Source organism: Lates calcarifer, linkage group LG2 (assembly GCF_001640805.2).
Source record: "Lates calcarifer isolate ASB-BC8 linkage group LG2, TLL_Latcal_v3, whole genome shotgun sequence".
In the NCBI taxonomy this organism is placed as follows: domain Eukaryota; kingdom Metazoa; phylum Chordata; class Actinopteri; family Centropomidae; genus Lates; species Lates calcarifer.
In genome coordinates this window covers 24,241,250-24,302,197 of record NC_066834.1, presented here as the reverse complement: position 1 = coordinate 24,302,197, position 60,948 = coordinate 24,241,250, and the positions used below count along the sequence as shown (strand labels likewise).

Below are 60,948 nucleotides of genomic sequence, written 5' to 3'. Positions count from 1 at the left end.
GTTACATTCATAAAATATGAATAAATAATATATTGTGATACAGTGACTGCTTTTTAGTGTAATTTGTGATCCCTTGTTATAATACATTAAAAATTAGCTTTTGATTTCTCTGCCAGAGTATTTGTATCAGCGAATGTGTCCACAGCTCATTCTCCCTGGTGGCAGATTGGCCAAATGTGGGAAGCTCTCAGACTCTGGGATTTGGCTGCAGTTCTACGCACTCCGCTGTGTGCCAGGTACTGCATGCAGGGTCACCACCTGGCTGCATCATCCTCGGGCCGAGTAGCATCAGAACTGACCAAAAGCTCAAGCCTCAGACAGGGACAAACACAACCACTGATCTCACCCACGTATTTCAAACAAATAAAAATCAAAAAGGAGGAGTGAAGTGGTTAAATCACGACTCAGACCCTGAAAATGCAGCAGGAAATATGTCATTTCTGTTAGAATTTAGGCCATCCTTACTTTTATACGAGATTGTCAGTGCTTCTGTCGATGCTTTTTGTGCAGCAAAACATGAGAAGATTTTGAGAGGGCATCAGATTGCTATGATGCAGAGGTTTTATTTTGCTAGTCACTCCTCATTTTAGTGGAGTTCAGGGAAAAAACTATGCTTCCTCACCGGCGGGGGAGACACTTGAATGTCTTGTGTAGCCTTGCAGCCTATAGCATATACACTATCAGCTCACCTCTAAGCTACAGCTGTCAGCATAGTGACACAAAGATCTTGTGACATTCTGTAGTTTGGAGTCATGAATCTTCCCCTGCTATTATTTGGATATATAAGGTTTTATTTGCTTTGATTTTGCTTGAAAATATTACTTACTGGCTGCATTTTTAGCAACATGGTTCTCCAGGGATGGTAATGTTGGTGTGTTAGACCATCCACCACACTGGTCCAAACTTAAATATCTCAACAACTGTTGAGATATGGTTAAGATGGATTGACTGAATGAAGCTTTGGTCAGATATTCATGGTTTCCTGAGGATGCACCTAACTTAAATATGATAAAAAAAAAAAATAGAGCAATTTCTAAAAGAAAAAAAACTAAGTGAAGATAGATAGATCTTAACTTTAATGAGTGTCTCTAACAACCAACCACACACAGCCCTAAAACACAGCTGAACATGTTACCATACATCCCGCGAACTGTTTACCTACCCTCAACCTCCCCCTGTGCCCAAATCTCCACTGTGTGACCCTGCCAGAGTGGCATCTGCCTCTCTGTCTAACAGGTGTCATTCCCACAAGCTGCACACACTGCGGCGTCAAATGGCTGGTCCAAAGATATATGCTAATGTCATGCAAATGCCATATAGCAGATCTGGAGGTGAAGCATACTAATGAAAGGCAAAGCATCATAATCAGCCACAGAAGTGCAGTGTCCTTGACAAGCAGGACATCTTCAAATGTTACTGAAGGTCAGCAGACAGCACATCACTGGAGACACCGCTGAGGCTTTAGGCAACATCTGCAGTGACACGTGGCTGCACGGACACATGCATGGGGGTCGTGCGTGCTGACAAACATGCACACGTTCATGCATTTGCACTTACAGACGGTGTTCTCCATCACACACGCTCATGCACACACAAACACACACACAAACACACAGTCCTGGCTGTGGGATGGAGGAGGCTGACTCATGAAGGCATGTGTTCATTATTATAATATAGTCAGTGTGGAAGCATCTTCAGCTGATCGTATTTTGGGTCAGACAAAATATGTGACTGAGTGGTAGATTTTTACAGACTCTCGCTACTTCCTTATGTAAAGCCTTGCCTGCAAGGTTATTGATTCACCAGTTGTCAAAAGACTTGAGCTGAATTTGTGCTTGTTTCACATACATACTCCGTGCCCAAAGTGTGTGAAACACAAAGTCAGGAGCACAGGGTCAACTGCAGGGCAGTATGGTGCATTGCAGCACTACAGCATACGAGGAACAAACAAGAGGGACGAGTCTTTACCCAGTTTAGCACATGTGTCTATCCCAGTTGAAATGACTTTATGTCACTAAACCACCTCCTGGAGTCACGTATGATGCAACTGGTTCCCAGAAATAGTTGCTTGAAACTTGACAGAAGAGAAATGTGTGTATTCTGGTGTGAGAGTGTGGCTAACTGTGGCAAAACATGAGAGCTTTAAAGCAGCTATAATTAATATTCTTATATTAACAATGTATCATGTATGTGAGAGGGGTCACTCATGTAGTTAAAGTCACAGTGAATCACCATCTGACTCTGCAGTTTTCCTTAGTTCAACAGAGCATTTCAGTGTCTTTGCTCTCATTGTTTTGGTTTCTGGACCTAACTTTACTGTTTAGGTTTCATTCTCAATGGGTTAGGGTTAGGGTCCTACTGTTGTTTTTAGCTGCAGGAAGCAGCTATCCTCAGTTTTTAAAAAAAACATTAAAAATCCACCAACAGTATCTGCCCAGTATGAACTGGCACACAGACAATGTTAGCAATTAGCTAGTGAACATGGTGAAGCATTAAAAGTCAGATATTTTAGAGTTGGTGGACATTTTGTCCACTGAGACCTGATGTGGCTCAGTCTGTATCACTGATTGTGATTGTTTTGTTGTTGTTGTTGTTGTTTTGGTTTTTTGTATTGCCCACAACTAACCCACTGAATCATGGGCCTCCAGATGTTGAATCTCAAAGGGCCCTGTGTTTGTGATACAGGCCTTTGCAGCCCTGCTTAGAGTGCTTTTCCCATCAAGTTTTTTTTCACAACTTAAAAGAATATTTACACAACAGTGACAGTATAATGGATCCATATGAAATAATTCTGCCTGACATCTGCAATGTATGGTGGATGATCTGTTGCTGGACTGCAGTCTGTATCAAGACTAATTAGTAACAGGACTTTCCCAATAGATGTTTATTTGATCTTTAAACATGCAAGGGCCCACCATCTATCTGAGAGAAATCATGATTATAGTGATGTGATGTTTACCAGGGACATGTATTCGACCCTTTTGGATCAAGTTTCTCTCTTTCCATTCATAAAAAAAAAGCTGAGCTGTGTATTGATTGTGATCTAAATTTTTCGCCTGTAATTTTGTCCCCTTTCTCAGATGCAACCCTCTCAAATCAACAAGAAATTTAACAAAACCAATTGTGAGTGCTGTTCATATTTGACATTAATTCGAAGCCAGCGAGTTATTTGTTGTCTGATCTAACACTGATGCAGCAGCAGAGCATCAAAGCTAAACATGTGGGCAAACACACACACACACACAAAAAACATCACTGAGGCAAACTTACAAAGGCAGCTTCATGAGCACAGATGATTGCACATTTACTGTAGGTACACACGCAGGTGCAGGCAGGCACATACCCACACTAACAGACGGCTACAAACACTCAGAACACACATATTCCAGCAGGAAGTGTCATCAACCGTTCAGCCTCTCCTCTGTCTTGTTCCTTTTATAGAAGCTGTTTGGTGGAGGGGCCCAAAATTCGATCATGCATTCTCTCTTGACTGAAGCCCTCCATATTTAGAGAGTCTATTTGTGGCAGTGTCTCTCCACAGTTGCCTTTGCCATGCCCTGAGGAGAGAGAGAGAGAGAGAGAGAGAGAGAGAGAGAGAGAGACTAATAAACCTCCCAGAGTATGCCTCGCTTAGTTTCAAAACTGCAGCAGAACTGGCACTCACCGCCTGCAGTGCACAACAGAGCATGAACACACTGATAAACTGGAATAGGCACAGTACTGAGGGTCGACATAACTGGAGGAATAGATAGTCTGACCTGTGCAGTTTTCTTTTAAATCCTTCTTTCTTTCTTTCCTTCTTTCTTGCTGTGTCATGGCTCAGAATTGAACTTCATCAGCTCTGTGTTTGCTGTGTGAAGAGTTTTAACCTTCAAAATGTTCAGGGTATAAAGAAGAGACTTACTTTTTGTCAGCCATAAAATTTATTGGTCATCTTGAGCCACCTGGGGGAAGACATATGATCAAATTCCTTTAAAAGTTTTGTTTATTGGTAATCATACATAAAACTGTCTATGACAAATACATTACAATAATCAAACACGGTCATCTCCTGTATCCCCTATAGAATTCATAAAATGTTTAAGAGTAGTTACAGTAGTTTTTTTCTGACAATGCATGAGGTAACTAATTTAAAGCTATAATTAGATTATTTCTGAGGGCATATTGAAATTAATCATTCATTGTACTCCTCTCCTTCAGGCTGATCTTTTTCTACTGTGAGACTGAACTGTGAATGCTATATGGAGCGCTGTATGTATAACAATCCATTTCTAAGAATATTGCTGGCAAAGAATAACCTTTAAACTTGACAGGGCAAGTTGAGATTCACTTAACCTCTACATATGAAGTATCATCATCTGGTCTTAATAGATCGACAGGTAGTCAGAGTGAATGAGGAATGAATACAGTTGACTGTTGCTCTGTCATCATCTCTGCAGTGTAGAACTTAAGATATGTTACAGCTGTGTCTTAAAGATGCAACTGCTGAGCTGTTGCATCTTGTAGAGGTCACCTTTCTGCCACTAGAGGTCACAATTTCTGTGCTAAAAACTCACTCTGACTGAGGTTTACGGCAGTGTGTAGTTTGTAGAGTTAACTGCACAGATCATATTGGTTTTTACTGTAATGAGCAGTAGTAGAATTACAACATTAAGTAAGTTAATGTTAGCACATAATATGAAGGGTTTGAAGTGAAGACTGATGATCAGAGATGGAAAGAAAACTCCTGTTTACCATGGAGACCTGGAGAGAAGACTTACACAGAGGACGCAGAGCTCAAAGACGCCATTCACACAAAGAAAAGAAAAAAAAAGAAAAACAAGATGCTGTGAGAAAAATGTGAATCAAGGACAGTTATGGAAAAAAGTGTAGGTGAATTGGATTTTGATTATGCAACTGCTTAAAAAAATACATTTTATTTCCAGATACAATACCTCTGTTACTCTCTGGATTGACAACAGAACACACTAAGTGGTTTGACATTTTGTTGCAAGCACCATAAACACAATTCTACCAGTTGTATTGTACTGGGATGGAAGCAGAAATCTCAAATATCTCAAAATATTGACAAATTAACCCAAACCTTATGAAGCACATCTGGGTAAAATGTCTAAATGTGCTTTCCTTGTAATTTAGGTAAAGCAACACTTAATTCACTTTGTAAATATACACTACTCATTCTTGCACACCATAAAGTGACTATTGAAAAATGTTCTCTTAAGATATGTTCCTAATAATCTGTCATGTCGTGTAATCAAATCTATCTAGGCTGCTTATTTCATCTGTAGGCTACTTAAAAATGTGACTTTAAAAAGTAAAATATTAGGGCAAACATTAAGTTTACAGTATTTATAGTATAAAACTCTTGAGTTGGATCATCTAGTTTTCATCACATGAAAACATGTATTATTCACAAAGATCCTCAGCCCTACACATTCATAAAGAGAGCAAGGGTGAAGGGTGAAGATACAAATGATTTGGGAAAGTCCCGCCCACTGTGTCAAATAGCCATGTTGAGGTTAAATGGCTTAAAGGCTGTGGACACAGATATGCAGCAGGACCTATGATCTGGGGAGTGCCTCCAGGAAACTTGATTACATTGTTAAGCCATTAGTTGCAAAGATGTCATCTATCCAGCAGGTGTCAGGAAACTCACTCTTTTTTAGTTCTAATAACTATTTGAATAACGATCTGTTACACGTATAGAGAATCTATGACACACAAAGAGGGGAAAGTTGCCAATCAACCCTGTACAGGTGGAATTAATATACACCTCAACAGGTGTGTAAGATCAGCAGAGTGATTGACAGCTGCTGCAGTGGAGGCCTCATACACAGGTCTCTGATGAGACAGGTTCTTTGTGGCCCTGAATCGGCAGTAACTGAGTGTTAACTTTGTGTTAGTCCCTGTGACACAGACTGATAATAAGTCAGTCTGAGAAACTTTGAGGATTTAACATCAGAGATAAAAGCACCACGTGCAAACAGGCTGAAATATGCTCTGTAGTGGGAGCTGAATGAGCTCAGCAAAGACCTCAGATTCCCTGAGAAGAACTAAACAGATGACATTTCAATGTGATTTTCTCCTAATTACACTTCAGTCTATCACTGGGGAGTATGACTCTAACCCTAACAAAACTGTTTAAGAAACAATTTGTTGAGGCATGCATTCATAGACCATTCACACTGACCATTTTATAAATTCACTCATACTTTTTGGTGGATTGTCTACTTTAGGATGACGCCCCACCCTGTGAATGTTAGGATGAAATATCTACAGTTACTATTTCTACACAGAACTGAGAATAGATGACATTTTTATAAACTTTGGTTGATTTTCTAAAATTTCCAACATCAAAATAGACCATACCAAATAATATAATAATATAATTACCCATAGTCATCAATCAGGTGTGAGGCTGAAACCACTGGACTCCAGCCAGGGTTTAAAGGCCTTTTTTTTTCTTGTCTTTCATCTCCACACTGTACATGGATAAACATCTTTGAGCCACTGGAACTGAATAAGGGACACTGGTAGTCCAAATGGACAAAAAGTCAATTTAAGTCAAACTCATTCATTTTTTAGGGCAAAAAGTGTCCATCTCCAGCTTCTCAAATTTGGATATTTTCTGCTTCTTACAGCGAATACATTTTTGCTTCAAAACAACAACTTTGGCCATGATAAATTGACAAGTGAACTGCAGGTCATTTCCTTGATTAATCAGTGTATCATTTGGTTTATCAGGGGAATAATTTGCAGATCAGTCGTTAGTTGATGCCTTACATTTGACCCTGGCTCGTTGTATTTACAGGCTTAGTTCTCACATTGTTCTCTCCACCTGGTAGTTTCAGTTCTTTGCATCAAGCAGACGTCTGTGGGTTTTCACAAAACAAATCGTAGGGGTACAAAAATTGAATTACAGAAAGGAATCTGTAAAGCACTTGTTTTAGGTACCACCCCTGCTCAAATGAGATGACACTCATTTCCAAGCTTACTGACTACTTTATTCTGTGTGATAAAGACTTGTCGACCTCTGATCCCTGTGTTTGGCGCATGTATAACAAGTTATCAGAGCTATCTAAAGTTTTTTAAATATATTATTATATGGCATTGAGTGTCTTCAGAGGACAGACAGCATCCATCCTGTCGACACTGTCAGTATCAAAGTTAAAGCAGCGCTCGCCCTCTAGTGTTCAGAGGCTGACAGTGACAGCACGGACTCGTCAGATCTCAGTTCGCTGGGCTTGCCATTTCAACTGCCAGGTCCTGATGTGTGCTGGCAGCCCTCCATGATCACATTTCACCCTTCAGTGAACAGCAGGGGTGTAACACAGCACAACAACAGCAGCAGCTCTGGAAGCTCCACAGTGTTGCCTCTCATCTGTTCAGGTCCCCAGCAACGTTGACAGGATCGCTCTCAAAGTCTATCAGTTACAGATTACTTTCTCCATGTTTAAACCAGGAGCTTGTATTGTGTTGTTTCTCCCACATGGCAACATAATGTCATTCATTGTATTTACCATATATATGTATATATTTATTTACATTCATATGTATTTGCTACTTTGATACCAAGATTTATCACTGTAATTATTGTAGAATCAGAGTTAGTTTTGTTTACAGTGCACATACTGTATTGTTCTATGTGATGCATTGACTCAGACCCACATGTAGATAAATCAAGATGATTGATACGTAGAACAGAGTTGCACGTGTGCACAAATATACACATGTGCACACAGGCAGACACAACAGCAAACTGTACTACATGTTTCAAACAGGTAAGCACGTGCACACATACACACGCACACACTGAAAGTTGTAGTTTGTTGTCAAGGACATCTTATTTCAAACACCACATGATCTGTATCCATGGCAACTGAGTGCTGTTTGGCCCATCAAAATGGACTCAGGATGGTCTGGATCAGAAAAAAGAAAAAACTCAAGAATCACATACAGTAAAAACATGTGTAATCAGCTACAGAGTGACTTATCTCAGCTGAGAAAATAAGTCAAGTGGAACTCCACAGGTCCGAGTGCTTGAGAAGTGACATCAGTGTGGTTTATTTATATTAAAGGCTTTATACTAAACTGATGTGATTGTTACTTTTTGTAGTCTACTACACTGCTTCTTGTTTCAATTAGTCATGAAATGCATTTCCTCACAATATCTGAGAGTACCACAAATTTAAATCTGTCCTGAGATCAGCTCCGACTGCTAAACCCCAGTAAAGCAAAGTATGTGTAAATATGTGAGTACTCTCTAATCTGTGGGTGTGGCTTTGAATGTATGTGTAATATATTGTTTCTGTATATTTTTCAATCCTAAACAAATATGTAGAAATCCCTATCCAAAGTTTACAGTGTATTGACCAGGTGTGACTGAAGTTTGAATAGGCCAATATTCTTTGAAAGCAGTGAACAATTCTTGCAGATATTTATCTTAAAAACTGGATTGGAGGTGGATTTTTTTTTTTTTTTTTTTGTGGTTTAGAGATACTGGGTCAAACAACAGTGTGTAGTGAACGTGTTCCAGGACTCCCCCAAGTCCAGAGACCACCCTCCACCGAAATCTTTCGCTGTCACTTGCTCTCAATCTATCAGAACAGGACAACCTATCAACCAAATTACCTGCAGTGTGAAAGCCAGCTCTCAGGAACAGGCACAGAGAAGGTCGGAGAATTTTTCAAGGCTTAAACACTTTAGAGGCCATTACTGACCATTCAGTGCTGCCAAAAATGTGCTGTGTATGACCGCCTTAGCAACCATGACACATGTTTAGTGGCAATGTACCCCCTCTTTTCTTTTCTTTTTTTTTTTAGATCCATCAAGTGTGCTGTGTCAATTTGCACTAGGCATGACACCAAATGATGTTATATCTATATTTTAGACTAAATATATATCATGTATGTAATACAATATGTGTCTCTCCTATTTAATATAAACCTGTCATTGACAGACCATAAATAATTCCAGCAGCCCCGACTTAATTCGAGGCCCACCCTTTGTACCACTCTCTGTCCAAATGGATTAAAGAATCACAGTTTTGTATGTACTGAAAAATGTGTTTAAAAAAGTCTAATGTCATAGGTTACAGGGGGCAATCAACACGCTTAGCAACTACCAGATCAGTTGTCCTACCAAACAGCTTTGAAGACTCTGGGATTGCTTTGGATATTTGAGACTCCATTTAAATCTTACTTAATAAGAATTGTATTTCCTCGTCAAGTTTATTGCATGATGCTGACTCCAACTGTAGCCTTTGTAACATGCTGCATTGCAGCTGTGCTATGAAAGGACGCATGGAGGCTTTTTATAAACACACATCACTGGTCTGCTCAGTGATCTCAACTAAACTGGGTGTGACCGGTGTGCATTTATTGTTCGACTGATGACTGTTAGCACTTTAAATGAATCCAAAGGTATGTTAAAAAGTCTAAGATTTGTTGATGTGGACACTCATGACATGGAGCTGCATAGAGCTTAAGTCAGTTTTGGGTTATTATCACCCCTGAAGCATGTGTTCCAGTTTCCTCAGTGGTACATGAGGGATGAGACTGAGGGCAGATGACAGTCTAAATTCAAATTTTTTGAGCAAAATGGAAACTTTCCTTCAGGAAATGATGTTGGTAGGTATGATATTTAGCCCCCAACACCTTCAACGAAGCCTGTGATGACTGTCAACAAAAGACCTTAGTTGTAGTTTACAGTTAAGCTTATTTTGTGCACATTGTTCAACTCTTATCTCTCTATGGAGCCATATTGTATCATACTGTGTCATGCCATCTTGTATAGTATTAGACTATACTGTATTGTGTTGTATTATATCCGGGGATGGGATGTTAAAACTCTGATTTCCTTGTTTCTGAACTCAATTATCACTCCACTCTACAGGTACAAACACTAAATAGCAACAATGACACAGCAAACAGAATTTCAGGATCAATAAACTGGAATTTTTTCCTGAGCCTGGTGGTAGGAGGTGTGTGACAGGAATCCTTTACGAGTGGGAAAAACCTTCCGCGGCGGCTGTGGAGGAAAAAGCATGAGGGGACATTCCACTGGAGTCCATCCAGGGGAGGATTCAACACGCCAGGGGGTACTTCCCCCCGCTGCCCGGCCAGGGCTAACATCGCGTGTGATGTGTGGATGACATTGTATGGTCTCATGTAGCCAGAACCTTGAAGCTGAGGAAGATAATGTAGTGTGAAAGATTTCTTTTCCTTTTTTTTTTACTGCACTGTACACCAGTACTGTAGTTGGGAATTAGGCAAGTCTACACTTGTGATTAGTGTATTCATTCATTAAAATGATTTTCTCAGGCAGCATCAGTTTGGTGCCCTGTTCAGCCATGAAATAAAACTTTTGTAATTTGAGTATTGGTCGTATAATTTGTATCGATTGTAACTGAATAGTGTTTTGTGTAATGTGTTTTTGTGATATTTTAAACTGAATGTTAATAGATAGAACATGTAATCAGTGTGTTTCATTTCAGTGGAAGAATGTGTACTTCTAGAATTTGACATTTTATGCAAGAGATTTGTAAAGATTAGTGAGTGATTCTGTGTTTGAGACCATTTATAATTTTAGGAAATTTGTCTAAACACTGTGTTGTTGTCTCTATTGTTATTGGCTGTGACTTATGATAGACATTCAGAATGAATGAAATTGTACCTTGTACAAGTCATTATCATGAGTCTGTGTCTGCATGCTCACTCACATATCTGTGTATGTTTACTACGCACATGTGGTTTTTCATACCCACATGTGAACAGTGCAGCGGTGGGAGCTGCAGACCAGACGGGGGCCAGGAATGCGTCCGCTCTAATCCCGGTTGAGGGACAGAAGATGCTTTAGCAGATCTCCTCTGGTCCACATGAGTGGCCCTGGTGTCTGATGTTCCCACAAACCCCCCCACCCCCGGAACTGGATAAAGAGAGGCCGACGCCTGTTTGGTTAGGGCCAGACTTTCACACTGACGAGGGGAACTCAACTAAATAATCGACAACAATGCCAGCAGGGATGGCTACAGCCCTTCCTCTCCCAATGATATGCGAAGACATCACAAAATATCAAGAGCAGAAGGTCAAACCATGCGGAAGAGGGTTGCATGGCACCAAATGGAAGAGTACTAAAGGAAAACAGTAAAGATTTAACCTCCTCATTATAGTAAGCCAAACAGATTCAGCCTCATTTGATTCCTTTTGAAAACCCAAAGCTCAGAAAATAAACAAAGTAGATGGGTATTTTTGTCTAATCTTGAAATATGACATCTCTAAGCACCACATGACTATCCATTCATGGCATCACAACCAGCAACCACAAGTTTTTCTCTTTAAATGCATATTTCCAAGCTGTGCCTATAGAAGCCAATTGTATTTAAAATTAGAATTAGAATTCATCAGTATAAATCACCAAACAGCCACGATTCCTGACTTGAGGAGCTGATGGGAACCGTCCATTTATGAGTCTGAGGCAGCGCAGCGTGCGCTAAACGAGGCGGACAGCTGACTCAGCACCACCCTGTTGTCTGTGTGTGTTCACTTGACAGTGTCTTTATCCCCAGCGACAGAATACAGCCTCAGGGCCTGAACACCCCTCACAACTATCCGAAAATCCTCCTCCCAGCCCGGGCCCTGGAATTCTTACCGACACCCCTGATCCTGATCCGCCCTCTCTTTTCTCTTCCCACAACAACAACAACCAGAATCATGGGAGAGGAAGACAGGGTTATTCAATACCACATTATTATCTCATGCAGTTGTTTTATAGGTTCACGTACACAGAACAGAGGCGTTATGAAAGTGTCAGCTGGACAAGTAATGTTAGCACATACAGTTAGCAATAATAAATATCATTCAGAGTATTTACACTTGTGATTGTTGTGTTTTGTTTACACCACATACGTCATCTTTTATATGGGTTGTGCATTAACAACTGGATTTTCCTTTTGTTTTCCAAAATGTCATTCACTGACAAGAGATGGTCAGTGTGTTATCCCACATACTGATGATTGATGCTACTTGTGTGTTGGCTCAGTCTCAGCTAAGATAAATAAATAACTAACTTATAAATAACATTAACCAACAGGCTGAGGAGAGGTCTCCGAGGGTGAAAGAAATATATGAGGGAGTGTCCACAATAAAAGGAACACCTTACTTGATAACTTCTAATTTTCTCAGTACTCTTTCAGATTCTCCTGATACTGACAATACACTGTCATTTCACTATGTTGTGCCTTTAATGACTACCAGTCATATCTTTTCTCATTAGTTTTAAATCAGCACTACGCTGCAAACAAATTCAGTGTAAAGATCACAGATTCACACTCTTTTGCCACATGAATGTAACACAGCGAATAATGGAAGCTGACACAGAATATGTTGTTATTTTCATATTAAACATGCTAAATGTAATGTTGTGTGTAATGTTGCTGTTATGGGCTGTGGATGAGCCAGGGTGAGCCCCTGATTTCTGGATTTTTCTTCCTCTTGTTTTGGGGTGATGTGATGGTGATGGTGTTAACCTGTGTACTTTTTGCTATTTATTTATCAATACTGACCACTGTCTGTGAGCCATTGAGTGATCATTGTTACCATTATTAATTATAGCAGCAGCAGCATCTAGAAGGTTTAGATGCCACTATTCCCATATTCAAACATCTATATACACTACTAATACTTGAGTGAGTAGAGACAGACCTTTTTCTGAGTTGGATTTTAGAAGTGAATCATTTGGACCAGTCAACCAGTCCGCTTCAGGTGCACTGTGGGTAAGTGACTGGCGACACAGAGAAGCTCAGTCACCGTGGCTGCTCTGATTCAGCTCAACACATGCACAGACTCGTCCAAAAGGTAATCATGGAACAGGCTCTGCTCTGCTCTGCTCAAGGCCTATGAATGCTGCAAACCTGCATTCCCACACCTGCCTGAGGCGCACACTGTTCACCTCTGTACTCTGACAGAGAAGGAAAGAGAGAGAGAGAAACTGAGAGACGGAGACAGAGGAATCCACACCGAGAGGAAGAGAGAGACACAAAGGAGGTGAGAGAGAGGGAGAGATGAAGGGAGAGAGAGAAAGACCGACAGAAAATGGCTGGAATAGAGAGAAAGAGAGAGAGAGAGACGCCTTCATACCAAAGGGCCAGACAACACAAATCTCCCACTTTACACACATTCTCGTTGTGACTTTATGATCTCCACAGGGAGAAAACAAGCCCAGATGATCTGATGTTCTTTGCTGGAGGGGAGCAGCACATGCCACTGCCTGCACCTGTACGCTAACTGACTCCACATAGCTGAGTGCATAATGAGATACAACTGCGGTAGCCTGTGATTCCTGGAATACTCTGCAATTTGTAAAAAGACAGAGCTGACTTTAATCACCATATTGTGCCCACATAGTTTCACAATCAAAAAGTTGCTGGTGAGATGTTGCCCATAGTGACTCCCATGTGTTTACACCATAAACAACCTTTGAGGCACAAAGCATGCCGTCTCTGTACAAGACAGAGAAAGCATATCCCATAAACTGAAAGGGTGGCATACTTTGAGAAAGAATTGATGATATGCGATGATGATATGATATGAGTAGAAAATTGCTTATTTGTGCGCTGAAACGGGAGCTATTTCCTCCTCCCTCTGCGTGGGCCCCTGGAGGAGGAAAGGGGAGAGTGAGTGGTCAACAGAGGTCTCACTTTCTAGGAGCAGCTGAATACCAGAGGAGCTGACAGGTATGTGCATATTGGAATGTGCTTCTCAGCCACACCTGTGGGGAACACACCCGCCAAGCCTGGCCTCTCTCATCCCACTGGCTGATCTCCCCATGACTGACAACTGGAGGAACTATTTGGCTCCAGTCCACAGGAGCCAGGGGGCAGGTATGGTGAGCTCTGAGTGTGAACCAATGGCAGCCGAGAAATCCCTTGGAGCCAGGCGGGGCTGCAGTGAAATAAAACTCATCAATGGGGTGTGTCTCAAAAGTTTGTCAGCAGTCAAACAGTGAAGGGCAACTGCTGCAGGATCCCACTTAAAGCTTAACCAGTTCCTCGCTGTGTAAGGATCCGGGCGGTTTTCTAGCATTCAGAGGTGGTAGAAAAAGACAGAGAGGGACTTTTTTTTTCTTCCTCCCATGACAGATTCTCCTCTTCTGTGGCCCGAATGATGGAAATGAAACAACAGAACTCATCTCCACTCCACGCACCACGGGAACTCCGCTCTCAGGGCCAGGACTTTGAGGAAAAGGATGGCAGCCTCATGTGACCGATGACTGGGGGACTTTCTAACACTCCCGTGGTTCATTTTCATCCCCTAAACAATAGGTTCTTCAACACAGTAGGACAGAGATTAAAAAGATGCTGTGGTACAGTGGTCGCTCACATCTCCTTATCACTTTTCCAGCCCAGCTATAGATTCTGTATCCGTTGGACGGAGAACTGATAAGGGCATGTGCATGACATTACCTACAGATACTGGAGAGCCAACATCTGAGTCAGACAGCCTGTGGGCTAATTCAGTCATTCAGTTCATAATTGGTGACTATGTTGAAGGCTGTTATTAGTTTTTGTACATCAAGTTGTTTTCTTTGAAGGTATAAATCGATTGTTAGAATGAGTGACTACAACTGTAATTTATTGCTTTTAAAAGATATAAGAGTTGTTTTAAGAAAATAAGGTTTTACAATGTGAACTTTTTAAAGGGTTCATACAAATTAATAACTATCCACTCTAACATTTGGGTTGCATTGTAATCTAGCGCGTGATTTGTCTACAATTAAACGTCCTTAAACACCTCTTTTAGATGATTTTTATGCCGGATATGTTAACTTGTACTTTCAAAACAAGGGCTGGAAAATGGAAAAAGGTTTGTCTTTGAATCTCTGTCACGCAAAATGAGAGACAGTGGAATATTAACTGAAACATAAATTCCCTGCAGGCAGCTTAGAGCGCACCTGGAGTAAAGTCACATATCCCAGACATATCGCACAATATGCAATAATGTGGTTTTCTTTGTCAGGTGTGACTTCAGGCAAGATGATGCATTTCATTAAAAGGGGCACAATCTGGTTCGACAGTTCAGGAACCGACGGGGTAAAACGAAACTCGGACATCCTGACATGACACAGCATGAGTAACATAATCCATTAACTGCACACTGAGGATGATACAACTGATGAACTGGAATACAAAAATTAGGTGAGTAATTTCAATACATGCCAACGCACTGACATGTTTTTCACACCCCCAAACACGCAGCCTTGGCATTTCTACACTTTAATTACAGCTCAGTGAATGGACAGGAATATATCTCCTACTTAACACACTATACATGAATACGCATGTTGGTGCAAAAAAGACAGCTCAACATCAAAATGAGATAATGCTAACAAAAAGCTGGAGACAGAGATACGCAGTGATGGGAAGTGATATGAAAAGATTGATATGAAATATATAAAAGCTGTTTATTCGCAGGGAAAAACCTCATGACCTTATTTTTAAAAAGTATAACAGCAGAGGGATGCTTTGTTCCTTCAAACCCCTGAGCTATTTCAACTAATTTCCATTGACATTTTCATCTGGCTTCATTTAAAAGAGCTCTGGGTAAACTCTTTTAAATAATAGAGCTTCCAATGAGGAGTTCTGGCAGGCTGCCACCTTCTGTTCTTCTGAATCTTAAAATGCACAAACTGCTCTCTAATACTAGATCGGGCTGCATTCAACCTTTTCAGCACATCGTCATGTTAATATGTGCAGATAACCGGGTCACAAAAGCCTGGATCCTCTATTTGTTTCTGCATGTGGTGAAGTGAGTCTAAACAACAATTTCATCAGCTCATCCTCCACAGATATACAGGATATCTGAGAATGATAATAATGACTGCCAGAAGAAAATCACTCTCAATGTTTTTATTGCCAAAAGCACTGTATTGCTGTTGCCTCCTTGTTATACGCTTTATTAAAGCTGGCACACAATTTCTGTCATCATGATACAACAAACAACATCCACTGTGTATTAAAAAACACACACACACACAAACACACATGGAAGGGGCACACAGTAGCATGACAAGTCTGCTGGGTGCTCCCTAAGTGCTCTCTGCCCCGAGGCGTCCACTCCCTCTCTACACCTGGTGGAGGATCCTCTCTCTCCTCTGAAGTGCAACAATCTTCTCACCGCTGCCAGCACCTAAGGTCATTTCTCAGCCTTAACGCAACACATCAGGACGACTTCAGCAAAGTTTATCTCTTCCACCTGTACACAAATTGCATCCTCTTTCTCAGGAAACTGTAGTATTGCTTTACGTGTTATTATGACTGTGTTTCTCCAGTGAGGTATGTACGTTGGTTATTGTTAAATGTCATGAATAAAAGCAGTAGTTTGACTCCTTAAACATCTCTTGGAATTTGCAGCAACAATCATATGATGAAAAAAAGAGCTTGTTTAGCCCATAAGCATTATAGCATTCCAAATCAAAACATATTTGAAGTTAAATGTATAGCAGATATTACTCATTAAAAGTCAAGCAATCAGATGGTGGATGAAAAAGGCACGTATAAGCTTGTTTTACTAAGGAAATAGGAGCACACTATAGATACACAATAAACCACAAATTGTAAAGTATTCAGAATATACATACAGCAATATAAAGATAAAGCAATACACTTACTTTTAATACTAAATCAACTGACTAGATGAAATAGTGCAACATTTTGAATTTGTCAAAAAATCTTGATTATTGCAATACCCTTAGACATAGTAGATAATTTCATGAACTTCTTCCTTTGTGCAGGAAGAATGGATGGTAAATCAGGGCTGGCTGATGTGTTTAAGCCAGACCGACCATGGAGGCACTGAGGTCCCACAGCCTCTTGGCTGCGGCGTCATCCAGGGCCTGCGGTGCCACCTTTTTGGGGGAACAGTCACTGTACGGTGGAATAAATACAAGAGGAGGACAAGATCAATAAAAGTCTGATACAGTGTGGTCATAATCTAAACTGATGTAGTGCAATTGCTAACGGATCAGCAGAAGCATGTGTAATAAACTGGTAAACTTGCCAGTATAAGTCAAGATATGGGATAACCATGTGTAAGTCCAATTAATTTGAAGACTTAAGTTCAATTGCTGTCTAAAAAACATGAGTAAAACTAACTTGAAATGGCAGTTGGTGTGAATATAGCTGAAGATACCTTCACTTGAAATTGTGAGTTGAAATAGTGTGGAATTGTATATTTGTTTGACAAATTAAATCAAGTTTCTGTGAATGAATAATGTCACATAATTATTTGTTTTAACTGAGAGTATCAAGTTCACACAACAAATGATCATTAGTTAATATAGATATATATATATATATATATATATATATATGGATATATATATAGGAGAAGTAGCTGTCATCGAAATGTTTCATTCAATTTTCATGTGGAGTTGAAGTCCAGTGAGTTTTTGTTGTGTTTTTTTTTTTTTGTTGTTGTTGTTGTTTTGTTTTTTTTTTTGCACTTGCCTGTAGTAGAGGCCGCTGACGTTTTCCAGGCTCTCGTCCACGGCGCAGTAGATGGTGGTTTGGGCTCCTTCCCAGGGACTTTTAATCAGCATCATGAATGGCATGGCTAGGATCCTTTTCCAAAGGGCCAAAGTAGGGAACAAGTGGCGGCCTAACTCCGTGCGGATGACCCCAGGGTGAAGGCAGTATGTTGTCACACCAGTGCCTTATGAGGTGATCAGGTATTAGTTACAATACATCAAACTTTAAAGTGGGACAATGCAGTGTGACTTTCCTCCTTTACTTTTGCAGTACATCTGGTTAATAATAACATGATTTACAAACATTTTAACAGTGCTGTATTAATGGGATGTAGTGTGTATTAAACACCACCTTGCAGTCTTGTAGCCAGCTCTCTGCAGAAGAGCACATTGGCCAGCTTGCTCTGGCGGTAACTCTTTATACGGTCGTAGTCTTTATCAAGGTTGATGTCATCAAAGTGTATTTGACCTGCAAGAAAAAAAAAATCCAGTGTGGGTGTTACATTTGGAAAACCAAAAACAACCACGTAAGCTTTATCTGTCATAATAATTAACCTAAAACATTATAGATACAGATTAGAACAAAAAGCCACTGTTTGACTTCTGAATGGTAGATGTGTTGACTGCTGAAGTTGCTGTGATGCACTAAAACCACAGCACACTGCCTTCACCTTTCTCATGTGCCAGGCTGGAGACGATGACAATGCGACTTGGAGCTGACTTCTTCAGCTTTTCAAGGAGACAGTTGGTGAGCAGAAAGTGTCCCAGGTGGTTGACACCAAACTGCATTTCAAAGCCGTCCTCGGTCTTCCACTTAGGACACATCATGACACCTCAATTAAAAAAAAAAAAAGAAATAATGAAAAAATCCCCACAAACACTTAAATGGAATAAAACAAACTAATTAATAGCCTCTAGCTCCACCTTCAGTTCAAAATGGAGGTTGATTTTTGGCCTCTAAATGCTGGTAGAAGGTAAGTCTAATAAAAAAGAGCCAGTTCAATGTGGGCCACATAACTTGACATTTTAACTGTGGCCAAAGATTCTACAAAGATGACCTAATATTCACCATATAGAGCATGTGAGAGGCCTTTTTATTCAAATTAATTTTGGTTGTACTCACTTACACTGCCCTCCTATAGAAATCCTGTTTGCACCTATGTTGTTTATCATTACTTTGATATTGTTCCTGCAGAGACAAACGCAAAAATACCTGCATTGTTGATGAGGATGTCCAAGCGTTCCTCATTCTCCTGTATGTCTTTGGCAAAGTCTCTAACAGACTGCAACGAGGCGAGGTCCAGTTTCTTGACCACCACGTTGCCGTTCCCACTCATCTGCCGAATCTCATCTGCAGCAATGCGGGCTCTGGTCATGTCCCTGCAGGCGAGGATGACTCTGGCCCCTTGACAGAGAAATAAAACAGTTTAAGATTTAAACAGTAATAGCAGAGGTGGTGCTGAAGCAGTGGACATTATAGTAGTCAATTAAGGTAAATTCTGAGCTATTCTTTAGTTAATAACAAAGTGCTGCACAGAAACAGCAAACAGCACTTCTGGAAAGTGAATAAACAAATCTGAGGGTCTCACCTCTCTTGGCCATATCCAGGGCCGTCTCTTTCCCAATGCCAGTGTTGGCTCCTGTGATCACCACTGTTTTCCCTTCCAGCCTGGCCTTGCTCCGGCACACCCCCCCAGCCAGCCATCTACGCAAGGCCAGCACGCCTGCACCTGATAGAAAACAAACGCTTACACTGTTAACAACATGTTATTGACAAAAATATCAAATTTAGTATAATATGCCTTACTCTGATCTCATTTGCCCTCGAAGGAGAGGACACCAGTCCGTTTACATTGCGTACACGGAGTAAACAGTGCAAACGGAAGGTGGTGTAAACGGACTGGTTTTCATTTAATCTTGATTTTTCTTTAATGCTTCTGTGTGATAACTGTAAGTATTTGTTAAACTATGCTGATATTCACAAACACAAGCAACGATAACAACAATGAATGCCTCTGAATAAAACATTGAATATTATCGAAATTGCAATATGGCCAAGTGCATTAACCAACTCGCAGGTGCAGCAGTTTTTTTCACAGACGTAAAACGTGTCGCAACATAACATTATGAATGAAACATTGTAGTGTTACAGAGATGCCTGGCTACAAATCATATTCTACCAAACAAAAGGGAACAGGCATCATCATTCTCTGATTTTTTCCAGTGAAAATGAAATTCAAAAAAATTGTGACTCATGTTGCAATCGCATTATCTGTCAAAACAATCGCAAAATGTGTGTGTGTGGTTTTTTTCCTTGCGTATCCATCGGCCCTAATCTGGCATAATTTCATACTTGTCCGACACAGTTTTTTATCTGGATGATGGGTTGCTTAATGGCTAAACAATAATGTACTTTATACTACTATTCAGTGGTTACAGAATTACCTTCTCTTGCACTGACGTGTAAGAAAATGTGGAAACGTACATAGCACAATATTCGTACAATTACAGAAGAATTTACCTGCAACAAGGACAACAGTGAGACCGGCTGCATGGTTCTCTACGAATTCCTTGATGGTCTCTGCGTAGTTTTCCATGTCACAGGCAGTTAATTATTAGCCAGCCTCAACAAGCACGTGCCTGAATGGAATTATTCTAATAAACTGTAGGTTTCAAACCGGCCCGTTTACACTGACAGTATGTTATTCACCAGATGACACCACAAAAAGCGTCAAAGCCTGAACCTAAAATGTGTTTTTTCCCCTTTATCAATGTAGTAATAACAACTCCCCGAGCGGAAGTGGAGGCGTATACACCGGGTAGGACTTTCAGAATAAAACGCTTGACGTGTACCCTCTGTTGTCATAACAACTGAAGTATGAAATAACATCTCTGCTGATGTCTTTGCATTTGTTTACGGTGAAAATTGAATTTAATGTCGTGAATCAAATGTGAGACCTTGTCATACAGGTTTGATAGTCTTTAAGAGGCTAGAGGAGAGCACCGCAATCTAGCACAGGAGTCTATCTGATCAGTTTACTCACCGTGTGTTCAACACACGCCCTAAAAAACACATCCATTAGTACAATTGAACTCGCTGACTCATCTTGGCTACTCTGTTAATTTATCGTAGAGTAGTTCAGTGTTACTTTCTGACATGATGTCCTACATGCCAAATCAGCCGAAATAAAACAAATAAACTGTCAATCTCAGCTGCTACATAGCCTATATTTGTTAAAATTAAAACATTTATATGACATAACATAGTAATAATAGAACTGTGCCAGGAGTCATACTGCATAGTAAGTACTTTAGATACTTGAAGTTCTTCTTGTTGCTTATACTTCTTTACTTTTACTTAAATATATGAATATAAGACTTTTGTGTTGCTGCTTTAAATTATCTGAATACTTCCTCCACCAATACAAAATACATAATACATGAAAGGGCTTTTGAGCTTACTCGATTTATGTATATTTTATTTTGACTTGCTTTACTTTGACAAACCTAAAAATATTATGCATTTATTTTGAAAAGTAAACTACATGACTTTTGGTGTTGTAACGTTCATTGGATGAGATCGGAATGCAGATGTATCGCTGCAGCAAGTCTCTTCATGGCCTTAATTGCTTTCAAAATGATACGTCTTACATCAAGAAGTTATACTGGAGCTTGTCTGACATTTTTCTACACTTGATAACAGCGGGCTAATATTTTACCAAAAAAATAAACAAACTTGCACCGGAAGTATTTTGTGCTCGTGCCACGTCAGAGCTACAAAACTGCTCTCACCAGTGCCTCAGTGAAGAGGAGTCTGCAGCTTTTTGCAATTTATCTCTGCTCTCATCATGCCCTACCTGGCTGGACTGAGCTGTTTGCTGCTGCATGTGTTTGTGGTGTTTGGGACTGAGCTCACATTTGAGCTGCCTGACAATGACAAGCAATGTTTCTACGAGGACCTAGAGAAAGACGTGAAGTTGGACATAGACTTCCAAGTAAGTTACATTCAAAGCTCCACCACTTCGTTATGTGATTGTCTTATTAATTTGTGTGTTAATGGTTTGTGTTTCTTGTTCTTGAAGAGGAAGAACACGTATAGTATAGTTTTAGTTCTTTACATACTTTCAAAATACATCTGTTTTCTGTAAGGTCCCCATTTAATTATCCAAACTTGCAGATTAATTCCACAATAAAATTAAGAATAAATGCTTTGGTCTTGTTTTCTTACCCAGTGTTACCAAAGTGGTTTGTTGCAGTGGTGCTGCAACACTGCAAAGTCCATATGTCACAAGACAACATATGTTACATCATTCTTTGCATGCCTATATCCTGTCCTCCTCGCGTGTTTTTGATGTGTGCTGTCTTTTCTTTCAGGTCATTTCAGGAGGCAACTATGATGTGGACTGCTTTGTGACCGATCCTGACAACAACATCTTGTACAATGAGAAGAAGAAGCAGTATGACAGCTTCTCTCACACCACAGCTATGAAGGGAGTCTATAAGGTCTGCTTTAGCAATGAATTCTCCTCTTTTACACACAAAACGGTGTATCTGGATTTCCGCCACGGAGATGAGGAGCCTCTCATGCCGAGCATGACGAGAAGCACAGCACTGACTCAGGTAAGCCTGAGGAGCCTGGTTTACAGCTTAGGTTTACAGCCTAGGCCTCAAAGGACCAGGCTGTGGCTGTCACTTAGCCCCTCCAGTGTGTGAGTGAACTGTGGTAGACTATTGTCCAGAAAAGATAAGATGGGCTCGCTTTGATTGTTCCCCCCAAAAAACTTCATGGTTGCGTTTACTTAAGTGATTCGTTTTCATCCTGCTGCCATGTTAAGCGTTCTTTTGTCTCATTTCTCAGTGTTTAAACACTTGCTAATACAACCTGGTGGGCAAAACACACAAAAAGACAACCATAGTTTATATGTTCATATTCACTTTCAGTGAACTAGATTAAAGTGACACTATAGGAGAAAAACATATTTGCTGATAGTGTTGTGTTAATTAAGTTAACTTATCAACTGTTGAAGTGCTAGCAAGTACAACAAATGGCCAATAGATGGAGCCCGAATTATCCTGAATCAATTCCCAGCATGTACTGAATACTGTGTTTAAGGAAGGCTGAAGTCTTTTAATGTGCTCTCCTTAGCCCACAACACCAGAAACGGTCTGACGTGTGACGACTCTCTTTTTGGCCGATCAGTTAATTTCAGTTTTGTATAAAATGGAGCTAGAAATGTCAGCCATTTTCACAAGTACTGCAGTTTCCAGTTTAAATGTTTGTTGATCTTATGAGAACAGAGTAAAACATCAGATTCACCTAATCAGCCCTCATTCATAGTTCCCTAGTTAAGGATAGTGTGCTGTATACTGTTCTATACTATACACAGGACAGTGTAATGTACATGTACTATACTAATACTTCAAGTCCCAAGACTTGTCAGGAAGAGTGTAGGAAGTTGAAGTGGGGCTGGACAAAAATGTTAATTGCGATTAAAATATCAGTCAATATCAGTAATTATCACAATAAATGTCAAATGATTAGGCTATTTCTTTTAAGTTTAAAGGCTGATGCTTTTTTAATTAAAAATAAAAATAAAAATTTAAAGTTGAAGAAACCAAACTGTTTATTCTAGTTTTAATCTGTTTTTTTAATCAGAACACACTTGCCAAAAGCAGAACATTTCACAAATCTGCCGTAGATCATTTAAAACAATTATAATGATAAAATCTAAGATAACTAATAACTTGCACAACACATACCTTTATTCCTGCAATGTGATTGGCAGTTCTTGATTTATTGCTGTACATGCTAAGTAAGCAGGGAAATTACACACATGACCCACCTTCCACTGTGTGTTTTACCGCAGGCCATTTTTTGTGCTCTTGATTAATCTTTGTTTATCTTTTTGGTTTTCAGTTGGAGTCATCTTGCGTCTCCATTCATGAGGTCCTGAAGGTGGTGGCTGACTCGCAGACGTGGTACAGGCTGAGAGAGGCACATGACCGCTCAAAAGCAGAGCACCTCCTCGAGCGGGTGACCTACTGGTCCATCGGAGAAACTGTCCTGCTCTTTGTCATTGGCATCGGTCAAGTCATGTTGCTCAAGAGCTTCTTCACTGAGAAGAAAGGCTCAGTAGCAGCCACCACTTAGAACTTACAGTTTTGGAAATTCTTCAGTGTGTGAATGCAGAAGTGCACCTGGAAATTAGCACACATCATGTTGTATTTTCAGCAAACATTTTCTTAAAGGGATAGTTCCTGTTTCTGACTGCTTACCCAGTGTCCAACAAACTTGTGAATGCCTCTCCCATGCCCGTGTTGTTTTGTACTTAACAAGCTGTATTGAAAAGAAACACCACTCATGCCTGTGTTGAAAATGAGACTGACGTCTTTCAACCGTGCGCAGATTATTTATTATATTTTTATAGAAGTGCAACATACAGCAGGTTTGGTTTGATCTATCTGTGGATCTGGGATTGCCTTACAGTAGGACCGTTATGGATTTTCATCCCCAGCAGTTACAGTCAAGGTTGTGGCACACTGATAGAGACCAAAGAAGAGCTGATTGTTTCTGAATGTTAGTTTTACTTGTTTTATAGTTTGTATTTTGTTTACTATTACCTTAATTTATGTGCATAAGATTGTTGTTATTACAAGTTACGAGAACTTGGTCTCCCTCATGTCCTAGTCTGTCTCACACAAAGTGCCTTAAAAATCGTTATGGATATTTTTCTTTTAGTCTCCTGCCAAGTTGAAAGTTTACTGTTTTAATTTGTCTGTTACGTGCCATCCTGTTGTTGCTGTTAGAATGGATTATCAGTTTCCATTATTACATTTTACATTAATAGACATTGGAAAGTGACCAGTTGTTAGTTGTTTTTTTTTCACCAACAAATAAATGTTTTCAGTCCTCTTTTGTTTATTTGTCTGATTGTTATCTGTAAACCTGTCTACAGATTTCAATAATTTAAAAAAATGGTGGAAAGTCATATGTTTTGAATTGTGTCAAGAATTTCTTAACATAGCTAGATTATGATTTGCCATATGACACCAGGTCAGATTGAGGTTCACATAAGAATTTATTTTTAATTTTGAAAGAAGAAAACTTGTTTTATCATTGAAAGAGGAAAAAAAAAAACTCAGAAGACTGTTCAGCCCCCGAGGAGATCAGCTCTGTTAGTGTTTTCTAACTGACAGATGAACCACACATTACATCACAGGGTGATGAAGGGTTTTCTGGTCGATTCAGGCTCCTATCAGGAGCATCTTTTCCCATTTCATCTAAAGGACAAAAATAAGGGAAGGGAAATAGGGAAGAGTAACAGTAAAAGTGTTTGCATGTTAAATAGAAAGGTATTGTGTGCAAATCTAATCTAAAATCAGAAAGTATCTGCACACTGGATTAAAGCTCCGAAACATTTATTTTAGGGTTTTCAACAAAAAGGAACAAAAGTCGGTATAAAAAAATCTAAATTTAAACCAGTTCAATGTTTAGGAGCTATGATGCAGTGAACTCTCTGCCTTTAGTTTCTCATATTTTCAAATTTTTGTTAGAGTTACTCTGTTCATATTCCTCTGCTGTAACCCCCTTGACAATCAGGTTAACACGTTGGTACAAGCATGATTTGGAAGCCAGTAATTGTCCAATAAGCAACTTAGCTACATGTGAAGTGGAAATCTGAAGTTTCCAGTGCATATACACTGAGAAGAGACTTTTCAATAGGAGACATCTTGTGTCCAGCGGTTTAATTTTTAAATGGAAAATCTAATGTAAAAATATATGCCTTTAAATATGTCTGTAGGGGAACTTTCACATGCAGAGGAAAGTTAAGAAACTATATCTGATAAGACTTTTGCCTCTAGATATGAATGTCTTTAGTATTTATATTATTATAGTATTTATATTTCTCTAACACAATAGTGTGAAAACAGTGGAGTGGATCAATGTCTGCAGCCTGGACAGCCTGCTACGTGAGTGACGCGGAAAAGCAAAACGAAAGAGAGCTTTAAGTGAACTTGAACTCACCAAAGGCCTGTAGTCGGTTTCGCTGGCCAATCAGAGTGAAGCCTGCTGTGCACCGGAGTTGACGTGGGAGGAATTTATTAGAGCCTACGTGCGGCGTCACAAGTTTTACCGGGTTCTACCGGGCTTTGGTTCATTCATAAGAAAAGAGCGTACAGTCCCAGCTGCAGTGACCGTAATCAGTCCCCGTAAACATGGCGGGTTACCTAAAGGCTCTGACGACCGTGTCGAGAAGTGCAGCTGCTGCGCTGTCGCAAAACCCCGCAGCGCTTTCGCCGGCCGCCGTCTGCCAGCACAGACTGCAAAAGAGGAACTGTAAGTCAGTCGTCGACTAAAACCGCAACACTAATGATTCAAAACATGATATTTTGGGTTGCGCATTTTCAGTCACAACGTTTAAGTGGTCACCCCGGTGAGTAATACATGGTTTGGGCTGAGAGAGAGAGAGAAAGAGTTAGTATGTGACAGCGGAAGCCGGTAGGAAGTCGATGTTTTATGTCTGGCGTCCAGCCATCACTGAATCATACAAAACAAAACCCTTGAAACAGTAGAAGAAAACCGCCAAGTGTTTGTAAGAAACCAACAAAAAAGATGCTGAAATGAGTCGTCCTATAAATCTAAGAGGTGAAAGCACTGGTTTATGTAGCCTACAGCAGATGTGAGTAACATACTGTATGTTGTACAAACACAAAGTGATCTTGAAGTGAAGTCTTCAATAACAGTGTGCCAGCCTGTCTTGGCCACGTGTTGTCAGGTACAAAAAGGGCTTGACAGGTAATAACTGATATCACAGCTGTCATATAATCCCAAGGTCAGAAAGTCTGGCAGCTGCACTGTCTCAGTAAGAGTGAACTCTGTTTGAAGGGATATAAGATAAAAAAGCAGTATTATCAGCTTGTTCTTTGAGGTGTCACAGTCATCAAAGGAAGCACTTTTAGAGATATTCTTGAGTTGTTAATGATCTTTCCCAGAAAATGTGAGAACCAAGAAGTTTAATACAAAGCAGTGAACTCATTCTAAAGCAATGAAAACATGCATAATGTGACTGTTTGATGGTTAGCTTCCAGCTCCATGAATGTTAAGTAGATAAACTGCAGAGCAGCGGCCTCGACTGTGAGAAAATTCTTTTTGTTTCCTCCCAGACATTTTCAGCATCACCATCCCTCTGCCAATGTAAACACTGTGAAGTATGAACGTTAATATAACTTCACATTTTTCAGATGCAACAAAGCGCATCAAGGTCGACCAGCCAGTGGTGGAGATGGACGGAGACGAGATGACTCGCATCATATGGGAGTTCATCAAGGAGAAGGTAGATCTTCCAGGCAGGACTGACTTTTCAAGGGTTTACGTGAGCTGTCCAAAGCAGCAACAGATAGTCATAAATTATGAGCAATTTCAAAGATACTTCATGGATCCAGAGTCAAAATTAATTATAGCAGAAACAGTTAGTTGCCGAATCAATTAGTTGATCGACAGTAAACTAATTTGGCAGCAATAATAATAATTGTTAATGTCATTTATTGAGCAAAAGTGACAAAAAAACTATTGGCTCCAGTTTTAAAAGGTGAATATTTGCTGGTTTTCTTAGTCGTCCATAACACTACTCCCATTTTTGACTGTGGATCAAACAACAACAACAAAAACAAGCAATTTGATGACATTATTTTGGGCTCTGCTATTTTATGACATTTTATAGCAAAAACTAGAATCCATGAATTCCAGGAAAGAATGGGAGAATGGTCAGGTCATGAATACAACTGGTAGTTGCAGCCTTAAAATAGGTTATGATCACCAAATCAATATGATCAATACAACACACTGAATTTCAAACATGAGTCCAAATTTAAAAGCTTTTAGCACTACTCAGATAATTACAGTAGTTTGTGATGGTGTTGTGTAGAAACACTGCATGTGTGGGTTTTTTGTGTTTACCATGCTGTGTTGTCCTTAAACAAATAACACATCAACATCTCGTGCTTGTACAGCTCATCTTGCCCAACGTGGATGTTGAGCTGATGTACTTTGACCTGGGTCTGCCCTACCGAGACCAGACCAACGACCAAGTCACCATTGACTCTGCCCTGGCAACTAAGAAATACAATGTGGCTGTCAAGTGTGCCACCATCACTCCCGATGAGGCCAGAGTTGAGGGTAAGTTTGTGTGTTCAGCAAATCAGACAGTTTCTAATCCTTCATTTTCAACTAGTAGTAATGTTAGAGTGCATGTAAGTTATCAACAGAACATGTATGTATTTAATGGACAAAAGCTTATAATATCTATATTTTTCCAGAGTTTAAGCTAAAGAAGATGTGGAAAAGTCCTAATGGAACCATCAGGAACATCTTGGGTGGGACAGTTTTCCGTGAGCCAATCCTTTGTAAAAACATTCCCCGTCTTGTTCCCGGTTGGACGCAGCCCATAACAATCGGTAGACATGCTTTTGGTGATCAGGTAAAAAAATAAAAAAATAAAAAAATAAAATTTAAATGTTACTGTGTGTATGTTCTTTCCAAAACAGGCATCCAAACTGACAGAAGAACAGTCTCACATGCTGGTGTTTGATTTTTAATTTCACAGTATAGGGCCACAGACTTTGTTGTTGACCAGCCTGGAAAGTTCAAGATTGTGTTTTCCCCAGCTGATGGAAGCAAGCAGAGGGAGTGGGAGGTGTACGACTTTCCTGCCGGAGGCTGTGGGATGGGAATGTACAACACCGACGAGGTAAGAATGATTCATTTACTTAAGATGATTTTAAAAAAGCTTACAACTAAAGATAATTTGTCAAAAATAGTTGTTTGGTGAGTGCATTTTCTGTTTTTTTTAATTGAATGTTCTGTGAAGTGATTTCTCTCTGGACCTTTGTATTTTCTTTGCACAGTCCATCAGTGGATTTGCTCACAGCTGCTTTCAGTATGCCATCCAGAAGAAGTGGCCTCTGTACATGAGCACCAAAAACACCATCCTAAAGGCCTACGATGGACGCTTCAAGGACATCTTCCAGGACATCTTTGAAAAGTAAGACACTTGCCTGCCGTATCACGTTGCTTAAAAACAACTCTCTTCAGCAGGCTCGTCACAGTTTTGTGTGGTGAATTTAACAAGCACCGGGCCACTTAATTTAACTGCCCCATTAAGTGTTTTATTGTTCTGTCTCCTTTAGGAAGTACAAACCAGAGTTTGACAAGCTGAAGATCTGGTACGAGCACCGTCTCATTGACGACATGGTGGCCCAGGTTCTGAAGTCCTCTGGAGGATTTGTTTGGGCCTGCAAGAATTACGATGGAGATGTGCAGTCAGACATTCTGGCTCAGGGTAAGTGCACTTTAACTATTTGTTTCTGTCTGATCTACATCGCATAGTTTGTGTGTTTTGACTTATTTTGGTGAGTGGATATCACACTAACAGCATGTTTTGTGTGTTGAGTCAGGCTTTGGGTCACTGGGTCTCATGACATCAGTACTGGTATGTCCTGATGGTAAGACTATTGAGGCCGAGGCTGCCCACGGCACCGTCACCAGGCACTACCGTGAACACCAGAGGGTAAGAGTCATCCAGTCACACTGCCTGGAGTGTTTTTACGTTAGGAACAAAGAATACTGTGTGTGCATGTGTGTTCTAGTACTTCTACCTCTGTTGGAACAAATTTGGTTCATAGACCTTGAGTTGAGTGAGTTAATATTTGCAAAGTGACACACGTTTTGGCTGGAGCTGTCGAATTTTTCGGATTAGGAGCTGTTCACTTAAATGTATAAACATGTATATTACAACTGGAGGGTGAATACAGCCAGTGTTTCAGTGTAGAAACTATTGTACCACTGCATCCAACATTATGCCATTTTGTGATATTTTCAGCAGCTAGCTGTTGAATTCTCAGTAACTGATGCTAACTGTGTCCTCGCTTTGTAGGGAAGACCAACCAGTACCAACCCCATTGCCAGTATCTTTGCTTGGACCAGGGGATTGGAGCACAGAGGCAAACTGGACGGGAATCCTGATTTGATCAAGTATGTTATCTGATTAAGTCATTTCATGCGATAAACTGTATATTTGTGTAATATAACAACACACTGATTTGTTGCTCTGCATTGTCGCTCTCAAGGTTCTCCCAGACGTTAGAGAAAGTCTGCGTGGAGACTGTGGAAAGTGGTGTGATGACCAAGGACCTTGCAGGCTGCATCCACGGCTTAGCCAAGTGAGTTTACTGTCTGTTGAATGTCTTCTCTTAAGCTTTAGGAAACTGTATGTGGTGTTCTTGCATAAAGAACACATATATTTATCACAAATCTAACCCCCTGCTATGTGGTCTTGCAGCTGCAAGCTGAATGAACATTACGTCAACACATCAGACTTCCTGGATGCTATCAAGACCAACCTGGACAAAGCTCTGGGCAAATGAAGAACGATCAGAGGACACATTTGCTAATGAAGAGAGACAAAGCCTGTGGATTTTTAGCTCTTTTTTATGTATCATTTGTATGAACCTTTGTATCCAGTTTTGAAGGAACCACTATTGCTATTTTTCGTGCCTTTTTTGTATTTGTATAGCTTCCCCAACACATTACTGTCCCTCTGCCTTTCCTATTGCCGATGGCCCATTTTTGTATCGTACAAATTGACTGATTGTACTGTATGAATTAATAATAATGCTAATGTTAACTTATAATGGTCATTCCAGTCTTTTCACATTTAATTAGACAGCATCTCCAGGGAACAGTGTGTATAAATTAGGACATTAATGCCACGTTTTGCACTATCAACATGAATACAAAAAAGGAATAGTGATTGCTAATCACTCAGTAACAAGCAGTGTGTGTGGAGTTTCTTTTTTACTTGTTTGTCATTTTGACTTTGTCTTATCTGAACATTGGGGGAGAAAACACTAACCAGCACAGGCATTTGGATGTGGTTAGATACATTTTCAAAACCTCCTGCACTGTAATAAAACACCAGTTTCATTAGTAACGCAGATGGAGGCATAATTAAAAATATCAGGACAGAAGCATTTTTTTCCTAGCTTATCAAAATCTGGCAACAAGAATGTAGTGACCATGAAGTGTTTGAGAGGTCAGAGTAGCACAGAGAGATGTTGGTCTGATCAGTGAGTGTGGGAGTAGTAACCACTTAGCCTTCTGGAGGAGCCTCAAGAATGATGAGAATGATGAGACACCGGTTCAACAATGTGAAGTGTTAAATCCAGACTGTAGAGGTTACCTCAAGAGGGCGGGGAGGGGGGGCTGCAGCCAAATGGCAAATCCAGATGTTGAAGTCTGGATCACTAACAGTAAAAGGCGTCCATATGCAGTCCCATTTTATTTTTTAATTTCATGCACTTGCATGAACATTAATGCGGTGTTGTATGCTTGTTAAGAAGGCATGTGCCCCCCAGTGCATAACAGAGAGCAGTGTTTGCACCAGCAGGGGGCCACACCTGATGGAAGTTTTGGCATGGGTTTTTGCTGTGGAGGCAATGACAGTGTATAACCAGCAGATGTCAACATGGTCAGAGTCAGCCAGCTATGTATTGTACTGTTCTGTGTTTCAAAGATTATCCATCACTTAAAGATGCACTGGTTTTAACTTTACACTGTTCTTATATGAAACTGATCCTGGACTGCATGTCATGGTTACATGCTCCAATCTGTTTGTGATGTTTTGCTGCAGTAGGGACAATTCAGCTCATGTTAGGCAAACTGCCAAGCACAGGTTGCCTAAACTGACCTTCCAGCAGTGTTTGAGTTCATCTAGATTATCTGGGATAAACCAGGTAATCTAGATCAACTCAAACACTGCTTATGAGTAACCAAAGTAGACAAAAACATGCCCTTATAAGTCATAGATTTATATGTAATAAGTGAATAGGATCTCATCGGTCCCTGCTGGTGATCTAATTGAAGGCAGCCTGAATGAGTATGAAGACATAAAAACACTGACAGGACAATAGTCAAAAGTCTTCACAGATGTTAACTTAATAGCCAGAGAATATGCTACACTGACCAGAGAATATACCAGTCCCTCTCTCTCTCTTCAGTCATCAAAAAAGTCAAAGAAAATGAACAGGGTGCCTTTAGAAAAAAATTACTAGAAATTAGCATTTAGATTGGCCTCTTCTTTCTTTTTTTAAAAATCTCCTCTTGGAGGAATAACCACTAAGTGCTAAAGAACTTCCCATATAATGTGATCTACAGCTGTGGAAGAGTCATATCTCTGAGAAAACGGATCAATCACATCCTGGGAGATGATTTCCTATGGAAGTATAATCTCTGCATAATGCAAAGCATTTGTGAAACAGAGTAGGACCAATCAAGGAGGGTCTATACTGGAGTTGACTGAGAATTCTGAAATACCCAAAAGTCACAATTCAGTTCCCATAACCGGAAATGTGTGCTCAGGACATTAACCTCCTACCAGCTGACTGCACAAAATACATTTTAAAAACATGCTGAAGAAGGACTGATGGGATTATATATATAAGATAACAATACAAGAAACTGCCCTTTATGCTTACATAAAGGTGCACACAAAGCAGTGAATAGTTCAGACCACATATCAGACTTATTTACTGATCTGTGTGCAAGTTTTTTTAACCTGATTGTGGTAGATGGAAGGTTATTGGATCAGCAAAGTGATTACAGTTTCTCTCATTTCAAGTATTCAGACCCTTAATTCAATACTTCACAGAAGCCAATTACCTCTCTGTATTTGGCTGTATTCACCCTTCCTTTGATTCTGAGCACCCCACAGCATGATACTGCCACCATCATGCTTCACAGTAGGGGTGGTATTAACCAGGTGATGAGCAGGGCCTGGTGTTTGCCTGACACAGTGTTTGGAGTTCTGCCCAAAGGATTCAATTTTTGCCTCATGAGACCAGAGAATCTTTTTCTTCATGCTCTCTTTAAATTTTTAAGTCTTTAAATTCTGTTTGGCAAACTCCAAGTGGACTGTCATATGCCTTTTACTCAATGTGACCTCCGTCTAGCCACTCTGTCATAAAGGCATGATTGATGGAGTGCTGCTGAGGTGGTTGTCCTTTCAGCAGGTTATCCCATCTCTGCGGAGAACTTCTGAAACTCTGTTAGAGTGATGGGTTGGGGTCTTGGTCACCCCCATGACCTGGTTACTCAGTTCGGCCGGAGAAAAGGGTCTGAATACTTCTGCTGGGCAAAAAATCACAATTTTATCCCTTGAAAATTCAACCTACAATGCAATAAAACGTACAAAAGGCTAAGGGTGCTGAAAACTCCCAGAAGCCACTCTAGCTGGAAAGCAGCAGCAATATCCCCTTCCTCTCCTCCTCTCACTCCCCACCTCCCCCCAAAGTGATAGATTACAACTCCAGCCTCCATCATTTAAACTAGAGAACCTTTATTAAATAATTCATGGTCAATTTCCATGAGGTCTCAGTTTGATATTCCTCATCTGAAAAAAGAACTAGTAGACCATTCCTCTGGTTTAGTGTGCATATCAAGGCTGACCTGCATGGCAGGACAGGGGGAGCTGACTGTCTTCCCCAAAACAGAAGTATGAATAGCAAGACTAGTGTCAGTCCACTTTCAATTCAACCGTTACAAAAAGTAACCAAGAACTCCAAATATTTCCTTGCTTCTTTTTTTTCACTGTTTTTTTTCCCCTCGGGGCAAGGAAATATCTTTCTGAATTAATTGAATTGAAAGTAAAGTGAAATCAGCCCTGGATTTAAGAGTGCTGAAACTACAAACAACAACAACAACCAAAAAAAAAAAAAAAAAAAAAAAAACCCAAACTGCTGATTCTCCGTACAAACTGCTCATTCTTCAGTTCATATTTGAACTGACAACAGTGAAATAGCCATACCAAAGAAACTGCAGTTTACAAAAACCTACTGAGAAAGCATATCTGTTTGTTTTTAATAATATTGCCGTTTTGGGGATTTAGAAGATTCTATTATCTTATTTCCCCAAGCTCTTCTCCTTGAGGCAAATGAGTTCACTCTTACTGAGGACAGGCTTCACAGAAAAATGACAGGTCTCAATGAAAAAGTGCTTTGTATTGTTCACTCGGTAATTCAAAAACTAGAGCAGTATATTCACTACACGGGATTGATTATTAATGTAAATCTAAACCATGTGAAACAAACAAAACAAAACAAAAAAAAAAAGGTGGGTAAACAAACTGCATGTAGCAGAATCATTTGTACAGTGAGAGGGCTTTACATGCCGGCAACGTGGTTTTCTGGTTATCAGCCGACATGGAACAGTAGCAACTTTGGTAGTAAGTGCCCTGGTAAGAAAAAGGCTACAATGTCCTGTGCAAAAAGCACAAACGCATTGAAAAACTGGCCTGTTTAAATTTTGAACTGAGGGCTGGGCAGGAACGAGTAACGACAATTAGGAACTGTTTAGTAAGAGCATTCAAACCTATGAATATGTTGTGACTATGTATCAAAAAGTTCGATATACAGTGAGTAAATAGCTGACACGGTGGAAGCTTAGTTGCAGATGTATCTAGCTGGCACTTTCAGTCAAAAATATAAGGGCATACATTGGTTGTGAATGACAAAAATGACAAAATGGTAAACAAATTTCTATCACATCAAATGTAACTGATGGCTCTGCAACTGCAACTTTTCTCTTTTGTCTTTTTTTTTTTTTTAACTTTTCAAATAACTGATACATACACACAACATACAGATTTCACTGTCCGCCAGAGAGTGTCTTGGAGTCGTTTAGTGTAGTAATCCCAAAAAAGGAGCTCCAGACCGCGTCAACGGTTTCAGTGTCTCTGCTATAAGCAGCAGAGCTGAAACGATCTCCTTTGAAGTGTGTCTCCTTCCTGGCCTCCCATCAGAGTCCGGCAGCAGTTCTGGCTCTTCTGTAAGGAGGCCAAAACTAAAAGAAAACCCCTTTCCCAGAGTCTCCCAAAGCCTTGACAACAACTCTGTATTTTCCTTCTGCTTTGGAAAAAGAAAAAAAAAACAAACAAATCATGTTCTCTGGTCCATCACCACTCAAGGTGTAGTGTAGCTGCTTGTATCCTTGCCGAAGTTGTAATACTCCTCCATGTCCTCCATGTTTGCTGTAGTGAGTTTAGTGAGGTTTTGGGAGCCACCATTGTCCATATTGTCTGGTGATGTAAAGCTGAAGTTCTGTCCTTCATACTCCCCCTGGCTTTCCATTTCTGGAAGAACTTCTGGAAAATACAAAAAAAGTATGATGAAGTATATTACTGATCATATTACAGATGTAGAATCAGATTTGATCTGCAGCAGCCTGGCAACATTAATAGGCAACCTGATTATTGTCATCAGGTTCTGATTCAAATGTTGTTCAGTTCTGCATGGAAATACAAGTCTAGGTCAAGTCTAAGTCTAAACAACTGTAAAGAAGAACAGGAAGCTTTAACAGAAAAAATGAAAAGCCAAACAGCATACATTATGACACAGGGTTTTGTTGAGGTTGGAAGCTCAGGCTGAGTGTCCAAGGATAGAGACATATTCAGGCTAGGTTCAAATCCATTTTTGTGTGAACACTGACAATCTGAAAGTATTCAATATTAATTCAAAAATAATTACATGTTTAAGTTTTGAGATCGGCTTCAAAGCCGTCAGACCAAGCTAGAACTGGATGTGAATGTGAGGTTGGACATGGTTGAACCAAACCCATGTATGTTCAGATCAGCCTTCGCTGGATAAATTGACAGCACGTGCAACCGTCCTCACCTTGTCCCTCTGGTGAAACGTCCATTCCATGCTTGACCTTCATGTGCCTGCTGAGGTTCCCCTTCAGGTTGAACTTACTGGTGCAGTAAGGACACTTGAAGGGCTTACTGCCAGCATGAAGGTGCATGTGGCCCAGCAGGTTGTACATTCTGTTGAAAGACTTGCCACAAACCTGCGGAAAAATGGACAAGAATAACTCAAAACAGCGACATTTAGGAGCACAGGCATAAACGGAAAAGATAAACGTCAAAGCAGTTACTGCTAGATGGCAGTGCATGATAAGATCGTCCTGCCTGACAACAGTTTCCTAGCAGTATATTTTCTCATTTCTCCTCTTCACATAATCCTGTTACATTAAACTGACCTGAACTTAAAATATATCTCATTTCACACCAAAACGAATAAGAAAATCTCACATTTGCTACTATCTCCCAGGATATAATCTATCTCTTTTTTAAAAAAATTAATCAAGTTCAAATACTCGCCTTGCATTTGAACGGCTTGACAGGCAGGTGGACGATCATGTGGGTCTTTAGGGTCTGTTTCTGGATGAAGCTTTTGAAGCAGACGTGACACTGGAAGGGTCTAACGCTGTTGTGGATGAGCATATGCCTCTTCAGGTTGGCAGACAGGGTGAACTCTCGGGAACACACGTCGCACTTGTGGCCTTTCATTCCCTGCCGGGTCCAACACAGAAGGAAAGGGAAGGGTTAGTCATTCCAATATAGCAACGTGCATTGCGCTTTTTTGGTTCCTTGTCACGCGATTTGCTAAAAGTGTGACAGAAGTGGATTAGCTCCTTAATTCCCAGGCAACTGTAAGAGGGATGTGTGAGAGACTTGAGGACCAGGTGGCGGAGGGAAAGACTGAGGCAAAAATACTGCATGAGGTGCATGCTGGCGGTCAGAAAACACCTGGAAGGTAATTATTGTAGTTTGGCTGCCGATTTGGTCTGTTTATCAACATGGTCAACAGTTGCATCAGCAGTGGCTGTGACACACACACACACACACGCACAGCTCATGGAGGCCCCTATTAGCACCTGACTGCTGCAGTTACTGCTAAAACTTACACTGCTTCTCTGAGTCATAGCTCAGGCAAATCTGAACATACAGACAAGTTCTAAGTATTTTCAGATTCAGTGTGATTTGCCCCTTCCAAGAATCTATGATGTCCTTTACTATTAAATGTCCATAAATCCACTCCTTATAACTCCAGAATGTGCCTAAGAATCATCACATTTTCTTTCAGTGTCAAAGTAAACCAGTGATGGTTGTCTGTACATCCACTGGTGTGTTGCAAAGATAAAGTTCTAATAGCTAATTCAGCATAATTTGGGCTGAAAAAATAGAACTCAGGTTGTAGCCCACTGCTTCCTGTTTGCATTTCCTAAAGCATCAGGGGAACTGTAGTTCTAAAACACAGAAATGATTGTTCCCCATAGAAGTAATAAGACAAAGTATAATAATAGCAGTGACAAAAACAATTTTTGCTTTGTATTATCAATAAAGATTTTTCATGTTACTGTCCATCATCAGTATTAAACTTTGAAAATCTTGTGTTACTGTAACTTAGTATCTAGTTTCATCCTCAAAACAACCAGAAAGGTATAACCAGGACTCAGGTGGTAGAGCAGGTCACCCACTAATCGAAAGGTCAATGGTTCGATCCTCAGCTCATCCAGTCAGCGTACTGCAGTGTCCTTAGGCAAGATACTGAACCCCAAATTGCTCCCCCAATGTTGCATCAGAGTTTGAATGTGTTTGTGTGTGTATGTTAGAGTATATGTTGTCAGAGCGCTGTATGAATGTGTGTGAACGGGTGAATGTGACCTGTAGTGTGAAGTGCTTTAAGCGGTCGATATGACTAGAAAAGCGCAACATAGTGCAATATAAGTGCAGTCCACTTTCAGTTCGGCTTTTCGGTTTGTATCATGTCATGTATATACAATGTAAGGACAACGTGCTATGATGTCACAGAAACCATTTTTCTGGGATGTCAGCGGCAATTTTGTTAAAAGTTTTAACCCTATGATTTTCTCATCCTGTCTGTTAGATGTTATTCTTTTCTTTGACCATATCAAAATCCATGGCAGCCATTTTAGGTTTACCAAAAGAGGTTACTCTAGTACAACAGCAAAAGCCCTTCGTACCCTCTGCTCCCACAATATTCTCAACCGCACGCCACAGGAAATGTATAAACACTGAGAAGCAGGTCACAAAAGCAGACAATTCACAACATCTACAGTCTTGAGGCTTGTCTAAATGACCGTGCTGCTGCACCACACACACTCTACTCTCAGTGTCAGCAGACAAAAAAGTGGCAGTGAATGAGCGGATTCTGGGTTATTGAGAAGAACAAATATGTATTACAGGTCACTAATGGGTTGAGAGACAGTGTTTGTATAAGCAGACAAATCTGGCAGACTGTCAGTCCACCCACCGTCTGCACAACAAATGGACTGTGCTGCCGTTGTCCACCAGGGGGAGCAGTGAACAGACGACAGGCTCAGATACAAGCCACAAAAGAGAACATTTTCTCCACTGAGAATACGGACTCTTCTCTCATTTCGATGATGAGTGTGGTTTAGGATTTTTATTCCTCTGAAACTAATCAAATTAAGGTAAATCCTTAGAAATTCAGCGTTTTCATTTGTCACTGTGTGCGATTCCCCCCTTTCTCTCTCTTCCTCACCTGTGTGTATGAGTAACTGCATACACGTGTGTGTGCGTGGGGAACAGGCAGGGGGCACCGAGCAATTACAGACGGTTCATTCAGTCGAGGATTATAATGAGGAGTACACAAGGATGCCTGATATGGTGGATGTACAGATTCAAATCCTTCAGAAAATGCAGCACTGAACACAAGTGTCTATTCTGCATCTTATTTCGTTTGCTGTCTGACAGCTTTAACGGGTAATTAAGACATTTTTAAGTGAAAGAGATTTTTTTTACAGATTATAGTAGAATTAAGACTTTTCACAGGATCTCGCAACAGCTCAGCCCTGGTTTGTTAACACGAACAAATCTCTTTCAAAGCTAGAAACTCAATTCTCTTGATGATGTCCCCAGGAGACACATCCAGGAGCTTGTTCTATTGAATAGTGAATGGGTGATTAACTGTACCCAGGCTGACTGAATGAAAAAAATGGGCACATTTCCTGATCCCAGGAAACTTTACTTTATTAACATTTCGGCTGGGTGCTAATTGTCTATGTTACAATGGGTTTCTTCTATTCTGAACTCACTGATCTCAAAGAAGGTTTAGCCACAACAAAAATCCAACATGGTGACACAAAAGGATGCAGGACGCAGGATGGATGCCTGCCAGGCTATGTGCTCTTACCTGTCTACTTCACCCAGATCTCAGTGAGTAAAGGACAGGAGATGAACTGAGGTGAGGCCTTCAGACAGCAGAGGTGTGGTAGCCTCCCTTTGGTGATCCAATAGTGCCTCTTTTATGTGTGTCTGTTTGCTTTCACTCTCTCCGCTATCATTTTCTTTTACATGACAAGAAAAAACCACAGCAGTCTAGCATAATGTATACATGTGATATTTACAGTGTGTCTGAGGCTAGAGCAGGCAGGATGTCTGGGTGGGAGCATAAGTGTCCAGCAGCGGTGTTGGTACCTTATGAGTGAGCGAGTGCTGACGTAGATGGTGGAGCTGCACAAACTCCAGGCCGCACTGGGAGCAGGTGTAAGGCCTCGGGCTCTGGTGCTTCAGGAGGTGGTTCTGGAGCTGGCTACGGTAGGCAAATGACTTGTTGCACTCGGTGCACTGGAAGGTGTGGGGGCCCTGGTGGCTGGTCTGGTGGCGTTTGAGGTGGGCATATGTGGGGAACTCCATGCCACACTGCGAGCACACGTGGCAGCGGCCCCGCTCGTGCTTCACTTCATGTGCTCGCAGTTCGCTGGGATAGGCAAAGCCGCGGCGGCAGAAGCGGCAGCTGTAGGGCTTGACGTCAGTGTGTTGGAGCATGTGCCGCTTCAGGTGGCTGGTTTGGGTGAAGCCCTTCTTGCAGACGGTGCACTTGTGGGGCCGCGTACCTTGGTGGGTTAGCAGGTGGGTCTGAAGATGACTGGGTTGCTTGAACAGCTTCCCGCAATGTGGACAGGCATGCGGTTTGATACCATTGTGGCCCAGGATGTGTGTGACCAGGTTGTATTTGGAGGTGTATGATTTATCACACATGCGGCACTTCCAGCGCTTCAGTCCATCCCCCACATCTACGCAGTAAGATTCGTCAATCTGGATGTTGATATCTAGCCGGTCCACTCTGCGACCGCCGTGCCGCCGAGGAGGCTGTGGGTGCGGAGGCTGCTGGTGCTGCCCTCCTCCGCTCCCATCTGTCCACATCATGCTCTGGCTGCCGTCTTCGTACTCGGCCCCCATACCCATTTCCCCCGAATCATAGCTGCCGACTTCACTGGTCTGGAAGTAGCTGCTGATAGCTTCCTCCTGCTGTGTGGGCTTCATCATGTTGTTCCCCTGGTGTTCTACTTCTTCTTCATCCTCTCGGCCACCTCGACCGTGCCCCCCCATGGGGCGCTGGCCCTGCAGTCCTCTGTGGCCCTGCTCCCCTCCTCTGTGGCCCACCTGAGAGGGAGGAGGGTGGCCGTGCGTGTTGGCTTGCTGCTGGTTTGTCACTTCCCGCTCACACTCTGAGCAGTTCTTGTTGGCGCCTCTAAGGGTGGCTGGATCGACTTGTACTAAACCACCTCTGGGAGCCAAATTGTTAAGCATGTGGACACAGGAAGACATCCCAGAGTTCACCCCTTCCCCTTTCACGTGGGACGAGGACACATCACCACCTTGAAGGGCATGACGATCGGGGACGACCATTTTCCCGTCCGGATGTTGGGGCGGCCCCTGCTGCCACCTTCTCTGGCTGCAGCTGGGTTGCATCTGACCGTCTTCTCCCAAGTTGTCTCCTAAGTAATCTCCGTTGGCTCCGATAAGCTGGTCTGCGTACTCGTAGTCGACTCCGTCTACTGGGGGCGCGGGGGACTCTTTGGGTTCGCCAGTGTAGAAGCCGTTAGGTGCAATGGTAGCTCCAAACACTTCATTCTGGGAGATGAGACCTAGCACGGCGGCCTGGGCCAAGGACAGCACAACTACTGGATCTGTCTGTGTGCCTATGTCCACCAGCCTGGCCATTACCTTGGGCTCACATCTACCCAGGCGCCGGCTCGCCTCCTCCTGAAACAGAAAGACACAGAGAAATGCAGATGGTCAAGATATTAGCATGGGAAGGAAGCAATTAATAACTATCTGGCTATAGAAATACAGTCAGCAAATTGAGGTTGTCCTGATTCATTTTTCTGAGGGGAAAAATTAAAGTAGTTTCTTTCTCAATCATCATCGTAAGTTTTGTTGTGTCAGCCAATTTATAAGTCTACCACATGAGCAAAAGTGGTTACACTGTCCTCCAATGAGCATGTGTCCTTCGGCAAAAGTGATCCAATAAGGACAAAAAGGTGTCAAGGCTCATCATCCAATCAGTGTTTTTTTTTAGCAGGTTGCAGAGCGAGAGAGAGAAGGAGAAAGCAACAGATTTAGATTTTTAAGAACCCTGTATTGCATCACTAGGAAGGATGCACAAAAACCAGAGAACATTTCCTCCTACAGAGACGAACCTATTCCCTAAACACTCGTTCTGGTACAAGAAGTCAACCTGAAACAAGACTGCCCAAAAGCAAACTTTTAGATCTAGTGACTGAGACACAGGAACTATGAAAGACGACATCCTAATTCAGCGTGCTAACCATGTATGGCTTGTGTGTGTATGTGTGAGAGAGAGTGAGTGTGTTGTGGGGGGGATTAGATGGCCTACTGATCTACACACAAACACACACGTTCAAGTGCAAGAGGGGGGGGAAACAGAGAAAGAAAAAACTGAGCAAGATTAAGAAATGAAAAAAGAAAAGAATGGAAAAGCAGGAGAGGAAACAAAAACAGAAGAGAGCAGAGAGAGAACAGTGGGGGGAAAGAGGAAAAAGCAGATACAAGAGAGAAGGAAGGAGGGAGAGAGAGAGAGAGCGAGCTTAGAGCAGACAAGAGTCTAGTGGAGGGGAGGGGGAGAGGAAAAAAAAAGAAAATGAAAGGTAAAGGGAGAATGAAGGAGAGATAAGGATAAGAGGGGGGAGGGGAGGGGAGACAGGAGGAAGGCTGAGAGAGAGAGAGAGAAAGACACTGGAGAGGGAGGGAGGGAGGGGAGAGCTGAGTGAAAGAGTGAGAGGGTGAGTGTGAGGCAGCAGGCAAAAGAGAGCAAGAGGAAGAAAGAGAAAGAAAGATATGTAGAGACAGAGGGAGGGAGGGAGAGGCAGTGAGCAACCAGGAGACAGAAGGAGAAAGAAAATGACAAAATGAAAGCCAGACAGAATGAAAGATAGAAAATTGTGAGGAGGAACAGATGAGGGGAGAGGAGAAAAGCGGAATGAATAAGAGTTGACAAAAGCTCAAAAAGAAGAACGGATGGAGGAGGCACTAATGAGTTAATGCCAGAGTCAATTCTTAATTTGTGAGAAATAAGAAATCCACAAACGGCAACTTTAAAAACAAAAACATGTTAAAAAAAAAGAACCAAAGCATCTCTGGTAGCAGCTTTCTACCTGTCTTTCAGCTTCAGTGTGATCAAACCTAAATGTTGTTAACATGCTATGAGTGAGAGCCAATAAACTCACCACGCTCCTCCTGCTGTGAGGTTTCAGGTGCTTTAAGGATCTCATTCTTCAGTGTGAGTGTTGAGTGAGAATAGGCTACGTTCGCCTCCTATTTATACGTGAGGAAAGGGGGAGGCGGGGCTTACACTGCCCGCCTCCACCACCACCACCAACCCCTTCTTCTTTTTCTACACAGTTTCGGTAGTGACTCCGGTCACACCAGCACAAACAGACTAGACACAAACAACAAACAAACAAACAAACAAACAAACAAACATTCTCCTGACAAAGGAGCATGTGGCCGGTAGGTTTAAAAACAAACACGCAGCTAATATATCACTGAGGCTATTTGATAGTCTGGTGATAACCTCAAAGTCACAAGACACAAACACACACACACACACACACACCAACAAAAATAAAATCAACATCATATCAATCTGAAATTATGGATCCACCAAGCTGCCTCCCACCTCACTCACCCGCATTTCCTCCATCTTCGTCTGTCATTCTTTGTCTTTGTTTCTGCCTATCCCTGTCTGTCTCTCTTCCTTTATCTGTTTATTCCTGTAGCTCCATCTATTGCTGAGTCTTTTTTTCCCTGTGTTTCATCTATGCATCTCTCTCTCTTTCTCTCCCTGCCTTTGTATCTTTCACTCTCTCATTTATCAAGTAAGGTTTATGAGTAGGGAAAAGTGTTGGAGGATTGTTTCGTGCACAGACTCGGATGCAAGTATGTGATAGGAGAGGGGAAGAAGAGAGAGGGGAGAGAGAAAGAGATGGAAGGTGACTGACAAGGAGATGAGCAAATGGAAGGGAGAGAGAGAAGATGGAGAGAGAGGAGGAGGAGGAGGGAATAGAAGGAAAGAATACTGAAAGAAAAGAGAGGGGAGGGGGTGGAGGGGAGAGACAGAAAAATAGAGAGAGAGAGAGAGAGAGAGAAAGAGACTGAGGGGGATGGGGAGAGTGGAGCAGAATGCGGTAAAAGAATAAGAAGAAATGGAAGATGGATGAAGGGAAGAAACAGACAAAATGAGAGAATAAAGGTATTGTACTACTTGTAATGATGCATCAAACAGCCCCATGAATCCTTCTCTGCTGGCCTCAAACACACACACACACACACACACACAGAGAGACAAACAGTGTTGCTGAATGACACATCAGGAAACATCAGGGTTCAAGTGTGAAGAACTTTCGTCTCTTTTCACATCAGCTCGCAACCAGCGCACCACCACCAAAATTAGGGACGCGTGGAGAGACGAGATAGCCGTGGAGCTGTGAGACGGTGCCAACGGTGGCCTGAGAGTCCGCAAAGGTCATGCATATCCTGCCAATAATGAAACTGAGACAACACAGAAGCTGCAAATTACCAAGCTGCAAACCATGGAGGGAAGTCAGAAAATTGGAATCAAATGACTGACTGACACTCAATTTTAAAAATACATGAAATGATAATAGTAATAATAATAAAAAAAAAACACACAACACACTACACACACAAAACCTACACTCAACATATTGTATGTATTTTGTAGGAAACACTTTGAACATATGTGGATTGATGCATGGGTGGAACTAGGGCTGCAACTAACGATTGTTTGCCTTATCTTCCTTAATCTCCCCTTTATTTTCTTGATCCATTGATTAATGGTTTAGTCTATAAACACTTCATCAAAGACAACATTTCCCAGAGTGCAAAACACTGTCTTCAAAGGTACCACTTTGAAATGCTGGTTTTGTGTGGTCAACAGTCCAAAGACCCTGAGTAATGTCAGAGAAGCTGAAAAAAAACAGCAAATATTCACATTTTTGTAGCACGAACCAGTGAATCTTTTTGGCATTTTTGCTTTAAAAAAAAGGATTACTAACTGTTGCTGATTAATTTTCTGTCAATCAGCTAATTATTATGTGACTAATAGCTTCAGCTCTAAAATAAACAAACACATTTATTTTGAGTCTTGTGAATGGACAGCTGATTGTAACTGTAGATCTTGATGTGCATTATTAATGAGTGTGTGAGCCAATGCATGGTATGTTGAGGGTGTGTTCTCTCGACACTATGTTGTATAGCCACAACATTAGTTTCCATTAAATTACCCTCAGTCATACACTTTCCCATGTCACCTCTGTTGTTAATAGACAAGTAAAGACACTGACAGCCTTATGTTTTAACATGGGCCAGCCAGATGCAGTTTTTATAGCATTGCTCCCTGTCACAGTAGTTATACATGATTCCCATGAGAGATAAATACACTGAAACACTTTGACTCTAGGTGCAGGTGTGTTTAAGAAAAACGTTGGCTGGATGACAGAAAGTTTCACATTTAAAGAGGAGTAACAAGTAAATCCTGAGATTATCATATACTGTTTCTGATTACACTGCTTGAAACATACAAGAAAAGTGTAAAAACTATAGGTTTGATTCATTAACTTAAAGACATTTAATTGGGTTGAAATCTGAATATTTGCTTTGGTTTTTAAACTTCTCTCACAGTAGACTTCATATAATATTGGCTTTGGACAAAGTATGATATTTGCAGATAGCACATTTTCTGAGTATCGAATTTGTGGCTGTTTCGTATCAGTAATGTTGGTAGGCAATATGTGGATTTCAGTCTAAAATCATACCAAGTTTCCCAGTGTGTTTCTCACGGTTTCATGTGGAAATGAAACATTTAGAAATTACTGCAAGAGCTGAGAAGTGATGAGTGGGGGTGTTTTCCCTCTACTTTCAGCTTCACTGATTTCCATGTTTTCGTTAACTTTCCACAAATAGTTAACGTCCTCTGTGGTTATGCTACAACCCACCTCCTGTCAGTCATAACCCCGTCAAGCACAAAACAACAAAAGATGCTCCCACTGAATACAGTCTGTTAAATTTAAACCAGTAAATGTATTTTGATATGACCAGTATTATAGATTAACACATCTACTGATGCAATAAAACACAAAAATTGGAAACCATATGTACAACAGTATAAAAAGCCTTGGAATGAAACCCTACTCATTGTGATCAGTTTCTTTCACTTAGTTTACTTTTACACTCATTAACTAAGCTGCCTTATTTTCTTGGATTTAATATTCATCCATGAGATATATTTTTCCAGAATTTTGCGATGCAGCTACACAACATGCCAGGGGGTGTGATTTATTTCTCAGCTAGAAGAGCTCTTGCTCTCTTGGGTCACAGTGTTTTGTCTTAGGTGATCAGACCACAGGCAAAAAGTTTTAGATTTCAGATTTAGTTTCAAAATCTTTTTATCCAAAATTAAACATAAGATAAATTGGGCTGTGGTTACACAGTTACATACAGTGAACAGGATAACATGGATACATGTCTAAAATAAACTCTGCAGTGCCTGCACAACAAATTTCCCAAACACTTGCACACACATCAAATAAGTTGAGACAAATTTACAAAGTCTGCATCTGATGCAAGACACACACTAACCACTGCAAACCTTTTTCTAGCTGTATGACCAACAACAATTTTTTTCTCTGTCACAGTCACAGTTTCCTAGAGATAAAATCAAATGGGAGCAGGAAGTGAAATCTGACCAAACGTGGCCATTGAGACACATCCTGATGCCAGGTGAGAACTGTTCTCTGTCTCTACTGGATGCAAACTCGCTTTAGATCTATCTGGATAAAAGAAAGTGAGGAGGGTCAGAGCCCAACTTGGCAACTCTGGCTGCCTTTGACCTATGAACTCTATCAGAGAACTAGTAATAAACAGTGTGGCCATGGCCATCTTTGCTGGCAGCCATGTTGGCTCCACTGTGGGTCTAGTAAACTAATAATCAACAACCGTGTTAACTGCTGAAGTCATATATCAAGCAAAATTGGCGAAAAGTCCCTGGTTCCAGCTTCTTAAATATGAGGATTTGCTCCTTTTCTCTGCTTTAAATATCACTGTAAATTCAAGCGAGCTTTTAAAGTGTTGATCGGACAAAACACTACACAACATTAGAGGACATCATTTAATTACCTTCTTCTATTTCTAAGACTAAATGATTAATCCAAAAGTAACCAACAAGTTGATAAGGAAAGTTGTTAGCTGCAACCATTGTTTGTCTAAAGTACCATAACAGTTGCTGCAAGCACAGCGACTAGGACTGGATATTAATCCTCAATATTTTTTGGTACTGACAGAAATTTACTGAAAACGGTCAACCACCATGAATTGGCAGCCAACGTTCACTCAGATCTGTACTCACAGTTCCTGATTTGAACCATAATTTTGGCAATTTCAGTCTGTAATTTATTTACTTTGCCTTTAGGGAAAGGTCTTGTACAGCTGCCTGTGTTTAGATAACATTAAGTAATGGAGAACTTTGGCTTCTTTAAATGAAAAAAGGGTTTCATAGAAAATCATGATTATATTCCCCAAAATAGGGTGGCATAAAAATATCATTCTGGTTAATGTAATGATCTTCAGTTACCAAGTGGGAGGGGCCACTAATATTCCCCATTCTGTATGTTTTTTTGTTTGTTTGTTTGTTTGTTTTTTAACATTATCAGTGATATCGTTTAACATAGAAATACACAGGTCTATCCTAGATAGGGTAACCATCCTGTCAGTTAATGTTATGACCATCAGTTTTAACGGTATTGACTTAATTTCTGAGAAATCATATTTTGGCCTGCTGGACATGTCATAACACTACAGTACCCATGAGCCTTGGTTGCAGTTGCTATGGCGTGAGAAACCAGTCAAAGACGCTAATCAGAGCAGATGTAAATTTCAAACACTTGACATTGCAGTTGTAAACCAAACACGGCTCCTGAATTCAACAGAGATAAACAGTGAGTAAATTTATGCTACAGACTGTGAAGTCAGTTTTTTCAGAAGCATAATCTTAAGCACCAGTCCGAGGTTATCGGTGTACATAACAAAATTTTAAGTTGAGTTTTCAGACGTTCCTTGCCAAAATGCACCATGGGAGACGTAGTTAGTTGTACCTGTAGCTCTTATGAAAGAACCAGATATTTTCTAATTTAACCATACTAATCTAAAGTGTTGAAGTGCTCCATATGTGAACAATGTTTTCTATGGAGAAAATGATTGGGACTTTTACATCCGCAACTATGGGCGCCCGAAACAGCTCCTCCCACTTTGCAACTCGATAGTGCTGAAACATTTTTAAACCTTAACCAGCCCAAGCAGAGCAGTAAACCCTCAGCCAGCTATCAGTGGTGTTCTGGGTTGCAGCTGTGCAGAATGGAATAGTGCAGTTTTACGAGGCCATACTGTCTGTGAACCTGAGAGGTGAGGCCATCACCTGATTCATCTAGTTTACATTCCCCTGAGGATGAGGACTGTCATTTGTGGTTGTTTTGTGGCCAGGTGAGTTAGCCACTTGTTGAATATAAGCAAACAGAAGCAACCACCATGTTGGGGTAAACGGCTAGCTTGGGGGCAGGTTGTTAAGGGAGGCAGGCAATTATATTTTGGGTTAATGAGAATGACAGAGGCCATTAAATGGCACCATAGATGGACATGGTTAAATAAGAAATGAATATAAAGTGATGGGGAGAGAAGCTATTTGTTCAAGATGCAGCTTTTATTCCAGAAATATAACAGTTTCTACCCCAAACGTGTTTCTATTTTCTGTGATAGAAAACAGTTTTTTTTAAATAAAGTTTGTATCATAAATGTCATGGGGGAGTGTGGTAAACAACAGGATAGAGAGAACATGGAGGAAAGAGAGGGAGAGAGGGAAACGGCAGAGGACAAAATGGGGCGTAATAGAGGAAGCAGAGAGAGAGAGAGAGAGAGGGAGAGAACAGATGATTGCATGGAATGAAAGAGGGATTGAAGGGGGAGGGAGGGGAGGAGATAAAGAGAACAGGGATGGGAGGGGGAGTGAGTGAGCGAGTGAGTGAGTGAGTGAGCGAGTGAAATGGAGAGAGGAGAGAGAAAATGAGAGGCAGTGGTGGGGGAGGGGAGGATGTAGAGGGAGAGCAAGAGAAGCAAGAGAAAGAGAGAGAGAGAGACTGAGAGCGAGACAGAAAAAAAGACAGAAAAAAGGGAGGGAGAGGGAGGGGAGAGAGAGAGAGAGAGAGAGCTGGGGCAGGGAGCAACGTGAGGGCGAGAAAGAGAGAGGGAGGGAGGGGCAGTGTGCAACGTGAGAGAGGAAGAGAGAAAGACAGAGAGAGAGGGAGGCAAAGAGAGAGAGGAGAGGGAGGGGTAAAGCATGATGGAAACCGAGAGCAATAGAGGAAAAAAAAGGGAGAGGGAGAGAGAGATAGAGAGAGAGAGAGAGAGCAAGGGAGAAAGAGAGAGAGAGAGTGAGAGACAAGGAGGGGGGGAGAATGAAAGAGGGAGAGAGGAGGAAAGAGGAACAGAGAGAGGGGGAGGGGAAGAGAGCCGGAGCGAGAAAAACAGAAAGAGGTAGAAAAAAAAATAGGGAGCGAGTTAGGGAGAAAGAGAGCACAAAACCTATCTTGCTCTATTTTGTGGTTTCACAAACATGGCTGCAGCAAAAGGAGGAGAAGAAAAAGAAGAATGGCATTGTTGGTTTTTAAGTCCTCTCTCTAACACACACCACACACACACAACCAGTGACATTACAATATAGCAGCATCAGTTGTAATCACCCAGGTTAATCACTGTAGGGTGAAAGCAGCTCCATTCAGGTACACAGTGATGTGTTCAAAGTCTTGCTTAAAGGCCCAGTCTTTTATTCTCAACCACTGTGAAGGCCCTCAACAGTACACTACAACTGACATATCAGCTGATTTTATCTTATCACAGACAGACTGACAGCAGTGTGTTGCAGTGGCTGAGACAACTGCATCCCTCCATCATCCCCTCATCTCTGCCTTATTCCCATAAGTTCAGTGAGTTGACATGTAGGCTACAAGTTGAGTCCTGTTTATTTACATTTTGGCAAAGTGGCACCATTAGAAGTATGCCAATTTAGCCATTAGCAGTTCCCATTTGTAGTGCACCCATAGATGCCCAGACAACTATAAACAGTTATAATAATATATTGTGATACTGGAGAAACTTTAAAATGTGATAATTCTCAGGGAAGTTTGGATTTATAAGTTGCATCTTTTTGATATAATTTCTTATGGACATTTATTTGCAATGGGCATCAAAGGTAATATGAACAGAGTTATGATTCAGAGAAGGAGAGCGATTTTGCAGCGTTATCAGCGCCGGGGTCAGCGTTGATACTGACCTTTTAAGCGGATTGTGTATTGATGAGACACAAACATTAAAATGTTTGTTAATCATTCAGTCATTTCAGGTCACCAGCTCAATCTTGGGAGCCACAGAAACCCTTGATGTCAAAGGGTAAAGGAAAAGTTAGATCACTGCATCAGTTCTTAACTAAATAACTAAATTTCAAGAATCTGAATCAAAAACATCTGAGATCCTACTACATGAGTGAAAAAGATGTGGACTAGAAACATTGATTATGTGTCTTCAAAGGCAGACAGATAACAAAAGACTTGGAATATATGTTACTGTCATTTTATGCCTTCATGAGACACAGAACAGAAGAAGAGCTGACTTCTTGGCTCTGAAACATTTTTTGGAATTGAAAAGTCAGGATTCATTGTTTGCATTGTACAGCACAATAAAAAATGTTTCTCTGTTGCTGTTTGTTCCAGTGAGTGAATGGCCCTTGCAGCGACAGAACATCACCCATTACCAAAAGTGACCAGTCTGAAAGGTGAAGGGGTTCTGACACTCTGAGCTGACCTCAAAGAACTAGTACCAACACACGCAGACTGATAAAACATCATGTCTTCTGTTGTACAGCTGCACTGAGAGCAAAAACTATGGCTGACAGCCTGTTTGGAGATATAACCTTTACAGCAATTACTCATCAGGCTAAATAGACAGTTAACCACGCTGAGATCTAAATCTGCAGCTGCCATTTACCACAAACAGTGGAGTAATGTTAGATATTCAAACATTTTGCATAGTTCATCAAATTTTCTTTTGTCTCGTTTAAGGCCAAGTTTGTGTGAGCGCTCCATAAGCATCTACTGATAATAGTTAATTAGCCACTATGCACTTCATATTGTAATCTCATGTTTGTTTTATCAAAGGAGAAGTCAAATCCAGTCCACTTTTCTCACATACACATGTACAAACACACCGTAGTATATTCATGCACTATTTATAGTAATAGTAAATACTTGTAAATATTTGATTTTACTACAAGATGAGAAAATTGAAATATTTACACAGTCTGCTAAATTAAGGTAAAATCTGTATAAATGTCAAACCATAACATATGCACTGAATGGTTTGATCAGCGTGAAAATGATGTGAATCTGCTAAAGCTGTCACAGTCACCAGATCTCATCCTTGCTGATAACCAATCGAAGATTTTAGGTGTTAGAAAGTGCTCCCCACCACCATCATCAAAACACAAAAAGATGGAATATATTTGAGATATATATTTGAGAGATTGTATGCTCAAGGGACTTCCTGGGTAAATGAAAGTTAAAAAAAATTGGAGGGAATGATGTTCATCTCTCCAGTAATAATTCAAGACAAGGAGCTGAAGCAGGTCTGGAGCCCTGTGGTGGTCCAGCACCTGACTGAGGTACTTACCTTACCTTCATGCAATTTGTCACCCATCTTTATATTTCCGATGTTTATACTTTATTCATCTATAAAGTATAGATGAATAAATCCAACTGCATACTTTCCATAACTGATAATGCATCATAATTGTACACAGCCCTGTTTAGCAGTGGCTGATGACTTTTAGTCTGCAGTTAGTATGTTTCTGTATGTTTTGGTGTCCTGTGAACATTAGGAAGACAATTATGTAAAAATGCACTCAGGTTCCACAGGCTAATGTAAATCACAGCCAGCATCGCTGAGTTTGTTAGCATTTTAAAAAGGTCTAGTCCATTATATGGCTGAAAAACAGCCAAAAACCAGCCAATCAGAGCCACTGTGGGCGGGACTTGCGTTGGTGAATATGAAGCTGTGCCAGAGTTGGACACATTGGGACATCTTAAACACAGTGTTAGCTGAGGTCATCAGGAGCTTCCCAAACACCTCCAACAAAAAAACAAGAAAATACAGCATGTTCTGGATCTCACACCAATCAGCACTGAGAAGGGAGGAAGCCCTCTCCTTAAACACACATGCAGCCAACATCAACACCAGACCTGGCACATGAATTGCCAATTTGTGTCCATTTGAAATGCTTGAATCAAAGCAGTAAGCGCTGAGGTCAAGCCCCGTTGGCCAAGGAGTTGAACCGTATTGACCTGCAGTTCAGTGACCCATAAACCTCTCACACTTTACTTCAAATTCCTTTGCATTGAGGAAAAACAAAGCAAAAGAATCAGGACAGATTTCCTTACTTACTTGTGTTACATTTCTTTTTTGTTATGGGGATGAAATGATCTGAAACCAACATTAAAATTGCATCTATGATACATGCCATCACAGCTCACAGAAGGTGTAAGTGGCAGATTTAAGGTATCCTATTTGCAGCGCTTGAGGCAAGTATACAGCATAATATATTTATGACGACCTGTCCTTTGGGAGTAAGGTCCCAAAACCCCAAACACGTGGTGCGTTAGCTGTTGGTAACATCTCGTCTTTCCTCTCCTTAAAAGTGAGAGAAAAAGGAATGTCCTTCTGTTCAATTTGTCAGTTTTAGACAGATACACGACAACAGACAGATAAGTCTGGTTTTGCTTAATGTTTAAGAGACCATCAATCTAAACCAACCTAACAGCAATAAAACATCAGTTCCAGATTTCATTTTATTCCTACCATGTTTCACCCTTATGTTACAAATTCACTTGCAATCAGACAATAAAATAACAAGGCATGAAGCTATCACACAGAATCACTTTGAGTGGAATTATGAGAAAAGACAATTTAAAGTCCCGATAAATGTCGCCTCTGCTGCTCTGTTAAATGCTGCTGTGGGCCTACCATTTTGTTCTGGCACTTTGTAACTAACAGTTTCAAACTACATCACTCCTTTCTCCTCCTCTCTCCCATCACTCTTTCCTCATGTTTCCATGGATACACCCCCTCCCCTTTTTTCTCTCTCCCTTTCCCCCTCTTTTCATCACTTCCCTCTTATCTTTTCTCTTCCAGTATCATCCCTATCACTCCTTCACTGCTCTGTTGTTGTCTCCCAAACCAAGTTCTCTCTTACAGATTTAATTTAACGCACATATGGCACGGTGATCAGGATCCCCACTCTGCATATGGAAAGGAAAATGTCACAGAAAGGATAGAAATGCATAAATGTGTGCAAAGAAAAAATAAGCTACTTCAGCATCATAGACCTTATTTACATAGAGTCAAGTATTCCCTTAGAGCAACACTGATGACTTTGGAAAATAACCTAATGATCAGCTTAGCCATGCGATGTGTATGCAAAGTATTTAGCGCATAATGGTGCATTTGCCAAGTCTTCTGAGAAGATGCTAAGCTAATTTGCACTGTCCGTGAAAATTCACAATCTTCCTTAAATGTATCACTGGATGCACTTACTGTAAGTAAAGCTGGTAAAAATATTCTCATAGTGTGTTAAATTGATTAAAGAGCACATTTGCCAAATGGAGCAATTCACTCTAAATGTACCAGAGCTGAAATGATTGGTCAATTAACCGATTAATTGATTAACATGAAATTAACCAGCAACCATTTTGATACTGAATGCCTCTTTTTAATGTGAGTTGATTTGCATTGCATTCTTCCACGATGAGCTCCTCTATCGCAGATAATCGACAGCATCTTGCACACATACAAGGTGAATGAACCAATCTGACAGTACTGTGTGAGGACTGTATTCACTGAGACAAGTTGTTATCATAGCAGTGGTGTATATGTTTTGATGACTTTTGGTGTATTGTTTTTTTGACAAAAATGAATAATAAATGATCAGCAAAACTACATCAAGAAGGTCTCATATTCACTGACATCTGCAAAAGAGATTCAACTAGTAACTTTTTGATCCAGTTCTTTTGTACAACTTTTCACCAGTTTGTGGCCTCAGTGTAAACTAGATATCAACAGTAATGGCAAAGCAACACTAGGTGTCAATCAAACCAACACTGTAAAATGGCTGTACTGTCTAACTCCCTCGAGCATAACACCATCCATCCACAGAGGTGCAGCAAAGCTAAACATACATCACTGACTATAAAACTACTCAGTTAACTAGCTCAGCATTGCTGGCCTGAGCACTGCAGAGTATCACGACAAAGGACTCGTCAGTAACAGGGACACAGACACAGAGACAGTGTGAAAGGACAGAGAGGGAACGAGAGAACGGGAAACAGAGACAGTGAGAGAAAGAGACAAAACAGATAAGTGTGCACATACACACAATGCGTGTGCACAAACACGGGACACACACAGCTAAAATTACATTCAAGAGGGCATGAACTAGGCCACTGCTCTGCATTATGCTGGAAAGTGGTAGTTAGCTGAGTGAGCAGAGGCTTGCAGAGACCTGAAGGCTAAAGGCTAACACTTAATATGGTTGCATACTGTCTGCACTATACCATGTCAGCCTAGATGATTATGGTCCAATCATGACTCACTCAGAACTGAATGTTCGAAAAATAGTTTCAGCCATAAAGTAATTAGCAGATTGCACAATACCATGTTCTGTTAAACTGCAGCGAAATAAGTTCAACACTGCTAATCTTTTTCATGCAGAGAATTTGGCAGGATTTGCAAGGACTGACAGGCCCAAACCGACTCACCAGACAACTAGTAACAACTTCACACAGCAAAAGCTGGCAAGGACAGCGTTTAGCCAGACCAGCAACGAGACCAAAAGTGACAGGCATGACTCGCACCTAATAAGCATTACATACTGGAGTTGTCTGTTAAAAGCTCCCTCTGCGTACACTCCATGAGGCAGACGCAAGATTCATCAAAAATATTCTGCATTAAAATGGTCAATTTATAGTGGTAACTTATTTATCACACAGATGCAGTTATTTTGCCAAATTGTCTGGATTCTCACCGAAAATGAACATAACTTAATTTTAATGTGCTGATGGGGATGGCATTGTTTATTATTTTAGCAGTGAAGGTCATGAAACCAAAGTTTTGGACAAAATTAAAATTCAGCCTGATGATGGTGCCAGATGATAAGTTAGATGATCCACCATAATTGCAGTATACGGCAATTCATCCATTAGTGGTTGTGACATTTCACTTAGAAGCACAAACAGATGCAAACCTTCAAGTAGAACAGGAGCCATCCTCTGGGAACCATGACTGTCTGTATAAAATTTAGTGCCAGTGCCAGTACATTCAGTACATGTTTAGAGTTTTTTCAGAATAAGTGAGAACTTTGACCTACTGATGGCACTAAAGGAGGAGTCAGGGGAGCAACAAAGTCTCAATGCTTCATCCTCTGGGGACCATAAATCTCAGGAAGAATTCATGACAATCTGGCAGTTGTCACTCTTTTTTATTTCACTAAAACAAAAACAAATGTCAGCCTCATGGTGGTGCTAGAAGATTCATCAAAGTCCTTAGGATTCATCCTTTGGGGACTGTGAGTGTCAAATTCCATGACACTGCCTCCAATAGTTGTTGAGATATTTCAGTCTTGGCAGAAGTGGTGGACTGACATTGCCACCCCTGCTACAGATATTAGGTAAAATATGGGGCATTGAAGAGGAATTAGCTATCAGTCTTGTTAAATCATCAATAAGTGACACAAGGTTGGTTCCTAGCCATCTATTTTTGTTGTTTCAGCTTTGGATCACAATCATATTTACATGTTTCTTTAAATTCAGCTAATATTCTTACAGTTGTGTTATTGTTATGGGAACATAGCAAGTTGCATTTATCATTAATGAAGTCATATTGAGTAAACTGTCAGCTTGCTTCAGTAACACAAATAAGTAAAATATGCTGTTATTTTTAACAATTCAATATTGCATGCCTTTTTTTCCAGAAGGCCCGAGTATTGTGGCGTTTAAATAGGCCTACACATTACACTCACACAGCTCATACAAACAAACTGGCATTACACTCTAGAGGTCGTTCAGCGTGGCTGTAACCAACAGGCCCTACACTACACATTAGGCCTTTGTGCTTCGAGAAACATCAGCCTCTTTTTTTTTTTTTTAACCCTGCCTGCAGCAAAGCCGAGCGCTGCAATGTGCTGACACCATCATCAGCTATTCTAAACCTTTTACCACAGCTATATTCCCACATCCAGATAAAGCAAGGATGGAGAAAAAAGGGAACGCTTAATTTTCATTTATCTTCATTTACAAGGGATGTGTCTAATTTTCAGTGTCTGCAAAAATGATTGGTTGAGTGTTTTTTTTTTTTCCAGAAATACTATGGATGTCCTGATGTGCTTTCTGTTTTGCCCTGCTGGACCTCATTCACCATAGTCACCCTGCCACTGATGATCCATGGATGAGTGGCTTATGATCCCCTGAGTAGCATACAGATTGTGTAGTAGCAGCAGCAGTGTAATAACACATTATCGATCCAAACTTGGGGAAATTCATTCATCACTGTATAACTCAAGCTGGCCAAGGAATAAAAAACTGCACAGTTAAACTTGGAGGCATAAATTCTGCAGACATAGTACGAGCCTGAATTGTTGAGAACTTGCCAGTGCTTTTTGTTGATCTTGACAAATTTTCAGTACACTATTATTAAATTAATTTATGGGATCATCAAGCATAATGTCAAATACAAATCTATCATCATCAAGCAATCTTTCAACACTCCAAACAAAGTAGTCTGGTCCAAATACCACAGAATGTCTGTATCAGTGAGCACAATAAGTGAAAATCACAAGGCAGAGCAAATTCAGTAAGATAGTCCATTAACACAGTGTTAACACACAAGACAACAAATATAGCAGCCAGCTGAGAGACAGCAAGTTTGCAAAGCAAATTAGAATTTGCAGAGATCCCTTCAAGCAAAAACAGACTGGAAAAGTTATCGTCAAACAGTGGAAGTCCCAGAGCCTCAAAAACCGCATTCAAGGAGGCAGAGCACTCCAATCAAGGATGTGGCCATGACTGGCCATCCACAAGAGCTGCTTGACAATTCAGGAAACATAGTACAGTAAGAGACGAGAGATACACTATTTAGAAGACAGGGGTGGACTCTACAGTGAGAAAATACCAGGCCAACATCACTTGCCAAACACTCGTATGCCAAGAAAAGAAGACCAAAAATGACTGGAGATGCTCGGTCTAAGAGTTGCAATGAAATTCGATCTTCTGACAAAAGGCTACAGTAACTCTAGAAAAGGCTGAGTTGAACAGCGGTGGTTGACGCCCTACACTCCCTTGGGCACTGAGATGATTAAGTCAGTTAAAAGTGTCATTTCAGGACTGTCATCTTGTTCAGACTGACACCAGAAATGGGTCACTTTCAAACAAAAATGCAAACAGTAGGATCTGCAGCATGAATCAAGCGCTGCGTGGCAGTGATACCTTGGCAGAGGATGCTGAGTCATTTGAATATTTCCATCTAAATGACCATCAATCAGATGACCCATAGACCACAAGGGGAGGATGTCTTTTTAATTACTGCCAGCCACTGAAGTGCACTGACACTGAAGTGCATCAGAGCACATCTATAGGCCTGAGGCTGCCAACTGGTATGCACAGTATGCAGCTGCCCTGCTGCATGCAGTGCACCATCCACATTATATGATTAGACACTGCATGGCAGGTATGCACGGGGTCAGCAGTGTTATTACTCATTGTTGCTTTGCATTTCATTAAATAAAACGGCACTGAAGGAGGCTAAAATGAGGGTATACATATGCAAGCCCAGACAACCATACAGGACCTTGACATCCCTTGACAGCCAGTGTTGAGATGCACTGCCCTCATTAGTGCAGTGGAGGATACCTGTGGCCTATCAATGATCTCTGACAGAGCCCAAGTGACGAGTCAGCCAACTGGTGATAGCCTGTCTCCCCCACAGGAGCGAGCAGCCCGGGCTACAGGTTATCTGCTGCAGTGCATCTTCCCCGTGCGTTGCGGTGTCACAAATACCCCCTCTGTGCAGGGGTTGTGACCAAAAAAATGTGGCCTCGACTGCACGTTACATACACCAGAGCTGACGGAGAGGAGCGTTATCTCAACACTGGGATTGTGGACATTTTTGTCAGCTCAAAATAAAACATTATTTCCCACCAAAAAAAAACTTGCGCTGTATCTTTAAAAAGAAAGACCCGACAACTTAACGGTGAAAACTTTGTTCAAGACGGGCCTACGCAAGACATCTTAGCCTCCAGTGTCTTGGCATGAAGAGGTGGGTTGTGTGTATATGCAGGGTATAGATTAGTGATGGGCAGACCCGGGCTAATGTGGCCTGGTGTAGCCCCTTCTCCTTCATGCGTCTCTTTCCCCATTCTCTCCATCCCCCCTCTCGACGCCATCTGTTTGTGGCATGAGAGAATGTGGAAGTAAAAAAAGAAAAGACGACATTTTGACTGTAGTTGCTGACCTACATCGACCATTTGTTGTCGGCACGGCGTGGAAAACCCGCACCGAAAGGCACCCGTCCTAAACGCAGACGCGGTAAAATCGCCATACATAAGGCGCCTACATTTTCTAGCCTGGTCAGGAGGAATTTAATAAGTTACGGTTGAAACACTCCTCCTCCTCCGCCTCGCCGGGCCGGACAAGTCAACGCTCCAGCAGCAGATATATCCCCTCTATTATCGCCGAAGGAAGAGAAACATAAAAACCCGAACTCACCTGATTCCAAAATCGGTTTATGGTGGCGACGTGACTGTGGTTAATTTTAATATGGGAAAAACAGTTACATCGGTGGGTCCCCGTTGTGTGTAGCAGGAAGGAGGGAAGGGAAGAGGGGCTGACGTGAATGAATAAACAACTGAGCTCCTCCTCAACGCCACAAGTAAAGGCGGAATGTGGCTGACTTAGAGCAATTCACCACCAGCCATTAAACATCATCTATATGCAGTCATTATCCCTTAATAGTGATGTTTTTTTTAAACTGGCTTGAAAACCTTTCATATCGGCGACATTATCTATGCAGCCTGAATGTGTTAGTTTGCTCTTTTTAAAGAAAGGCTTTAGTCTGTGGATAATTCCATGATTCTATATTTGTATCATTCTTATTTTAACATTAGGCATCCAACACCTATTAGTTTTTATTATCATTATTATAAAACACATAATTTGTATGACATTAACAAAAACCACCAGGTGGCACTATGTCCGCACTTTAACCATGCAGTCTATGAACCTAACAACAGGACTGAAATTTAGTATGATGGCTACTCTGCATAAGGACCCCCCTCCACACATGTTGTAAGACATAAACAGAACTTTGAACAGAAACAGAACTACTGGTCTACTACTAATAAATTCTTCCATCTCATTGAAAAATCCACTCTCTGGGAAAATGCACCTAAAAGTTAGCCCATACATTCTCAGTGTATGTGAACTGAATGATTCAAGTTTCCTTATCACACTTGTTGAAGTTTCATATTGGACCATGGTTGGCTCTACAATGTGTTGTGATGTCAAAATCATGCTTGTACCTACATGTCTTCAACTCTTTTAGTGCCTTTTGTGTCAAACTTTGAATGTACACAAATCTGCACACTGAAGGTAAAACGTCCAAGTGGAATATCAGTAAGGAAGTTTTGAGACAAGATAAACAAGCCTGAACACCAAAATATAATGGTGCACAGGTGGGAACGAGACATTTTTCCTCAGAATACAATGTTCATCTCTGTATTGTGATTACATGAACAAATTTTTCCCTCGCAATGTAAGTGAAACAAGCAAACACACAGAGACAATAAGAAGCACTGTGACAAGCACTGGCTCGCATTATTTAATTGGTATGTTATACCTATCTGCCACTATGCTTTATATCTTATTAATCAGACAAGATTACTCACTGAATACTAGGACTACATACAAATATTATTGTTTTTTGTTTGTTTGATGTAATTAAAACATATAAAGAATAATATGAATAGACAGGGGATGTGCAGGGGAAGAAAAGAGGAACATTTCATAGAAAAAAATGCCTCTTGATAAACCCAAGATGTCTCATGCTCCCTCTGTCAAATCAAAATAATTTGATTTATTTTATTCAAATTTGTCTCCTATGTTCAAGTGAGCAGAAGTTTTATTTGTTAATACAGACTCAGAAACTATGAATTGTGAGTAAAAGCTCTGAAGTTCTGCTGCAGTTATTAATGCTCTGAGAAAAATGTACAACTCTGACACCAGAGGGCACAAGCACTCCACTGACCATGTGTGAGTGAGCACTGAAGATGTATTTCAGTGTCCAAGTGGTTAATGTCTCATATGATTAATCAGAAAGGTCAAAGGTGTGAAGCAAAACAGCAGACCGTGTTTGTCCACCATGTACATCTTATGATTCAACAGCAGTCTGAGTAGATTGGAGTTAAATGAAGGCTACTGTAAACTATTCATGATACAAGAATCAAATCTTTGGTGTTGGTACCCGGCAACATGAAATACCAGATTATTAAGACACCTAATATGCACAAAGGAACATTTGTCATTTCATTTACAGCCTTAAAACTGCTGTTTTCCCAATATTCACGGACAGATTTAATAATATGATTAATCGGGCTAAAACTAATCTAATGTTTCTGTGGCAATTCTTGTGTAGAATAAGATCCACATATGTGTAGATTAGTTTGTTTTTTCCCCTATCTCTGGATTAAATGCTTTAGTACTGTATGTACAAACATATTGGGATTGTAGTATATTATGTGACCAGCAGGCTGTGTTGGTGGACTGGTTGAATGTGACTTTAAAAAATCTGTTTCCTTTTGGGACTCCTGTCACAGGACTGTTTTTTTCCCATCTATCCATCCATTTGCTGGGTGCTTTGAGGGTGGGGTGGGGGGGCTGGAGCCAATCCCATCTGACATAAGGCGGGAGATGGGGCACACCCTGGACAGATCTGCTGTCTATCACAGGGCTGACATATAGAGACCAACAACCAGTCACGCTCACATTCACACCCACAGGCAATTTAGAGTTAATTAACATAACCTGCCTGTCTTTAGTCTGTGGGAGGAGAGAGCCCATGCAGGCACAGGAAGAACATGCATACTCTTCACAGACAAGCCCCAGAGGACTGGGGTCCAAGTACCTTTCTGCTAACCACTGCACCATTGTGCCTCCCTTGGATTTTTTAAAAATTATATAAATATCTTTTCAGTTACTTTTCTGTATAATATCACAGGGAAGGTGGAGGTGGTTCTTTTTCTGTTGTTTTAAATCACACATCAGGTCTTGTTTCAGCCAGAAAAGCCCAGGAGTAATTAAAGGCTACATTACATTCAGGTGTGCCAGTTTCAGGGCTGTGGTATTGCACAAATGTGTGCTGCTTCTGCTATAACAAGTCAAAATGCCTTCTATGAAAAAGCCAAATGAAGTACAGGTACAAACCTCTGGTGTAAAAATGTTTATTCTAGGTAATTTCAGGCAGTTATAATTAATAAAATTAAGCTGTTTTTACACAGCTCTCATTTCATTCCGAAGGGGTGAGGGGTGAGGCAACTCCTAATTAATACCCATGTTTTGGAATGAGATATTCAGGATTCACATTTGGTGTCAGTGTTTAGGTGTCATATTTGAAGAGATTTATTTTGAGAGGAAAATAATCATCACATTGTCCACCCCTTCAAAGTTACAGCTTTTTTTGGCTTTTATTTTATTGGTCGCAGAATCTAAAGCCTTCATCAGATGAACTTTTTAAACGTGCAGGTGTGTAAATTTGACCTTGTCTCACCTTACTGAGCAGGATGTGCCCAAGACACCTTTGTAACTCTGTGTTCTGAACAGCTGTCTGCTGCTGTACCATCACTGAATCATAAAATAGTGTGTTCTCAGTTGGTTTTTTGAATGCTGTTTAAGTGAAAAGACAGATAGGATACTCATTGTTGGATGTTGGATAGGATGTGTATGATTGGGTGGGTATCTGATAAATTTACTGCTGCTGCTACATCTGAAAACCACTGGAATTAAAATATTAAAATTGACGCAGCCTT

The 60,948-nt window shown here is 40.9% G+C and overlaps 4 protein-coding genes and 1 long non-coding RNA gene across 5 annotated transcripts; 2 read left to right on the top strand and 3 right to left on the bottom strand.

Moving 5' to 3' along the window:
* Positions 1 to 15,889: 15,889 nt before the first annotated feature.
* Positions 15,890 to 20,342, bottom strand: si:ch211-107o10.3 (uncharacterized protein LOC407663 homolog). The gene is made up of 7 exons (XM_018666797.2): positions 20,045 to 20,342; positions 19,113 to 19,253; positions 18,737 to 18,928; positions 18,195 to 18,356; positions 17,876 to 17,992; positions 17,504 to 17,708; positions 15,890 to 16,921 (listed from the first exon to the last, which is right to left on the bottom strand). The coding sequence occupies exons 1-7, from the start codon at positions 20,118 to 20,120 to the stop codon at positions 16,825 to 16,827; spliced, it is 990 nt and encodes a 329-aa protein (XP_018522313.1). The 5' UTR covers positions 20,121 to 20,342; the 3' UTR covers positions 15,890 to 16,824.
* Positions 20,343 to 21,205: 863 nt separating this feature from the next.
* Positions 21,206 to 24,436, top strand: tmed3 (transmembrane p24 trafficking protein 3). The gene is made up of 3 exons (XM_018666798.2): positions 21,206 to 21,518; positions 21,898 to 22,143; positions 23,441 to 24,436. The coding sequence occupies exons 1-3, from the start codon at positions 21,372 to 21,374 to the stop codon at positions 23,672 to 23,674; spliced, it is 627 nt and encodes a 208-aa protein (XP_018522314.1). The 5' UTR covers positions 21,206 to 21,371; the 3' UTR covers positions 23,675 to 24,436.
* On the bottom strand, positions 24,266 to 25,697 carry LOC127143472 (uncharacterized). Its single transcript, XR_007814913.1, has 2 exons — positions 25,550 to 25,697; positions 24,266 to 24,804 (listed from the first exon to the last, which is right to left on the bottom strand). It is a non-coding gene; the product is annotated as an uncharacterized LOC127143472 (long non-coding RNA).
* On the top strand, positions 25,590 to 30,353 carry LOC108876947 (isocitrate dehydrogenase (NADP(+)) 2). The gene is made up of 11 exons (XM_018666793.2): positions 25,590 to 25,861; positions 26,767 to 26,858; positions 27,535 to 27,700; positions 27,841 to 28,001; positions 28,128 to 28,271; positions 28,429 to 28,565; positions 28,711 to 28,862; positions 28,978 to 29,090; positions 29,457 to 29,554; positions 29,650 to 29,742; positions 29,862 to 30,353. Exons 1-11 carry the CDS (start codon positions 25,741 to 25,743, stop codon positions 29,944 to 29,946), a joined length of 1,362 nt encoding a protein of 453 aa, XP_018522309.1. The 5' UTR covers positions 25,590 to 25,740; the 3' UTR covers positions 29,947 to 30,353.
* Positions 30,354 to 32,895: 2,542 nt separating this feature from the next.
* On the bottom strand, positions 32,896 to 42,036 carry znf710b (zinc finger protein 710b). The gene is made up of 5 exons (XM_018666791.2): positions 41,933 to 42,036; positions 38,877 to 40,448; positions 35,733 to 35,924; positions 35,248 to 35,419; positions 32,896 to 34,718 (listed from the first exon to the last, which is right to left on the bottom strand). Exons 1-5 carry the CDS (start codon positions 41,975 to 41,977, stop codon positions 34,537 to 34,539), a joined length of 2,163 nt encoding a protein of 720 aa, XP_018522307.1. The 5' UTR covers positions 41,978 to 42,036; the 3' UTR covers positions 32,896 to 34,536.
* Between the last annotated feature and the right edge of the window lie 18,912 nt (positions 42,037 to 60,948).

Coding starts and splice junctions, on each gene's coding strand:
- si:ch211-107o10.3 (XM_018666797.2), bottom strand. CDS start 20,120: ATGGAAAACTACGCAGAGACCATCAAGGAATTCGTAGAGAACCATGCA. Junction 18,357..18,736: donor CATCCTCATCAACAATGCAG/GTATTTTTGCGT, acceptor TTTTTAATTGAG/GTGTCATGATGTGTCCTAAG. Junction 17,993..18,194: donor CAGCCTGGCACATGAGAAAG/GTGAAGGCAGTG, acceptor TTTTTCTTGCAG/GTCAAATACACTTTGATGAC.
- tmed3 (XM_018666798.2), top strand. CDS start 21,372: ATGCCCTACCTGGCTGGACTGAGCTGTTTGCTGCTGCATGTGTTTGTG. Junction 21,519..21,897: donor AGTTGGACATAGACTTCCAA/GTAAGTTACATT, acceptor CTTTTCTTTCAG/GTCATTTCAGGAGGCAACTA. Junction 22,144..23,440: donor GAAGCACAGCACTGACTCAG/GTAAGCCTGAGG, acceptor TTTGGTTTTCAG/TTGGAGTCATCTTGCGTCTC.
- LOC108876947 (XM_018666793.2), top strand. CDS start 25,741: ATGGCGGGTTACCTAAAGGCTCTGACGACCGTGTCGAGAAGTGCAGCT. Junction 28,002..28,127: donor GACATGCTTTTGGTGATCAG/GTAAAAAAATAA, acceptor TTAATTTCACAG/TATAGGGCCACAGACTTTGT. Junction 29,743..29,861: donor TGCATCCACGGCTTAGCCAA/GTGAGTTTACTG, acceptor GTGGTCTTGCAG/CTGCAAGCTGAATGAACATT.
- znf710b (XM_018666791.2), bottom strand. CDS start 41,977: ATGAGATCCTTAAAGCACCTGAAACCTCACAGCAGGAGGAGCGTG. Junction 40,449..41,932: donor CTCACAGCAGGAGGAGCGTG/GTGAGTTTATTG, acceptor TTTCTGTTTCAG/GAGGAGGCGAGCCGGCGCCT. Junction 35,925..38,876: donor AGCACTCGCTCACTCATAAG/GTACCAACACCG, acceptor TGGACCCGGCAG/GGAATGAAAGGCCACAAGTG.